The 72,089-nt window shown below is 46.0% G+C and overlaps 1 protein-coding gene and 1 pseudogene across 1 annotated transcript; one reads left to right on the forward strand and one right to left on the reverse strand.

Annotated features, from left to right (window-relative positions):
• The first annotated feature begins 23,478 nt into the window (after window positions 1–23,478).
• Window positions 23,479–23,880, forward strand: LOC147973808 (uncharacterized). The gene has a single exon (XM_087524798.1). The coding sequence runs from the start codon at window positions 23,479–23,481 to the stop codon at window positions 23,878–23,880; it is 402 nt and encodes a 133-aa protein (XP_087380924.1).
• Window positions 23,881–38,819: 14,939 nt separating this feature from the next.
• LOC125531978 (uncharacterized) lies at window positions 38,820–47,352 on the reverse strand (annotated as a pseudogene).
• Between the last annotated feature and the right edge of the window lie 24,737 nt (window positions 47,353–72,089).

Genomic DNA, 72,089 nt, shown 5'->3' on the forward strand with positions numbered 1-72,089 from the left:
ATACTTTGTTCTCATACATGGATCCCATCTCAGATTTCATGGATTCAAGCCATTTTACGGAATCTGGGCTCATCATCGCTTCCTCATAGTTCGTGGGTTCGTCATGGTCAAGTAACATGACTTCCAGAATAAGATTACCGTACCACTCTGGCGCGGATCTTACTCTGGTTGACCTACGAGGTTCGGTAGTAACTTGATCAGAAGTCTCATGATCATCATCATTAGCTTCCTCACTTACTAGTGTAGGAATCACTGGAACTGATTTCAGTGATGAACTACTTTCCAATAAGGGAGAAGGTACAATTACCTCGTCAAGTTCTACTTTCCTCCCACTCACTTCTTTCGAGAGGAACTCCTTCTCTTGAAAGGATCCATTCTTAGCAACGAATATGTTGCGTTCGGATATGTGATAGAAGGTGTACCCAACAGTCTCCTTTGGGTATCCTATGAAGACACATTTCTAATTGGGTTTGAGCTTATCAGGTTGAAGCTTTTTCACATAAGCATCACAGTCCCAAACTTTAAGAAACGACAACTTGGATTTCTTGCTAAACCACAGTTCATAAGGCGTCGTCTCGACGGATTTAGATGGTGCCCTATTTAACGTGAATGCAGCTGTCTCTAAAATGTAACCCCAAAACGATAGCGGTAAATCAGCGAGAGACATCATAGATCGCACCATATCTAGTAAAGTATGATTACGACGTTCGGACACACCATTACGCTGTGGTGTTCCAGGTGGCGTGAGTTGCGAAACTATTCCACATTGTTTCAAATGAAGTCCAAACTCATAACTCAAATATTCACCTCCATGATCAGAACGTAGAAACTTGATTTTCTTGTTACGATGATTTTCCACTTCACTCTGAAATTCTTTGAACTTTTCAAATGTTTTAGACTTATGTTCATTAAGTAGATATACCCATATCTGCTCAAATCATCTGTGAAGGTGAGAAAATAACGATATCCGCTGCGAGCTTCAATGTTCATTGGACCACATGCATCAGTATGTACGATTTCCAATAACTCTGTTGCTCGCTCCATTGTTCCGAAGAACGGAGTTTTAGTCATCTTGCCCATGAGGCATGGTTCGCATGTACCAAGTGATTCATAATCAAGTGATTCCAGAAGTCCATCAGAATGGAGTTTCTTCATGTGCTTTACACCAATATGACCTAAACTGCAGTGCCACAAATAAGTTACACTATCATTATCAACTCTGCATCTTTTGGCCTCAATACTATGAACATGTGTATCACTACTACCAATATTTAGTAAAAATAGACCACTCATCAAGGGTGCATGACCATAAAAGATATTACTCATATAAATAGAACAACCATTATTTTCTGATTTAAATGAATAACCGTCTCGAATCAAACAAGATGCAGATATAATGTTCTTGCTCAACGCTGGCACCAAATAACATTTATTTAGGTCTAAAACTAATCCCGAAGGTAGATGTAGAGGTAGCGTGCCGACGGGGATCACATCGACTTTGGAACCATTTCCCACGCGCGTCATCACCTCGTCCTTAGCCAATCTTCGCTTAATCCGTAGCCCCTGTTTCGAGTTGCAAATGTTAGCAACTGAACCAGTATCAAATACCCATGCACTACTGCGAGCATTAGTAAGGTGCACATCAATAACATGTATATCAAATATAGCTTTCACTTTGCCATCCTTCTTCTCCGCCAAATACTTGGGCAGTTCCGCTTCCAGTGACCAGTTCCTTTGCAGTAGAAGCACTCGGTCTCAGGCTTAGGTCCAGACTTGGGTTTCTTCACTTGAGAAGCAACTGGCTTGCTGTTCTTCTTGAAGTTCCCCTTCTTCCCTTTACACTTTTTTTGAAACTGGTGGTGTTGTTGACTATCAACACTTGATGCTCCTTCTTGATTTCTACCTCCGCAGCCTTTAGCATTGCGAAGAGCTCAGGAATCGTCTTATCCATCCCTTGCATATTATAGTTCATCATGAAGCTCTTGTAGCTTGGTGGTAGTGATTGAAGAACTCTGTCAATGACACTATCATCAGGAAGTTTAACTCCCAGTTGAGTCAAGTGGTTGTGGTACCTAGACATTTTGAGTATATGTTCACTGACAGAACAATTCTCCTCCATCTTGTAGCTGTAGAACTTATTGGAGACTTCATATCTCTCAATCCGGGCATTTGCTTGAAATATTAACTTCAACTCCTAACATCTCATATGTTCCATGACGTTCAAAACGTCGTTGAAGTCCCGGTTCTAAGACGTAAAGCATGGCACACTGAACTATCGAGTAGTCATCAGCTTTGCTCTGCCAGGTGTTCATAACATCTGGCGTTGCTCTTGCAGCGGGTTTGTCATCTGGCGGTGCTTCCAGGACGTAATTCTTCCATGCAGCAATGAGGATAATCCTCAAGTTACGGACCCAGTCCGTGTAGTTGCTATCATCATCTTTCAACTTATCTTTCTCTAGGAACGCATTAAAATTCAACGGAACAACAGCACGGGCCATCTATCTACAACAACATAGACATGCAAAATACTATCAGGTACTAAGTTCATGATAAATTAAAGTTCAATTAATCAAATTACTTAAGAACTCCCACTTAGATAGACATCTCTCTAATCATCTAAGTGATCATGTGATCCATATCAACTAAACCATGTCCGATCATCACGTGAGATGGAGTAGTTTTCAATGGTGAACATCACTATGTTGATCATATCTACTATATGATTCACGCTCGACCTTTCGGTCTCCAGTGTTCCGAGGCCATATCTGCATATGCTAGGCTCGTCAAGTTTAACCCGAGTATTCTGCGTGTGCAAAACTGGCTTGCACCCATTGTATGTGAACATAGAGCTTATCACACCCGATCATCACGTGGTGTCTCGGCACAACGAACTGTAGCAACGGTGCATACTCAGGGAGAACACTTATACCTTGAAATTTAGTGAGAGATCATCTTATAATGCTACCGCTGAACTAAGCAAAATAAGATGCATAAAGGATAAACATCACATGAAATCAATATAAGTGATATGATATGGCCATCATCATCTTGTGCCTTTGATCTCCATCTCGAAAGCACTATCATGATCACCATCGTCACCGGCTTGACACCTTGATCTCCATCGAAGCATCATTGTCGTCTCGCCAACTATTGCTTCTACGACTATCGCTACCGCTTAGTGATAAAGTAAAGCAATTACATGACGATTGCATTTCATACAATAAAGCGACAACCATATGGCTCTTGCCAGTTGCCGATAACTGTGTTACAAAACATGATCATCTCATACAATAAAATTTAGCATCATGTCTTGACCATATCACATCACAACATGCCCTGCAAAAACAAGTTAGACGTCCTCTACTTTGTTGTTGCAAGTTTTAGGTGGCTGCTACGGGCTTGAGCAAGAACCGTTCTTACCTACGCATCAAAAATCACAACGCGGTATAGTGATTGCTTTTTGATCTTCAGAAAGAACCATGTTCATTGAATCTGATTCAACTAAAGCTGGAGAAGCAGACACCCAGTAGCCACCTGTGTGCGAAGCACATCGGTAGAACCAATCTCGCGTAAGCGTACGCGTAATGTCGGTCTGGGCCGCTTCATCCAGCAATGCCGCTGAATCAAGAATCAACTAGTGACGACAAGCAATATGTATATACCCACTTCGACAACTCTTTTGTGTTCTACTCGTGCATATAACATCTACGCATAAACCTGGCTCGGACGCCACTGTTGGGGAACGCAGTAATTTCAAAAAAAATTCCTACGCACACGCAAGATCATGGTGATGTTGGAAATATGCCCTAGAGGCAATAATAAAAGCTTTATTATTATATTTCCTTGTTCATGATAATTGTCTTTATTCATGCTATAATTGTATTATCCGGAAATCGTAATACATGTGTGAATAATAGACACCAACATGTCCCTAGTAAGCCTCTAGTTAACTAGCTCGTTGATCAACAAATAGTCATGGTTTCCTGACTATGGACATTGGATGTCATTGATAACGAGATCACATCATTAGGAGAACGATGTGATGGACAAGACCCAATCCTAAACATAGCACAAGATCGTATAGTTCGTTTGCTAGAGTTTTTCCAATGTCAAGTATCCTTTCCTTAGACCATGAGATCGTGTAACTCCCGGATACCGTAGGAGTGCTTTGGGTATACCAAATGTCACAACGTAACTGGGTGACTATAAAGGTATACTACGGGTATCTCCGAAAGTGTCTGTTGGGTTGACATGGATCAAGACTGGGATTTGTCACTCCGTATGACGGAGAGGTATCACTGGGCCCACTCGGTAATGCATCATCATAATGAGCTCAAAGTGATCAAGTGTCTGGTCACGGGATCATGCATTACGGTACGAGTAAAGTGACTTGCCGGTAACGAGATTGAACGAGGTATTGGGATACCGACGATCGAATCTCGGGCAAGTAACATACCGATTGACAAAGGGAATTGTATACAGGGTTGCTTGAATCCTCGACATCGTGGTTCATCCGATGAGATCATCGAGGAGTATGTGGGAGCCAACATGGGTATCCAGATCCCGCTGTTGGTTATTGACCGGAGAGCGATCTCGGTCATGTCTACATATCTCCCGAACCCGTAGGGTCTACACACTTAAGGTTGCTAGGGTTGTAGGGATATGTATATGCAGTAACCCGAATGTTGTTTGGAGTCCCGGATGAGATCCCGGACGTCACGAGGAGTTCCGGAATGGTCCGGAGGTAAAGATTTATATATGGTAAGTCCTGTTTCGGGCATCGGGACAAGTTTCGGGGTCATCGGTATTGTACCGGGACCACCGGAAGGGTCCCGGGGGTCCACCGGGTGGGGCCACCTGTCCCGGGGGGCCACATGGTCTGTAGGGGGTGTGCCTTGGCCTACATGGGCCAAGGGCACCAGCCCCAAGAGGCCCATGTGCCTAGGGTTTCAAGAGGGAAGAGTCCCAATGGGGGAAGGCACCCCTAGGTGCCTTGGGGGGGAGGGAAACCTCCCTTGGCCGCCGCCCCCCCCCCCCCCTAGGAGATTGGATCTCCTAGGGCCGGCGCCCCCCCTTAGGCCCTCCTATATATAGTGGGGGAAGGAGGGCTTTTCTACCCATGCCTTTGGTTGCCTCCTTCTCCCTCTCCAACACCTCCTCCTCCTCCATAGCGCTTGGCGAAGCCCTGACGGAGTACTGCAGCTCCATCACCACCACGCCGTCGTGCTGCTGCTGGAGCCATCTTCCTCAACCTCTCCTTCCCTCTTGCTAGATCAAGAGGAAGGAGACGTTACGCTGACCATACGTGTGTTGAACGCGGAGGTGCCGTCCGTTCGGTGCTAGGATCTCCGGTGTTTTGGATCACGTCGTGTTCGACTACCTCATCCCCATTCTTTGAACGCTTCCGCTCGCGATCTACAAAGGTATGTAGATGCATCCGATCACTCGTTGCTAGATGAACTCATAGATGGATCTTGGTGAAACCGTAGGAAAATTTTTGTTTTCTGCAACGTTCCCCAACAGTGGCATCATGAGCTAGGTCTATGCGTAGTTCTTCTTGCGCGAGTAGAACACAATTTTGTTGTGGGCGTAGATGTTGTCAACTTTCTTGCCGCTACTAGTCTTATCTTTCTTCAACGGTATTGTGGGATGAAGCGACCCGGACCAACCTTACACGTACGCTTACGTGAGACCGGTTCCACCGACTAACATGCACAAGTTGCATAAGGTGGCTGGCGGGTGTCTGTCTCTCCTACTTTAGTTGGAGCGGATTCGATGAAAAGGGTCCTTATGAAGGGTAAATAGAAGTTGACAAATCACGTTGTGGCTTTCACGTAGGTAAGAAAACGTTCTTGCTAGAACCCTACTTCAGCCACGTAAAACTTGCAACAACAATTAGAGGACGTCTAACTTGTTTTTGCAGCAAGTGCTTTGTGATATGATATGGCCAAAGTTGTGATGAATGATGAATGATATATATGTGATGTATGAGATGTTCATGCTATTGTAATAGGAATCACGACTTGCATGTCGATGAGTATGACAACCGGCAGGAGCCATAGGAGTTGTCTTTATTTTTGTATGACCTGCGTGTCATTGAGAAACGCCATGTAAATTACTTTACTTTATTGCTAAACGCGTTAGCCATAGTAGTAGAAGTAATAGTTGGCGAGCAACTTCATGGAGACACAATGATGGAGATCATGATGATGGAGATCATGGTGTCATGCCGGTGACAAGATGATCATGGAGCCCCAAGATGGAGATCAAAGGAGCTATGTGATATTGGCCATATCATGTCACTATTATTATTTGATTGCATGTGATGTTTATCATGTTTTGCATCTTGTTTACTTAGAACGACGGTAGTAAATAAGATGATCCCTCATAATAATTTCAAGAAGTGTTCCCCCTAACTGTGCACGGTTGCGACAGTTCGTTCATCTCTAAGCATCACATGATGATCGGGTGTGATAGATTCCAACGTTCACATACAACGGGTGTAAGACAGATTTACACATGCAAACACTTAGGTTGACTTGACGAGCCTAGCATGTACAAACATGGCCTCAGAACACAGAAGACTGAAAGGTCGAGCATGAGTCGTATAGAAGATACGATCAACATGAAGATGTTCACCGACGTTGACTAGTCTGTCTCACGTGATGATCGGACACGGCCTAGTTGACTCGGATCATGTTATACTTAGATGACTAGAAGAGGGATGTCTATCTAAGTGGGAGTTCATTGAATTTTTTTGATTAGATGAACTTAATTATCATGAACTTAGTCTAAATTTTACAATATGTCTTGTAGATCAAATGGCCAACGTAGTCCTCAACTTCAACGCGTTCCTAGAGAAAACCAAGCTGAAAGACGATGGCAGCAACTATACGGACTGGGTCCACAACCTGAGGATCATCCTCATAGCTGCCAAGAAAGATTATGTCCTACAAGCACCGCTAGGTGATCCACCCGTCCCATAGAACCAAGACGTTATGAACGCTTGGCAGACACGTGTTGATGACTACTCCCTCGTTCAGTGCGGCATGCTTTACAGTTTAGAGCCGGGGCTCCAAAAGCGTTTTGAGAGACATGGAGCATATGAGATGTTCGAAGAGCTGAAAATGGTTTTTCAAGATCATGCCCGGGTCGAGAGATATGAAGTCTCCGACAAATTCTTTAGCTGTAAGATGGAGGAAAATAGTTCTGTTAGTGAGCACATACTCACTATGTCTGGGTTACATAACCGCTTGACTCAGCTGGGAGTTAATCTCCCGGATGATGCGGTCATTGACAGAATCCTCCAGTCGCTTCCACCAAGCTACAAGAGCTTTGTGATGAACTTCAATATGCAGGGGATGGAAAAGACCATTCCTGAGGTATTTGCAATGCTGAAATCAGCAGAGGTAGAAGTCAAAAAGGAACATCAAGTGTTGATGGTGAATAAAACCACTAAGTTCAAGAAGGCCAAGGGTAAGAAAGCCTTCAAGAAGGACGGCAAGGGAGTTGCCGCGCCCGGCAAGCAAGCTGCCGGGAAGAAGCCAAAGAATGGACCCAAGCCCGAGACTGAGTGCTTTTATTGTAAGGGAAGTGGTCACTGGAAGCGGAACTGCCCCAAATACTTAGCAGACAAGAAGGCCGGCAAAACAAAAGGTATATGTGATATACATTTAATTGATGTGTACCTTACCAGTACTCGTAGTAGCTCCTGGGTATTTGATACCGGTGCAGTTGCTCACATTTGTAACTCAAAGCAGGAGCTGCGGAATAAGCGGAAACTGGCGAAGGACGAGGTGACGATGCGCGTCGGGAATGGTTCCAAGGTCAATGTGATCGCCGTCGGCACGCTACCTCTACATTTACCTACGGGATTAGTTTTAAACCTCAATAATTGTTATTTAGTGCCAGCTTTGAGCATGAACATTGTACCGGGATCTCGTTTAATTCGAGATGGCTACTCATTTAAATCCAAGAATAATGGTTGTTCTATTTATATGAGAGATATGTTTTATGGTCATGCTCCGATGGTGAATGGTTTATTCTTTCTCGAGCGTAATACTACACATGTTCATAGTGTGAAAACCAAAAGATGTAAGGTTGATAATGATAGTCCCACATACTTGTGGCACTGCCGCCTTGGTCACATAGGTGTCAAACGCATGAAGAAGCTCCATGCTGATGGACTTTTAGAGTCTCTTGATTACGAATCATTTGACACGTGCGAACCATGCCTCATGGGTAAAATGACCAAGACTCCGTTCTCAGGAACAATGGAGCGAGCAACCAACTTATTGGAAATCATACATACTTATGTGTGCGGTCCAATGAGTGTTCAGGCTCGCGGTGGCTATCGTTATGTTCTCACCCTCACTGATGACTTGAGTAGATATGGGTATGTCTCCTTAATGAAACACAAGTCTGAAACCTTTGAAAAGTTCAAGGAGTTTCAGAGTGAAGTTGAGAATCAACGTGACAGGAAAATCAAGTTTTTGCGATCAGATCGTGGAGGAGAATACTTGAGTCACGAGTTTGGCACACAATTAAGAAAATGTGGAATAGTTTCACAACTCACGCCGCCTGGAACACCTCAGCGTAATGGTGTGTCCGAATGTCGTAATCGCACTCTATTAGATATGGTGCGATCTATGATGTCTCTTGCCGATTTACCGCTATCTTTTTGGGGCTATGCTTTAGAGACTGCCGCATTCACTTTAAATAGGGCTCCGTCGAAATCCGTTGAGACGACACCGTATGAATTATGGTTTGGGAAGAAACCTAAGCTGTCATTTCTAAAAGTTTGGGGATGCGATGCTTATGTCAAGAAACTTCAACCTGAAAAGCTCGAACCCAAGTCGGAAAAATGCGTCTTCATAGGATACCCTAAAGAAACTATTGGGTATACCTTCTACCTCAGATCCGAAGGCAAGATCTTTGTTGCCAAGAATGGATCCTTTCTAGAAAAGGAGTTTCTCTCGAAAGAAGTAAGTGGGAGGAAAGTAGAACTTGATGAAGTATTACCTCTTGAACCGGAAAATGGCGCAACTCAAGAAAATGTTCCTGAGGTGCCTGCACCAACTAGAGAGGAAGTTAATGATAATGATCAAGATACTTCTGATCAAGCTCCTACTGAAATTCGAAGGTCCACAAGGACACGTTCCGCACCAGAGTGGTACGGCAACCCTGTCTTGGAAATCATGTTGTTAGACAACGGTGAACCTTCGAACTATGAAGAAGCGATGGCGGGCCCGGATTCTGACAAATGGCTAGAAGCCATGAAATCCGAGATAGGATCCATGTATGAAAACGAAGTGTGGACTTTGACTGACTTGCCCGTTGAACGGCGAGCCATAGAAAATAAATGGATCTTTAAGAAGAAGACAGACGCGGATGGTAATGTGACCATCTATAAAGCTCGGCTTGTCGCTAAGGGTTATCGACAAGTTCAAGGGGTTGACTACGATGAGACTTTCTCACCGGTAGCGAAGCTAAAGTCCGTCCGAATCATGTTAGCAATTGCCGCGTTCTACGATTATGAGATATGGCAAATGGACGTCAAAACGGCATTCCTTAATGGTTTCCTTAAGGAAGAATTGTATATGATGCAGCCGGAAGGTTTTGTCGATCCTAAGAATGCTGACAAGGTGTGCAAGCTCCAACGCTCGATTTATGGGCTGGTGCAAGCATCTCGGAGTTGGAACATTCGCTTTGATGAGATGATCAAAGCGTTTGGGTTTATGCAGACTTATGGAGAAGCCTGCGTTTACAAGAAAGTGAGTGGGAGCTCTGTAGCATTTCTCATATTATATGTAGATGACATACTTTTGATGGGAAATGATATAGAACTCTTGGACAGCATCAAGGCCTACTTGAATAAGAGTTTTTCAATGAAGGACCTTGGAGAAGCTGCTTATATATTAGGCATCAAGATCTATAGAGATAGATCAAGACGCCTCATAGGTCTTTCACAAAGCACATACCTTGATAAGATATTGAAGAAGTTCAATATGGATCAGTCTAAGAAGGGGTTCTTGCCTGTGTTGCAAGGTGTGAAATTGAGCTCAGCTCAATGTCCGACCACGGCAGAAGATATAGAAGAGATGAGTGTCATCCCCTATGCCTCAGCCATAGGTTCTATTATGTATGCCATGCTATGTACCAGACCTGATGTAAACCTTGCCGTAAGTTTGGTAGGAAGGTACCAAAGTAATCCCGGCAAGGAACACTGGACAGCGGTCAAGAATATCCTGAAGTACCTGAAAAGGACTAAGGAAATGTTTCTCGTTTATGGAGGTGACGAAGAGCTCGTCGTAAAGGGTTACGTCGACGCTAGTTTCGACACAGATCTGGATGACTCTAAGTCACAGATCGGATACGTGTATATTTTGAATGGTGGGGCAGTAAGCTGGTGCAGTTGCAAGTAGAGCGTCGTGGCGGGATCTACATGTGAAGCGGAGTACATGGCAGCCTCGGAGGCAACACATGAAGCAATTTGGGTGAAGGAGTTCATCACCGACCTAGGAGTCATACCCAATGCGTCGGGGCCGATCAAGCTCTTCTGTGACAACACTGGAGCTATTGCACTTGCCAAGGAGCCCAGGTTTCACAAGAAGACAAGGCACATCAAGCGTCGCTTCAACTCCATTCGTGAAAATGTTCAAGATGGAGACATAGAGATTTGTAAAGTACACACGGACCTGAATGTAGCAGATCCGTTGACTAAACCTCTCCCTAGAGCAAAACATGATCAACACCAGAATACCATGGGTGTTCGATTTATCACAATGTAACTAGATTATTGACTCTAGTGCAAGTGGGAGACTGTTGGAAATATGCCCTAGAGGCAATAATAAAAGCTTTATTATTATATTTCCTTGTTCATGATAATTGTCTTTATTCATGCTATAATTGTATTATCCGGAAATCGTAATACATGTGTGAATAATAGACACCAACATGTCCCTAGTAAGCCTCTAGTTAACTAGCTCGTTGATCAACAGATAGTCATGGTTTCCTGACTATGGACATTGGATGTCATTGATAACGAGATCACATCATTAGGAGAATGATGTGATGGACAAGACCCAATCCTAAACATAGCACAAGATCGTATAGTTCGTTTGCTAGAGTTTTTCCAATGTCAAGTATCCTTTCCTTAGACCATGAGATCGTGTAACTCCCGGATACCGTAGGAGTGCTTTGGGTATACCAAACGTCACAACGTAACTGGGTGACTATAAAGGTATACTACGGGTATCTCCGAAAGTGTCTGTTGGGTTGACATGGATCAAGACTGGGATTTGTCACTCCGTATGACGAAGAGGTATCACTGGGCCCACTCGGTAATGCATCATCATAATGAGCTCAAAGTGATCAAGTGTCTGGTCACGGGATCATGCATTACGGTATGAGTAAAGTGACTTGCCGGTAACGAGATTGAACGAGGTATTGGGATACCGACGATCGAATCTCGGGCAAGTAACATACCGATTGACAAAGGGAATTGTATACAGTGTTGCTTGAATCCTCGACATCGTGGTTCATCCGATGAGATCATCGAGGAGTATGTGGGAGCCAACATGGGTATCCAGATCCCGCTGTTGGTTATTGACCGGAGAGCGATCTCGGTCATGTCTACATATCTCCCGAACCTGTAGGGTCTACACACTTAAGGTTCGGTGGCGCTAGGGTTGTAGGGATATGTATATGCAGTAACCCGAATGTTTTTCGGAGTCCCGGATGAGATCCCGGACGTCACGAGGAGTTCCGGAATGGTCCGGAGGTAAAGATTTATATATGGGAAGTCCTGTTTCGGGCATCGGGACAAGTTTCAGGGTCATCGGTATTGTACCGGGACCACCGGAAGGGTCCCGGGGGTCCACCGGGTGGGGCCACCTGTCCCGGGGGGCCACATGGGCTGTAGGGGTGCGCCTTGGCCTACATTGGCCAAGGGCACCAGCCCCAAGAGGCCCATGCGCCTAGGGTTTCAAGAGGGAAGAGTCCCAATGGGGGAAGGCACCCCTAGGTGCCTTGGGGGGGAGGAAACCTCCCTTGGCCGCCCCCCCCCCCTAGGAGATTGGATCTCCTAGGGCCGTCGCCCCCCCTTAGGCCCTCCTATATATAGTGGGGGAAGGAGGGCTTTTCTACCCATGCCTTTGGTTGCCTCCTTCTCCCTCTCCAACACCTCCTCCTCCTCCATAGCGCTTGGCGAAGCCCTGACGGAGTACTGCAGCTCCATCACCACCACGCCGTCGTGCTGCTGCTGGAGCCATCTTCCTCAACCTCTCCTTCCCTCTTGCTGGATCAAGAGGAAGGAGACGTTACGCTGACCGTACGTGTGTTGAACGCGGAGGTGCCGTCCGTTCGGTGCTAGGATCTCCGGTGTTTTGGATCACGTCGTGTTCGACTACCTCATCCCCGTTCTTTGAACGCTTCCGCTCGCGATCTACAAAGGTATGTAGATGCATCCGATCACTCGTTGCTAGATGAACTCATAGATGGATCTTGGTGAAACCGTAGGAAAATTTTTGTTTTCTGCAACGTTCCCCAACAGGTGATGCATAGCAACGAGAGGGGAGAGTATCGTCTACGTACCCTCGTAGACCGTAAGTGGAAGCGTTATGACAACGCGGTTGATGTAGTCGTGCATCTTCACGATCGATCGATCTAGCACCGAAGGTACGGCACCTCCGCGATCTGCACACGTTCGGCTCGGTGACATCCCGCAAACTCACGATCCAGTAGAGCTTCAAGGGAGATTTTCGTCAGCACTACGACGTGATGACGGTGATGATGATGCTACCGGAACAGGGCTTCGCCTAAGCACCGCTACGATATGGCCGAGGTGGATTATGGTGGAGGGGGGCACCGCACATGGCTAAAAGATCAATGATCAACTTGTGTGTCTATGGGGTGCCCCCCTCCCCCGTATATAGAGGAGTGGAGGAGGGGAGGGGCCGGCCCTCTCCACTACTAGGAAAATGCCTGTTAGTGGCGCACCTGTTTTTGGCCATTAATGACGCACTACAGGTGCGCCACTATCATCACGCCATTAGTAACTAATACTAATGGCGCACCCCTGGTGCGTCATTAGTATACCAGACAGTAGTGGCGCACCAGGCAGTGCACCATTAGTAAGTCACACGGTGCGCCATTAGTATGCCTCCCAGGGGGGCATATTTACCTTGTGCTCTGGGTTACTAATGACGCACTAACAGATAATGCGCCACTAGTATTTTTTATAGCAGTGCGCCACTAATGTGTTGTATGGTGCGCCACTAGTATGAATATTAGGAATTATTTTTTTTCTTTTCTGATATTTGCACAGGTTACAAAATATATTACTGGATAGAATATAGACAGCACCACACAGCAACAACAGATTTATCGAATACAATAGAAGATTAGTCTCCGAATACAATTCATCATATTAGTCTTCGAATTCAAAAGACCGAACAAAGTTAGAACATTACAAGTCTCGAGACTGTGAGTAGCGAGTTTGTCTTCACATTACAAGTCGATATCGATCATCTAAACTACCATCACATAGAAGAGAGTTGCGATCATCACGATGAGCATCATCGCGATGAAACTGGTCTTCATCCGGTTCCTCCTCCGCTCCCTCCTCTCTCCCACTAGATAGCTCGCGTATCTAGCTTCCGCCTCCGCCCTAGTGGTGTACCCTTTGTAACTGTTACCGCCGAAACGGTGAACCTGTCTCCGACACTCCTCCCAGTCGCTGTAGACTCCGGGAACATTACCCTTGTACACGACATACGACGGCATCTCTATGCACTAGCCAAACAAAACGTTAGTAGCAATTCACAGACAATACATAAGCAATATATAAGTATGCAACAAAAGGATCGGAAGAGAAAAGCAAGACATTAATAGCACGATTCATGGTCCTACTAATGAATAGCATCGATTACATATAAGTTGAACAACCGTCCAAACCAAATAGACATACAAGTTCATTAAAGTTTAATTACAACATGAGTTAATCGATATTTCAGAACTACACATAGCATCACTAATTTCGACTCGACTCAGGGACCGGAGCGTGGATGAAGCTGCCGTCTATCGTGATGGTCATGAAATCGCGGGCGTTGTCAGCCTGCATTTGTAGCGTTGTGTCTATCTCACTGTTGGACGGTTGATATCTGAGGTAGAACTGCCCCGAGGTATGAAGGACATCTTGATGGATGATTTCCGCAAACTCCGACTGGAAGCAAAAGAATTCTTGTCTGATGTCCGCGTCCTGGATTGCCGACAAGCTTGCGGCCCAATATTTGAGATTATTTGATAGCAGAAGGTGATTATGGTCTCGTACGATCGCTCGCATGTGATGGAGGGCGTAGTAGGCATCCTTCTAACTGCCATGCGGCTGCTTGACGCAGAGGAACATCGTTTTGTGGGCGAACACGTGCTTGCCATACCTATGAATTGGCCTGCTGAAGGTGCCTCCAGATCTGGCGTAGCCGGGGAGAACATCATCAAGAACTTTATTGATATTTGTGTAGTCTTTCTTCGACTGGAGTCGAAATATGTGGCCATGGAATATTTCGGGCTTAAGAGGATGAGTGTGCAATGTGTGTCACTGCACAAAACACGAAATGTTAGAAAAAAAAAGAACGATCGAAATCTAAGAAATCATATGTTACGGGGCGGTGAGGGGATGACTTACTCGGGAAAGTAAGGCACGAGGACGTTATCCTTATCTGGGTTTGCTAGAATGACGCCTTCGAGGTATGAACTCACGACTTGCCGGTCCCCAGCGCTTCCCAAGATCTTGGCACGCATGTAGAAGGGGTCGACTATCACGATGCCCGGGGTCTTGTCTCTAATGATCCGCATCTCCATACTCAGCGAAAATAGCCAAACGAAGGTGTAGTGCAGCGGATGAAGGTTAAACATAGAGAAGATGTCATCAAACCGCAGGACGATCATACCCCCGATGGCACTATCCACAAAGCCCTTGCCCTCTGGCACCTTGGCCACGAAAACCGGGTATGCCACATCATTCTCTCGGAGACGCCGCTTCTCCAAAGAAAGAACAATGTCATGCAGACTCTGCATAGCACCGGTTGCAGCATTGATCAGATTAGTCGGTAGCATCGGCCTACCCGCCACATGCACCCTCCTCGAGATATCCTTAGGTGAAGGTGGCCCGTCCTGAGCACGGATCATACTCGGTGTCGGCTGGCTCGCACCCTTGTTACTCTTTCTTTTCCGTCCCTTCTTCTTCTGCTGTAATGGGATCGAGTTCTGCTCACAGACAGCCTTCTTGAGTGTGTTGGGGCTGATAATATTTCGCACCTCGGCTATCTGAGGCTCGGTGAAAGCGGCAACTAGAGGCGTCTCCTGAGAACTGAACGCCAGACGACGCTTGTTGCAACTGGGTTTCTCCAGGGTACCAGCTAGATCGTCTTTTGCAGGGTTAGGTTCTTGAGAAGGAGGCCCCAAGAATTCATCACCGTACCCATGTTCGTTGAAGTACTTATCGACGTTGGTAAATGTACCGTCGTTGTCATCGTCGGCGTCGCTCGGATCCTGTGCCATATGCATGTCCAGATCCTGTGCCATATCCATGTACGGCATGTCCGGTAGCGTTGTGAGCGTCTTGCCATGGCTTGGCGCCGGCACGACTGGCGGTGTTGTCTGTCGGGTGGTGTCCCCTGCCCCCAAACGAATCTGGCTCTTCGACCAAAGCATGGGCCAGTTTACGCAGGCGCTGAGGGTCATCACATCATCTTCGTCGGCCCCATGGCGTCGATACGGAGGTAACATGACGTCGAAGCCCGGCAGCACCCTAACCAGTTGAACCCTATAAACGGTAGGTGGCATCTGATTACCGTGGAACACGCGGCTGCCCGGTTGAACGATTCTGCCCTTGGAGACATTGACCAACTCGTCGTTCACGAAGTGCAGGAGAGTGCACGGAACGTCGGCGGCGCCCTGCGAAAAAATGTAAGGCAAGGAGATGAAGTCATCGGCCGAGAGGCTTAATTAGTTACCGTGATGGCGTCGAGCTCGGCTAATGTCGAGGCACCGCCAACGGCAGGCGTGCAAGTGACGGAGGGGCCGCTTGCTGCCGAGGTGCCGGCCGATGTATTCTTCCCACACCCTGGTGTATTAAGCTGCAATACCGGCGCCGCCGCGGGAGACACCAATGCCGCCTCCGTCGGAGACACCAATGGCGCCGCTGGCGCGTTGCGCGAGTTGCTGCCCGTGAAGCTGGGATTGGGGGCGGCCCCTGTTGGCTGCCCGCAATCCACGCCTGCAGACCAGAAACCAAGGTAGGCATAATAGCGGTGATCGTCGCTCCCAGTTGGTCTCGCACTTGCTCTTCGACGATCTCCGGAATCCGTGCCATTTGTGCCTTGAGTTGTTGAACCTCGCACTCCTGGCTTTCCGAGCTGGTCTTTCTCTCCTTTCGCCCAGCGGTATAGTACTCCGACCATTTCTTGAACAAGCCTTTGCCGGCCACACGACCAGCTGATGTCGGCTTACTGACCTTATCCTTGTTTTTCATTACGTTCAACGCCCTATTTAAAGGGGTGTCGAAAGGGGAGCTCTGAGACAACCCCGCGCTACTGCTTTCAGTGTCCTGCGGAAGGAACGTGAACCATTTAGAAATTTTGCTTCATTAATTAGAATGCAACCATATGGAGCTAATTACGCGGGGTGTATTCCTTACCAGAACACGGTCAAGCGCCTTGGTCTTCGGATCCGTGGTAAGCTCCTTGGTTACTGGGTCAATCTTGTACCGGGCCCTAACATAGTTCCTGGTCTGCTTGTCATGGTATTTCTCGAAGAGGGGCGGTAGGCCTTGCTCGGCACGCTCCGCGTCCTCCTTGTCCCATATAGGTTCCGCCACTCTGTAACCGCCGGGACCGAGTTTGTGGACCCCTAAGTTCAAGTCCCGCATCTCTTTCCCTCACTGACTTGATTCCGCAGATGTGTTGCTCTCGCACTTGATCTTGAACTCCCGGTAGTCATCTTCGCTGATCGAAGGATTTTTCTCCTTGATCTTTTCATAACTATCACCTTTTTCAATCACGCTCTTCACCGAGGCTCTCCAAGTAGCCAGGGCCGTGCTCATCTTCGTGAGGGCGGCACTGTTCACTTTATTCCCTGAGAGGCGTGTGTTTGCGAAGTCACCAGGGAACTTGTATCATTCGTGCAGCTTCGTGAAGAGGAGGTTGCGCAAATTCCCTCGGTCATGATGCCTTAGGTTCTCGGTGTTGATCGAGACGGTGCTCCGGAGAATGCACCCGAGCTGTCCTGCGTACCCCTTGACTATTTTTGGGGGCGTCGTTGGATGCCCCTCGGAGGACACTTCAGTAAATTCCTCCTTGACAGTGTCGAGCACGTACGGGCGCTGGTCCTTCCGTTGCCTCTTCGGTTGGCTGCCATCTGTGTGTGCGCTGCCATCATCAGTGGTGGCATCCTCGGCGGCACCATCAGTGGTGTCATCCCCGACGCCACTAGGGGTTGTGTAGTCAGGATCGGTGTCGGGGGCACCGTCCTCATAGCGGTGAGGTTCTTCCTCCATCTCCTGGGACAGCTCCCAGAATGCCTTGCCCGAACCGCCGGCCTCATCGTTGTTGGCCATGTTTCGCTCTAAATAGGAAAAAAGTTTGGTCAAAAAGTTGGTTATTGTCAAGGAACAAGATCTCATCATTTAGGGTTTGTGAGGAATTATCATGGTCTCATCATTTAGGGTTTGTCGACACCGAGGCATCCTAAAAGCTAAGCTTTTATCATTTAGGGTTCGTCGACGCCGAGGCACCCTAAAAGCCTAAGCTTTTAGCATTTAGGTTTTTATCGACACTGAGGCACCCTAAAAGCCAAGGTTTTATCATTTAGGGTTTGTTGACACTGAGGCACCCTAAATGCTAAGTTAAGTTTTCATCATTTAGGGTTTATCGATGCCGAGGTACCCTAGGTTGACTGATATATATGGGTACTCTAAATGGCAGATCGCATCGGCAGCACCGCCTACTTGAGTGCCTAGGAAAAGAGCGCTGGTGCTTCCGATCATGCTACCCCCTCATAGCCATAGAAACAGAGAAGGCAACTTGCAGGTTAAACTATCCCAAACAGAGTATTATATCACAGGAACACACATATGTATATATACCACACATACTTGAGTTAACACAGACTACAAAATGAAACAAGTTCACAAGGTTGGATACACATATATGGTGACAGATAGAGTAATAACTATGAGTTGATATCACACTTCTATATGTATAACACAAGAGGCAGTTGATCCTACTTAATTAAGTACTAAGATACCCCGGCCCATGCATTAGTCGCAAGTACCCCTATCCTATTTTTAGCAAAGTCATGCTAAAATTTACGAAAAAATTCAGCATGACCTTTGCTGAAAATGGGACATATGGAGTACCCGAATTTGCCGAAACGGAAGTTAATCGACATTCCGGCAAACTCAAGGGCCTCTCAGGGTACCTGCAAAATCATTAAGACGCGATGGTCGGAGACAAAACCCAGCAAACTCCTTCCCTTCACTCGGGGTACAGCAATATATCTTCTAGCCATGAAACCCTACCCTGACTCTCCTTTCTTCCTCTTGCTGAAGAGAAGTTGGCTGCATAGGATGGTCCAACTCAGATCAGCCTGCAGAAGTTCATTGTATAATTCTGTTTAGTTCCAAGCATATACGAATACTCTTCAGAGTCGGCACAAAGATGGAAGCAAACTAATAGCAGAAAGTGAATAGCAAATCGGCTACTGAAACCATGCTGAAACTTTACTGAAACTACTCCTTGCAAGCAAACTGAAACTACTCCTTGGAAGCAAATTGTCTTGGAAGGAGTATTGTGTGCACAAATCTACTCCAGCTAGTTGCTTTCACTTAGAGATTGTTAGGTAGCCGATAGCACAAACAGCATGAGTCATTCTTCAGACCGTTACAAATAGAAACAATGGCAACCAAGGTTAAAAACCAACAATCCTATATATTGAAATCTTTCGGTTGTTTATTGTTCTAGCTTGGAAGTTGTACCTACCACTATTTTCTGGAGATTACATTCTTAATGGAGGGCTATGGTTGTGCACTCAAAAGTTGTTGGAAAGAAAATACCCTGTATTTTAGTGCATTATAGTACACAAAAGTAGGCAAAGTTCCTGTGAAAATATAGATGCAAGGAAAAATAAGCAGCCAAATAAGAAGTTGTGTACTTCAGAGGATGTAAATGTGTAGTTCCTAGAAAAATATGCAGTCAAACAAACTAGCAATGTTGTTGTAATTACTTAAAAGCTTATGTGACAGCTTCAGTAAAATTAAGAAATAGAGAGTGCTTGGAAGGAGTATTGTACACAAAGTGAATTTGTAGCACACAAAACTTGAGAAAATGACACCTAACACCGAAACTACAAACAGAACTGAAGAAAAATGGCAGGGCAGAGCCAGCATCATCTATTGTCTAGTGATCCCTCCTATATGCCTGATGGGTCACCGCGATGCGAAAAACTCACAACCATTTTCATTAGCAGCACAGGTAAGATGGCAAGCCCCTGTTGCCCAGATCAAACTGAAATGCATCTGTATGCCTAATTGAAGAGATTTAGTGTCGTGAAAGTGATTCATGCCTTACTAGTGTGAAACTATGCCAAAAACATCATACAACAAAATAGGTTCAAATATAAGATGGCCTTGATTTGGTTAATTTGATTGGGGATTGATCAATACAGCATAGAAGCTCAAATCAAAATACTAGCATCTCTGCGAATAAAGCTGTCACATTATCCAAATATAAGAGTATTCAACTAGTTAATGCTACATGCATGGCCCTCTCTCTCCCCCATTTCATTGGTTTGCCAACTTCATGATGTCCTTTACCTAAAACATATATGTTAATAGGAAAATATATACCTACAATTTATAGTTTAATTCCCAAAAAACATATATATATATATATATGTTTTTGGGGTTGAAAAAAATGCAAGACTGTATAGTATATGTTCACAAATATGATAATTGGTATGATTTAAGAGATTGTGTACAGCTCATGAACTTGCTACAAGACAGAATGGATTTCCTAAAAGAATGGGCCTCTTAACAGATTTTATTTTATTTTATCAACAAATCAAAATAACGAATCGAACTGGTCATTTCATTTTACTTCCCAGATGAATTAGTACTGATTGTATCAGTGCTAAAGTTGGAAGCTTGTGATGTCAATCTGGTGTATTTCTTCAGAAAAGTATTTTTTACCTACATGTACCAAGCTAAGGCTATTGAAAGAATTCCTTATTTGACACTGTTTTAAATTTCGTTTCCCTATTTAACATGGAAGAAATATTTCTTCACTATATAACACCAATTTTAAATTTTGTTCCCAATATAACACTTTCGTACATTTTTTGACCTAATGGTGTTAAATGACATGTGAAATGACGAGTTTACCCCTGGCACTAGAAGGACCTAAGTCAGGTCAAAGTCATTCTCATTGGCTTCACCCGGCCCACAATCCGCTTGCACAAGAACACCGATGTTGGAATTAAATCCAACTCGTCTTTGTCCGTGTCTTGTACGTATACATGTGTATGCATTGATTTCGTATACAATAGAGTTTGATACTCTGAAAAGGCTAGCTTGTGTTGGCAACTGATATATAGGTACATTGAACCGTGACCCCAATCAAAAATACTAGCAATTAAAAATCCCAAGGCACGACACGGTCCAAAAAAATAAAAATAAATCCAAAGGCACGACACGGTCCTTTTGTAATCAACTCGGCGTGTCCTCGTATTGTTCGCGTGTGTCGTGTGCATGTTTCATCTAGTCGAGCCGTCAATCAAGCAAGCCGGCGGCCATGTTGTTTTATACATGCGTGTGCTGTGTGCATGCTAGCTTAAAAAATCCATCCAGTAGGGAGTTAGCGTATGTGTGATCTCCACGAATATGACACCATTCTGTTACACTAACCATGGATTCCACCCTTAAATAGGACAGCAGAATAAATAAAAGAACTCAATAGATGTATGAGGGTAGAATTGTCATTTCACGTGTCATTTAACATTGTTCGCATAAAAAAGAGATGAAAGTGTTATATTGGGAATAAAATTTGAAGGCTGTGTTAGATAGGGAAGAAATATTTTTCTAGTGTTAAATAGGGAATAAAATTTAAGCTAGTGTTAAATAAGGAATTCTCTCAAGGCTATTTTGCAAAAATCTGCGATGTCAGTTAACACCACAAAGATGTGTGTAGCCTCACCACTGCTACTGGATTTCTGTCCTTGACAAATCTACTACTGATTTCTAGCAGTTGTATTTCAATCGGTAACTAGTACTTCCTCCATTTTAAAATAGATGACTCAACTTTATACTAACTTTAGTACAAAATTAGTATAAAATTGAGTCATTTATTTTGAAACGGAGGGAGTACTTTCCTAATTATTTTTTAGCTAACTATCGTCAGAATGAACTAAGTACGTAAAACTTGATGTGGAACCCGCATGTGGAAATAGAATCGCTCGTCTCCAAATGTGAAGCACAGTAGGGGGGAGGGGGGCGTCTTTTTGAAAAATACCATAGCTTACAACGACCCGGATCCAATGGAGAATGCCTGTATATAGGCGCTAAGGAAATTGCACAAATATTGTAAAATCAGAAATCCATATGAGAGCCCATCGTTTCCAATGGCAGACGCCACAATAGACGCTATGAAAACCGTCAGTTCTGCTGATTATTCTATCACGCGTGATGGAAAAATACCAAAGCGCTCAGTTCCTAATCTTGCGCCGATGCCGTACCTGGCACCAGGATTCTACGGCTAACTGCCGATCGAGGAGGAAATCAATCGTGGCGCTCTCTACACCCCCCATTGTAGATGCTCATACACTCCAGTATTTTGTGTCCCTGCCCTTATTATACTTTTACGTACAATCATCATTCCTAAATCTAAGATAAGCAGACGTTTATTTCTTGCTTGGCGTTTTGCAGACTTGGAACAACTTACTTTTCTTTCTCGGCTTGCAGAATACACACCCGTCGGCGTCGTCCGTTGTTGGCTTATACACGTTCCTCTCACCAACCTATTTACGATAACGCACAACCTTGACACGATCGATTCGAGCTAACCACAACAGGCGACGACAGCCACCTCACTCACCCTGTCGGCCTCCTGTGCTCTGTCTTCTTTTCTTTGTCCTATAATTAAGTGGCTGTGTAGTCTTTCATTATTATTGCTGACAACGTGTCGGGGTGCACTCGACATGACCTCATCGAAGGCAGGGACGACGCAGCTTGCCATGGCTTCACCGCTATCATCTAGCTGTTGCGCCCGTGGTGATACACTCCGTGATTTGGTTGGCTGAGTGCATTGAGTATTGAACCTCAGCTCAGAGGTATGTCGAAACTAACCATGTTGGATAGAGTTTTAATGGCAAAGAAAGTTAACTAAGACATTTAGTAAGTACTTCCTTCGTCGCGAAATAAGAAAAATTGAGACGCTTATTTTAGGACAGAAGGAGTAACAAATTGGATAGTAAATGGAGAGATGCTCCACAAATTAGGCGCCAAAAGTGGCTTAAATCCTACTCTCGCGGCGCCATGATCATGTGACACGTGACGCGATCAGCCGGTATCTTTCAGGAGACGGCCCTCCTGCCTTGTCACTACTGCTACTATCATAAAAAAATCAGGATTATCGATCGTGTTTCTGTTGTAGAGTTGTTTTCTTACACAGGATCATGTTTGATCGATCGATGGCGATGCTAGTTCTCATATCATATGGTATAGTCCCTCACTAGTCCTTTTTGAGATGCTCCTCTGTGTAATTTGACTTGGACATTTTTTTTCGATATAGATTTTTTTATTGACTCATAATGTAGCATCGATGGATACGATAGCAAAGGTCATATAAGACCGAAGCTATGCCAAGGTGACGAGGGAAAAAACTGAAGCGATAAGAACAACGATCTGAGTTGGATTGGTGGGTATAATCTGAGATCCCATCTAGTACTCAGCCATTGGAGGTAGGGACGATGCAACTCGCCATGGCTTCACCACTATCATCGAGCGGTTGCGCCGGTGTGTAAAATAGGGTCTAGCATATTGTACATGTACACATATTTGTATACGTATGTAATTGTATTCTGATCATCTATATATTGAGACGTGAGGCTGGATGTTAGCCACCCACGCAAAACCCTAAACCCAGTGTTTTAACTTGGTATCAGCTAGGTCAGGCCGCTGCCGCAGGTCCCTCGCGCCGCCGCCCGATCCTCTCTCCGCGTAGCCGCCGCTTCCACTTGCTGCTTCACGTACGAGATTAATCCAGCCAGAGGAATCTATCCAGCTGCTTGCTAGCTAGCTAGCTAGCTTTGCCTGTACGCTGCGCCGCTTCCGATCGCTGCTCCCACGCGTGTCATCTTCCGCGCCGCCGCCGCATCTTGCCTCAGCCGCCGCCGCGTGACGTTCTTCTCCACGCCGCCGCAGCGATGTCGTCTTCCGCCCTCTCCACCGGCCAAACTGCCGGCACCCTCGTCTCGTCCCCCGTCGCCACGATTCCCGCCGCGCTCACCGTCCCGACGATCTCCATCCGCCTCGGTCGTCACAACTTCATGCTTTGGGGAGGCATCACCAGCACTGTCCTTGCCGGTGCCAACCTCCACGAACACCTCGATGGCACCAAGGCGGCACCGGCCAAAACACTCGTTGTCGGCACCGGCGACGCTGCTACCGCCGTCGACAACCCGAAGTACCACCAATGGTGGGTTCAAGATCAGCGCGTCAAGGGGCTCCTTCTCACCTCCATGGATGAGGATATTGCATGCCAACTCATTGGCTACGAGTCGGCGCATGCGGTGTGGACAGCCGTCGCCGCCATGTTCGGCGCCTAGAGCCGCGCCAACGTCCGTCACATCCGGCGGCAACTTCAGTCGCTGAGGAAGGACGATCTCTCCGCCGCGGAATACATGCACAAGATGAAGGCGCTTGCCGACATTATGGCCGCCGGCGGCTTCCCGATCCGCGATGATGAGCTTATCGATCACATCCTCACCGGCCTCGGCTCCGCCTACAACTCCATCGCCGCCTCCTTGGGTGTGAGTAACGCACCCATGCCCTACTCCAGCTTTTACTCATTGGTTCTATCCTTCGAGACGCTGCAGACACAGCAGAGTGCGGTGGAGGGGTGGACTTCCTCGGCTAACGCCGTGACTCGCTCTGGCCCCTCCGGACATGGTGGACGCGCTCCCTACTCGGAGCCCTACCCCTCCTAGGGTGGGGGTCGCCCGGCCGATGGCAACGGCCAGCCCGGGCAAGGCTGTCAAGGCGGCAACGGCGGCCCCAACGGTGGCCGCGACCGCAACTCCTCCTACGCCGGCAATGGTTGGCAAGGTGGCGGGGGTAACGGCGGCAACAACGGTGGTGGTGGCCGTCGCAACAACCGCTGGCGCCCCCGGTGTCAAATTTGCAAAAACTAGGGGCATGAGGCCGATGATTGCCGCAAGCGTTATGACCAGGACCACAACTCTCGCTCCGCCAACTCGGCCTCCACCAACACTGTCAACTATCCTTGGGTGCTGGACACCGGAGCTACGGATCACCTGACGAGTGATCTTGAACGCCTCCAGGTTCATGAGTGCTATGATGGCAAGGACCAGGTTCAGGTGGCCAATGATGCAGGTTTGTCTATTTCACACATTGGTCATTCCCGTTTACCCGGTTCATCTCTCAAACTGCGCAACATCCTTCATGTTCCACACATCAGAGAGCATCTTCTTTCTGTCTATCGCCTTGTTTGTGATAATGATGTGTTTTTTGAATTTCACCGTCGTTTTTTCTTTGTTAAGGACAAAGCAACCAGGCGTGTCATTCTTCAAGGTAGCAGTCGAGGAGGGGTCTATCCGATTCCCTTTACTCGTGCTTCGTCATCTCGCCATGCTTCATCCAGTGTCCGTGTTTCGTCGTCGCAATGGCATCAACGTCTAGGTCACCCTACAAATAATGTGGTCACCTCCATTGTTCGGAGTCATGATCTTCCCTGCTCTAGTTCAAATACTTCACCATTAGTGTGTGATGCATGTCAGCGTGCTAAGAGTCATCAGCTACCGTATTCCACATCTTATCATGTCACTACTGTACCTCTTGAATTGATACATTCAGATGTTTGGGGTCCCGCTATTGCATCTTCGGGGGGGTACAAGTATTATGTCAGTTTTGTTGATGATTACACGCGCTTCACTTGGATTTATTTGCTTAAACATAAGTCCGATGTTGAGCAAGTCTTCTATAACTTTCAGGCTCATGTCGAACGCCTCTTGGATTGCAAAATCAGGGCTGTTCAGTCCGACTGGGGTGGTGAATACCACAAGCTCCATCGCTATTTTCAACGCACGGGCATCTCTCACCGTGTGTCGTGTCCACATACATCTCAGCAGAACGGTATTGCCGAGCGCAAACACCGTCATTTGGTCGAGACCGGTCTTGCCTTACTGGCACACTCGTCTCTCCCACTCCGGTTTTGGGATGAGGCCTTTCTTACGGCGTGTTATCTCATCAACCGTATGCCCACTCCGGTTCTCAACAAAGACACACCTCTGTTCCGCCTGTTTCATGTTCAACCCAATTATTCCTCTCTCAGGATTTTTGGGTGTGCTTGCTGGCCTAGTCTCCGCAAGTATAATGCTCACAAGCTGGAGTTCCGTTCAAAGATGTGTGTCTTCCTTGGCTATAGCCCTCTGCATAAGGGCTATAAGTGTCTTGATCGCACCTCGGGTAGGATCTACATCTCCCGTGATGTTGTTTTTGACGAGTCAGTTTTCCCTTACTCTAGCCCGGGTGTCTCGGTTGACATTGCCTCCATTGAGCATGCTCTCACTTTTCCATCTAATGAACCGGTTTCGGATGTCCATGTGTGGAAATACGACCTGTCCTATTTGTCACCTGACTTGTTTTCTGCAGATGTTGCTCTAATTTCTTCCCAGGAACCCGTCGTCGCACATGTATCCACCGGCGCGATCGACATGCATGGCCCCGACGTGCATGTCACGCCTCCCGAGGCAGCCTTGTCGGCCTCGCCCACTGGCGCATTCGCGGTCCCGTCTGCCTCGCCCGCTGGCGTGACCGCAGGCATGACTGGGTTGCCCGTTGCGTTCCCCGCCTCGCCTGGGTCGGCCCAGCCCGCCTCGCCTACCTCGGTTGTCGTCGAGTCGCCAGCCGTATCCTCTGGGCTACCGTCTCCACCTGGATCTCCCTTGTCGCCTGTTTTGGCCCAGTCCGACGCGTCCCCCCGGCCCGTGTCGCCTGTTGCTGACGATCGTTCAGCCGCGACACCACCGGCCGGGTCTCCTTCGTCGCCGCCACCTTCTACCGGTGATGCAGCTACCGGGCACACTATGGTCACCCGTCACCGCGATCATACGCGTAAGGCCAAGACATACACGGATGGTACGGTGCGGTACGACACTCGTCGGCGTGCATTCTTCGCCGCACCCACCTCTCATCGTGATGCTCTTGGTGAACCGGCTTGGCGTGTCGCCATGTCTGAGGAATTTGCTGCCCTTCGTCACACAAACACATGGGTGTTGGTGCCTTGGCCTCCTGGTGTTAATATTGTGGGTTGCAAGTGGATCTTTAAGACCAAACATCGTCCGGATGGTTCTGTTGACAAGCACAAAGCTCGCATCGTTGCTCGCGGTTTTACTCAACAGCAAGGGATAGACTATGGAGATACTTTCAGCCCCGTGGTGAAGCCTACCACGGTTCGTCTGGTCCTCTCTCTCGCCGTCTCCCGCGGGTGGTGTCTTCGCCAGATTGATGTGAGTAATACTTTTCTTCACGGATTTTTGGCCGAAGATGTCTACATGCAGCAGCCCCCTGGCTTTGAGGATGCTCATCATCCCTCTCATGTCTACAAACTCCATAGGTCCATCTACAGGCTCAAACAGTCGCCGCGTGCCTGGTATGCTCGGTTGAGTCAGCGTCTCTCACAGCTTGGCTTTGTTCCTTCCAAGGCGGATGCGTCCTTGTCCATATTTTCACATGGTGCTATTCAGATCTACATGCTGGTGTATGTTGATGATATTGTGATTGCCGGTTCTACACCTCATGTGGTGGATCGCCTTGTGCAGTCCTTGTCTGCGAGTTTTCCCATCAAAGACTTGGGCAGGCTGGAGTACTTTCTTGGATTGGAAGCGTCCTTTCATTCAGGGGGCATGACATTGACACAGAAGAAGTATGCACTTGATCTTCTTCATCGCGTCAACATGGAGAACTGCAAGTCCACTTCCACTCCACTTGCTACATCCGAGAGCCTCTCGCGTCACAGTGGAGCATTGCTGAGTATCGATGACTCTTTCAGGTACCGCAGTGTAGTTGGAGCACTGCAGTATCTGACACTCACCCGTCCGGATATCTCCTTTGCCGTGAACAAAGTGTGTCAGTTCCTGTCTCAGCCTACCCAGGTTCATTGGGAAGCAGTTAAGCGTATTCTGAGGTATATCAGAGGTACGCTAGACACGGGACTACGGATTCGTAAGTCCAGATTTACTGAAGTCAGTATATTCACCGACGCAGACCGGGCAGGTTGTGTTGATGACCGGCGTTCTACTAGTGGCTTTGCTGTATTTGTTGGACCCAATCTTATATCTTGGAGTTCCAAGAAGCAACCTACGGTCTCGAGGTCTAGCACCGAGGCAGAGTATAAGGCATTGGCAAATGGTGCGGCTGAAGCCATTTGGATAGACACAGTTCTCACAGAACTTGGAGTCACACGGCAGCGCACACCCATATTGTGGTTTGATAACTTAGGGGCAACTTACCTGACGGCGAATCCAGTGTTTCATGCTCGTACCAAACACATTGAGATTGATTTCCATTTTGTGAGGGAACGGGTAGCTGTTGGTAAACTGGAAGTCAGGTTTATATCAACTGATGATCAGTTAGCGGATGTATTTACTAAACCCGCTACTCGACAGATGCTAGACCGTTTTAGAACCAATCTGAATCTTGTATGTAGTTCAGATTGAGGGGGCATGTAAAATAGGGTCTAGCATATTGTACATGTACATGTATTTGTATACGTATGTAATTGTATTCTGATCATCTATATATTGAGACGTGAGGCCGGATGTTAGCCACCCACGTAAAACCCTAAACCCAGTGTTTCAACTCGGTGGTGATACAGTCCGTGATTTGGTTGACTGAGTGCATTGAGTAGTGAACCTCAACTCGCCATGACTCTACCATGTTGGACAGAGTTCCAATGGCTAAGAAAGTTGACCAAGACATTTAGTAACTACTCCCTCCATCCCGAAATAGGAAAAACTAGCGGTGTTATCCGCACATTTGCACGGCTAGAAGTTCTGCTTTCCATTATAAACATATGTAATCCACAAATGCTATGGCAATTTGACATTCTCTAATTGGCAAAGGTTAGAGCTTGTTACTTTTGATTTGTGTCATTTTCTTTTGCATTTCAGTGTTGTTTTAAGAAAAAGTAATGATTCATTACATATTGATGTGAAATTATCCTTTTTGGATACAACATTTATTCTATTGCGTCTTATAGTTATATATTATATTATTTTTACCATAAGTATTTTCCCATGTGGCCAAAGGTTATTGAATATATTTTTGTCATCATGATGACACTAAAATTTCATCTAAACCATAGAAAAGGATACAAAAAAACATATGTCTCAAGAAAACATGATAAAAATTTAGTTGGTTTTCCTTGTCCATATGTATTATTTTTTACAGACACATCCATCTTTGATTAGCCACATCCAAGCAAAGCCACATAATTCCATAACAATTTTCATATTTCTCTCCTCTACTTCTCTTCATCGAACACTATTTCCCCCATAGCCAAATTTTATTCAAGATGCCATGTGAGCATCGATATATTATTTAAGCTCTCTAGAAAACAATTCTAGTTGGAATGTGCATCTTGTCTTGAGTTAATAGGATCAAAGTCTTGCAAAAAAATCTATTTGTTGAATGTATTATTATTTCTATGGATGTCATCTTGTGACAGAAACTGACTAATGGCATTGTGGTTATTGTCCTACCACCGGAAACCATTTCACTAGAAATTAAATGCCGAAACATTATGCCGTCTTCTTCTATGCCTATGTGTAACTACTGTGTGGGTGCGCGCGTACGTGTGTGTTGAAATTGTGGTTTCCTTACTATATCTCTCGATATTCCGTGGGTGTTTCCAATTGGATGTAAGAATATTCTCTTCGTCGAATAGTCTATGTAGCCTAACAATCGAAGATTGAGTAACTATTTTTGTATGTTCATAAAAACTTGCTATTAAAATGTTCCATCCTTTAAAAAATGTCATAGGTTCTATTTTACGTCCATGATGCTCTGCATCCACATATATTTAACAGGCTAGGATTGGATTACTAATTTACTTGGATGTTAACTTTACAGGTTGTATTTTATACTTACAGCTAAATTTTATATGCTAAAATATGATTTATGATTTATTATTTTGAACTTCACATGTAAGTCAGTTTTATTGTTTGTCCATCTAATAAGATAAGTTTCTAACATTATTATTTTCACAAAACCGACTCAAATCTTGATCAGACGTGATTAGTTGGCATTAGATTTTAGGATAGAATGAAAAGTTGGTTTGCTTCTCTATTTATTGGCACAACTCCAATATGTAAATCTTTGTTGTCGTGTATGGGGTGTTCTGATGAGCTTCAATTATTGGTTGGCTTTGCCAAGTTTGTATGCCCATCCATTAGACACATGTAAACCTATGTGGCTATCACTCGTGCGTGCATATGTTTTTTTGTGTGGCTGTCATGCAAAGATATGTAGTACTCCCTCCGTCCGAAAAAACTTGTTCCTCAAATGGATGTATCTTTTTTATTTTAGAAAAAGAGGATGACCCCCAGCCTCTGCATCTGGGAGATGCATATGGCCACTTTATTAATTATTCTCGAGGACCTTACAAAGTATTACAAACAATATACCTGAATCCACCATCTTGGCAACATATGCCGCTACTCCTGTCCATATGATGAAGGGATGCTAGCTGGGCCACTACCCAAACCACTCACCTAAGCCTAACATCAAAAGCCGGAAGCTCCAGCCGAGCCACATACCGGGTCTGGGGCACAATCCGGTCAAACGCACTCGTGTGTCGTTGCCGCCATCTTCCACAGGTTCGTCTTCAGATCATATTGAGGCTTCTACCTTGTCTAGCCACTCTGCCATCGACGTCACCATGACGCCAGACAGCTACCTCCTCCTGCGCGAGTCCATCTCCGCGCATCAGACGCCGAGCCTCCATAGCGCCATGCCGCCGATCTCCGCTGCCATCAATGTGTGAGATGAAGTACCGCTCCACCATCCCCCTAGCCATCACTTGCTCCAAAACGATGCCCCCAGGAGGGAAAGCGCTAAAACGCCATCATCGTCCGATCCGGAAGACCCAGACCCTTGGGCGGCGGCGAGGGAGGAGGAGGAGGAGTGGGGGAGGGCCGACCGACGGGATCTGGGGGCCTCCCGGCCGCCCACGCGGGGGGGCGACTCGGGAGGGGAGAGGGAACTCGGGAGGAATTTATGTGCACCTAGGCTTACTATGGAGCTCTTTTTTATGGGGGAGAATTTCACTTCCCCGGCCTCTGCATCAACTAGGGATCCATACGGCCATTTTTAGTATGAGTAGCAAGATAAACATGGTCCTCGGATTTTTTTTAATGAGTATCAAGATATTTTTTTATGAGTGGTTCCACCATACACCAAACTTGATCCTCAATAAATGGGGAAAAACCCCTGTGCATCACCTATCAATTTTAGGAATTGAACTCGGGTCGTTAGGCTCTCTTTGTGTATGGATATATCTATGCTAGATACATCTATTTGAGGCACAGTCTTTTTCGGACGGAGAAAGGATGTGTCGAGAGGCTAAACGTTGTAGTATATGAATCTTTAGAGGTCAGAGTATGTATTAAAAAATACATAGAAATAGAGAAGATCCGACAAAGAGGCTGAGTTGGACGCGACGAACTTAGCCTAGCATGAAGAGCCGACGCGTGTGAGCAGCAGCCCGCAAGAGAAGCGGCATGGTACTACATCGACGAACTTGAACTCAGAACGGAGTGGTTGAGATGTCCGTGCATCTGTGATCTGTCAACCATTGTGCCGGTGGCGTCTATATGGTGACAGGATGCAAGCTGCTCCCTGCAACTTTTCTGGGAGAAGCCAAACAAAACAGTGCGTTTTTTGGGCTGCCTACAGGCCAGGTCTGCCTTTGCAGTCGTATGCTTCTTCTCTTTTTAATGTATACGTATTGGTTTTGTACGCATCAATGGTAGACTCAGTTTTACGTGCTAACGCTCGACTTGTTTTTTTCTGTGAAGAAAATGCTCAACTTACTTGTACGTGATTTATATTGTGTATAGCTTTCTGATTTTTCAACTCAGCTGTTATAACTACAATCAAAGAATAATATATTTTTAACCTATGTGAATATATCTGGTGGCTTGTGTGGTACACGCATGGTAGTACCTAGCCTTATCTTCTCTTCCTTAACCTGCCTAATCGCACGCCATGTTCTATTAGGTAGGATATCTAAATTATATGAAATCTTAGAATCAAATTAAATCATTCGTGAAAATACTTGGCACTACCTGTGCTTGTCCACTTCTTTTTTATTGAGTACATTTAAGCATTCTATTCATATTTATATAGCAGAAACTGTAATGTGATACTATTTGTTAATTTAGTTATAAAATTCGTCTCATAAGACATACTGTTCTAATTTTCCACCACGCGTTGTCTGTTTTCCTTTTATTACTATTCAGTTTATTCGCCTACAATAACAAAAATTATTTTTGCCCTTTATCATTTGATTTTACCAAAAAATAGTTTGGTCCAATGCTTCAATCACTGTACTCACAGATATGTCAAAAAAGACTTTGTTTTCTATTATAGATCTGTAAAAAAGACCTTGTTCTAGGCCATACAAAGGTGCATGAATTATGCCGCTCGTCTATTTAGAATAGTCGTTGACTCGTTGTATTGGAATTGGACTCTTTTAACTCATATGTTTTCTAGGCTGGCTGAAAAATGGGAACGTATGTTACATAGCCTGGTCTTTCCTTTTTTGAATAGGTGGCCGTGTAAGATTTGGACTCCAATCATCACGGCTGGTTGAAAATGGTATGCGATACAGAGACATGCGTACATCTTTCCAGCAAATCACCACCGTTCTTTCGTGTCTTTTTCCTAGTGTTACATCTGAGCCGTTCGTTTTCTATCATTTTAATAATATAATAAATTGAGACATTTATTTTAAAACAGAGGAAGTAACAAATTGGATAATAAATAGGGAGATGCTCCATTAATTAGGCGCCAAAAGTGGCTTAAATTCTACTCTCGTGGCGCCATGACCATGAGACACGCGACGTGACTAGCCAGTATCTTTTAGGAAACGGCCCTCCTGCCTTGTCACTACTGCTACTATCATAAAAAATCAGGATTCTCGATCGTGTTTCTGTTGTAGAGTTGCTTCCTTGCACAGGATCATGTTGATCGATCGATGGTGACGCTAGTTCTCATATCATATGTATAGTCCCTCACTAGTCCTTTTTGAGACGCTCCTGTGTAATTCGACCTGGACATTTTTATTTTTTTGATATAAGTTGTTTTTTATTGACTCATAATGTAGCATCGATGGATACAATAGCAAAGAGCTAGTCACATAAGACCGAAGCTATGCCAAGGTGACGAGGGAAAAAACTGAAGCGATAAAAAACGATGTGAGTTGGATTGGTGGGTATAATCTGAGATCCCATCTAGTACTCAGCCATGACCTCATTGGATGCAGGGACGACGCAGCTCGCCATGGCTTCACCACTATCATCGAGCGGTTGCGCCGGTGGTGATACAGTCTGTGATTTGGTTGACTGAGTGCATTGAGTAGTGAACCTCAGTTCAGAGGTATGTGGAAAATAAATAGGACTCTACCATGTTGGACAGAATTTCAATGGCTAAGAAAGTTGACTAAGACATTTAGTAAGTACTCCCTCCATCACGAATTAAGAAAAATTAAGACACTTATTTTGGGACAGAGAGAGTAACAAATTGGATAATAAAGGGAGGGTGGCTTAAATCCTACTCTCGCAGCGCCATGACCATGAGACACGCGACACGATTAGCCGGTATCTTTCTAGAAACGACCCTCCTGCCTTGTCACTACTGCTACTATCATAGTAAATCAGCATTCTCGATCTTGTTCCTGTTGTAGAGTTGCTTTCTTACACAGGATCATACTAATCGATCGATGGTGACGCTAGTTCTCATATCATATGTATAGTCCCTCACTAGTCTTTTTTGAGTCGCTCCTGTGTAATTCGACCTGGACATTTTTTTTCTGACATAGGGTGTTTTTTATTGACTCATAATGTAGCATCGAGGGATACGATAGCAAAGAGCTAAGTCATATAAGACCGAAGCTATGCCAAGGTGACGAGGGAAAAAAACTGAAGCGGTGAAAACAACGATCTGAGTTGGGTTGGTGGGTATAATCTGAGTGACTCGCTGTCGAAATAGCATTCATTCTGAAGGTCAGGACATACATGGTTGTTCCCATGGATATTTGGTGTTCAGTATTAATTTGGACATAATCCTTTAGGAAATTTTCCTACTGACCCCACTGAGCTTCATTTCATATGAAAAATTGCCATTGACTCCAACTCCATTTATTTATAGTACTAAACCTCACCCGCAAAAAAAGTTCGAATACTAAATCTCCAACTGAGCACAAATTAGTTGTAAACTATCTCAGCCTAACCAATCAAAATAGAGGTAAATACACCGTTGGTGCTTGAACTTGTCACGGATGTTCACTTTAATGCCTAAACTTGAAAAATACATTGAACTAGTTCCATAACTTGTCATGAGCGTGCAAATACAGTTCAAATCTCTTCTGCATACGCACACGATGCTAACAAGGCATTCCGGCGTGGCATGGGGCCCGCTGTCAGCTACTGAATGACAGGGCGTGCGGCCTATTTTTTGGAAAACCCCTTAAAACTATTTTCTTAGAAATAGGACCTCACGGATAAACGGCTGAAATAAAACTGAAAGCTAGACTGGTAGGGAATCGAACCAATGAACTACTGTTAGCTCGCGGCTAGCGAGTCAACCGCAGCACAGTTGTATAGTCAAAACTAGATTCGTGACCATTATGTACACTAGACGAAAGAACATAAATTAAAGGAATTCAATAATCCAGCAAAAAATAGTGTCGGGTCTGTGACCCAAACATCCGACAAAATGTTATATCAGCCTTGGATATCACTTCTACCAAAAAGGTCTCATGTTTCTAAGTATAATTAATATTTATGACTATATAACGAACATGATTTCAAAAAGAATTTAAATTTTACATGTCATTTTAAAAATAATTCATGTGTTATTTTAAAACATATACATACAATTTAAATATTTACGAACTATAAAAATGTCTATTTTATTCAAATATTGTGCACGTGAGGATCTGCAATCTGAGGGCGCACTAGGTTCGCTTTTTTTAAAACACACACAAACTTTTATATACTATATAAACTTTTTAAAACAACACTTTTTTTCTTAAAGTATGAACACTTTTATGTACTACATAAATATTTTATTTATAACGTGGAAATGTTTAGAATTATATGGGAATCTATTTAAATATACAAAACTTTCTTAAGTTACTTTAATATTTCATTAAAAATGTGAGCACTTTTAAAAATTGTAAAATTAATTTCATTTAATATTTAATATATATTTTTAAATTATTTGTGGAGATATTTTATTAAATCATATGAATTTTTAATGTACTTTAATTTAATTATATATATATCATTTATAGAACACAATTATAATTTACATATTTTTACAAAAACTGGAAAAAAACTGAAATGTTGAAAATGGTCCATTTTACCCACACGAGCCATTATGTTATATAAAGAGAAATTTATCATTTGTAAAATTACATGTTCTTGGTTGGAGTGGTATTTGTGGCGCTATATAGTATTAGGGTGCAGGTTCAAATAATTGACCCGGCACTATTTTTGATCGAATAAATTAATTTGTTTATGTTGTTCAACCTGATACTCCCCATTGTGGTCAGCCTTAAATTTCTTTGCAATGGCCTTGTAGCTATTACATGTTACTTATTAACAAGAGCATTTTTAATTTATATATATATATATATATGAGAGAGAAAATAACAATTTATATCCCATATATGATTGTACTAAACAACTCATTCAAATAGCGGTACCCAAAGTAGAACGATTTTTCTAGCATGCATGCTATATAGATAGCCTATGTTGGTTTGTCGCTCAATGTGTTGGAGATTCATGTGTCTGGATTTTGCTTATATATATGAATTAACATGAAGATACGCTGAAAAACAATAAAAGAGATGGAACTATAGAAAAATAATAATAAGTGGGCTCTCCTTTTGCTGGTATACAATAGAATACAATTTAAAGTCAAGAAAAATTCCAACATAACATTATGTAATGTTTTAGAACAAGACAAACTTCGACGAAACAAGAAAATGTGATACACAGAGCTAGGCGAAGACAGACGGTGGATGTACATGTTAGAAAACCATTTCTCTTTTGCATACATCACATGTGCCGTGTCTTATTGTCACATATATCTTTTCATATAACTCAAGTAGGGGTATCCAATAACTATTAAAAAGTATTAAAAAGTAGTATAACAATTCATCTACGTGGTACCGCGAGGAGTGAGAGTACATTCTTAGGTAGTATAGAATCATTTTTGAAACACGTGTGCACACATACACACACAACCGTTTAAAGAACGCAACATAAAGACCATACCATACTCCATTTGTATCACAAAAGCATGACGTTTTGAACATGACCTCGGTTTCCAATATCATTTTAGTTGTTCAGATTTTGTGTGTGTGTGTGTGTTGGGGAACCCATACGTACAATCTTACCTCAAAGAAAATATGTTTAGAATATTATATTTCTCTTTTTTTGTTACATATGGTTTTCATGAAAACATGGCATTATATTGTAATATATATATATAATATGTCCAGAACGTCATGTTTTTTTTTTCGAAACGGAGGCAAAAGATTTGCCTCATCCATTAAATAAGAGGAGAATAGAGTTTAGAGTTTTTACAAGCGCCCTTGCAACACGGCATGGCAATTACTCTCGTACAACAATACGCCCTAGTTTCTTAGCACCTGCCGTAACTCATAGTTTTGCCTCAAGCACGATATTTTGGAGCAGGATAGGCGGCGGCGCACTCTTGTTACGAAACACCCGCGCGTTTCTCTCGTTCCAAATAGTCCAAGAGACGAGCATGGTGAGGGAGGCCATCGCTCGTCTATTGGGGTTTCGCATGTCGGTCCTTTTATCCCACCATTGCATGAGGGAATCCTCAAGGTGCCAATTGGAGGTGTCCATGTGCACAAGACCAAACTTGTCGATGACCGATCGCCAGAGCCTAATGAAGAAGCGGCACTTGACGAAGAGGTGGATGCCCGATTCTTGCTCACATTTGCAAAGCGGGCAAAGCCCACAGTTGTCCCAACCACGCCGCTCCAACCGATCGGCGGTCCAGTTCCGGTCTTGCAAGGTTAACGAGGCGAAGAATTTAACCTTAGGGGGGCCCCAAGCTCTCCAAACCATGTGGTGAATGGGTGAGTGCGTCAGGCCAAGGAATTGCGCCTTATATGCTGTGGACGCCGAGTACTGCCCATCATCAGCATGTTTCCAAACAATGTCGTCCTCAACGTGATCGTCAAGATGGAAGTCATGCACAAGAGCCCAAAGCGAGAAAAGTTCCCGGATGTGTGCGACGGAGACAATAGTGTCATGCTTGATGTGGGTCATCCAAGCGTTCCCTCGAAGGGCCTGACGAAGCGTCGATCTCTTCCTTTTTGAGGCTTGAAAAATAAGAGGGGCAATATCCTTGGGCTTGCGACCAAGCAACCACGAGGAGTCCCAGAACGGTGTTTTTGCACCATTGCCAACGATGATTGTGGTGGAGGCATAGAAGAAATCCATATCTTCCTCGGTGCACGGGTTGCCCAAGCCAACCCAAAGCTTGGTAGGCTCCTTCCATTCGTACCATGGCCACCTTAGTCGCAAGGCCCGAGCAAACTTGTCGGTGTTGAGGATGCCCAGGCCTCCATAGATCGTAGGCCTGCAGACCATGTCCCAATTGACCTTACATTTTGCGCCGGTCGTCTTGTCCGACCCTGACCAGAGGAAGGCCCTCTCAATCTTGTTGATATTATGAAGTGTGCCCTGTGGCACAATGAGAGATGTGATGGAGAAGACCGCTTGTGAGGTGATGACCGATCTGACAAGGGTAGTGCGCCCAATAGTTGTGATGCTTTGTCCCTCCCAAGTTACTAATTTTCCGGCCGCCTTGTCTTCAAGATACTGGAAGTCGACCTTCCGAAGTTGTCGTACTGAGAGCGGGAGGCCCAAATATTTGATTGGGAAAGTGGCGCGGGTCGCCGGAATGCTACTCAGAATATGCTCCAGAGGAAGGTGGCTGCATCGAATGGGCACAACCGAGCTCTTGTGGAAGTTGGTGCAGAGTCCCGTCACCTCGCCGAAACCCCTTAGGATGACTGAGAGGTTATCGATGTCCTGCTTGATTGGGGCCATGAAGATGGCCGCGTCGTCCGCATAGAGGGAGGTTCTCATCATGACGCCACGGCCACGGATCCTATGGATGATGCCCTTGTGAGTTGCGATGTCGAGGATATGTTGAAGGGGGTCAATTGCAAGGACGAACAGTAGAGGTGAAATTGGGTCCCCTTGACGAAACCCGCGGCCGTGCTTGATCGGGGGGCCCGGAAGCCCATTGAGGAGAACGCGCGAAGAGGAAGATGACAGTAGAGCGGCGATCCAATTCCGGAATTTGCAAGGGAACCCCTTGCGTTGTAATAAGTCTAGGGTGTATTCCCATTTGACCGAGTCGAAAGCTTTTTTAATGTCAAGCTTGAAGAGGAGGGCTGAAGTCTTGCGCTTGTGCAACCGTCTCGCAAAATTGCGCACATACATGAAGTTGTCATGGATACTCCTCTTCTTTATGAAAGCACTTTGGGCATTGAAGACGAGAACGTCCATGTGAGGGCAAGCCGCAGGGAAAGAATCTTGGCGATAATCTTGGCCACGGCATGGACAAGACTAATAGGCCTATAGTCAGAGACGCCCTCCGCCCCCTCCTTCTTGGGCAAAAGCACCACATTGGCAGAGTTGAGCCATTGCAAGTGGGATGTGTGGAGCGAGTCAAAGCTCTGGATGACCCGCATGAGATCATGCTTAATAATTTTCCAACAACGTTTGAAGAAGATGCCCGTGAAGCCATCCGGCCCGGGAGCCTGGTACCCCGGCATTGCTTTTATGGCCGCCAAAACCTCATCCTCGGTGATGGGATCACCGAGATCATCCAAGTCATGCGACTGGATATTAAGCTCATCCCAATTAAGGTCAACGCAGCTCGTGCTTGCTCTGCCCATGACCTCGGCAAAGTGGTTATGGATGATGTCCTCTTTTTGCTTATGGTCGGTGACCGCCGCATCAACGCTAAGAGAAGGAAAATGACATCCATAGGATAAAGAACGTCATGTTTTCGTGATACAAAAGGTGTATATTTAAGCTGTCACGGATTTAGAAAGTCATCCCATTAAAAAAATTTAGAAAATCATGTACTCCCTCCGACTCAAAATGTAAGACGGACTAAGCGTGAAAAACGTCTTATGTTCTGAGACGGAGGGAGTATCCCTAGCTGACATGCGATTAGTGTCCTACACACCTGACCCCTGAAACAGAGATGAAATTACTCATGAATCAGCAAGCGTGAATGAGCGCGCGTGCACGTGCGTGCGCTACACTGTAGAGATGCACTTACGCTGGACTTGTTGCAATAGAGGATGGCGTCATGGACGTCCGTGTCGGCCCTGCCGTGGTACGCGACGCTCGGCGGGGCCCCGCGCGCCAACGTGAACCTGCTGTGCCTCCGCGCAATCGCTCTGACCTTCCGGTACAGTGGCATCACGAACCGCAGCACCTTCCAGGGCGACGACCCCGCGCGGCGCCTCCCGGCACACAGCGTTGTCGGCCGCGGCCTTGCGTGCTTGCTGGTCGCGGTGGAGCACGGGCTCCGCGTGCTCCGCGCCGAGTGGGAGGCCGTCGATAGAGAAGAGATCGTCGTCGGGGTACAAGTCGATGAAGGAGGACGACGTTGAGATTCGGAAGGAATGACCGACGCTGTCGATGAGACGGTCGAAGGACGGCGACGACTGCTCGGCGCTGTCGAGCCACCCGAAGAAGAAGCTGTCGTACTCGACGAGGTGCTGCGACGAGCTGCTAGCCTCCATGCGCTGTGCGTAGGAGCTTGACGAGAGTGGACGGGTGTGGTGGTGCAGGATGGATGCATCATATGCATCGAGCCGAGCACGGGCATGACACGCATTTATGGGCGGCGTGGCGGCAGGTGACTCGTCTCGTCTCGTGTCGTTTGGTGCAAATCCACTTTTTTTTTCAGTAAAATTTGTTTTTTTGGGGGTTTTGATAAAATTTGGTGCAAATCGAGCAATCAAGGAAGCGTGGGTAGCTTCAGATCTTCGGGTCTGTTTCAGCCCATATGTAAATTCGCATGCCCCAACAAAATGTTCATCATATACTAAGAAAATGTTAAATGTATATTAAAAAAACACACCGTGCATTATAAAAATGTTCATCAATGTGTATTTAAAATTTTTTAGCGTATGCTAAGAATTATTGCATGTATACTGAAAATGTTCAGCGTATTTTACAAAAAAGTTCACTGTATTAAAAAAATGACCATATATTAAAACATGTCTAGTGTGTACTTTGCAAAATGTTCACCGCATATTGTAAAGATGTTTGTAGTACCAAAAACTATAAAAAAGAAAAGGGGGAAAAGGAATAAAGTAAAGTAAAATCATCAACAAAAAATGGGTTTGCTACAGTGAAACGGTTTACTGAGGTGAAACTGTGAAATATCAGGCGCTCCCAGCCTTGCGGTGCTCCTTTGCCCCAATTTTAAAAAAATGTAACAAAATTTCTGGAAAAATTTGCATGTGTTCATAAGGAATATGACTACAACCCCTAAAACTCTAAATGCACGTTGAGAAACAAAAATAGACAAATTCAGATGTGAATAGTGTCAATGTTGCTTTTGTCCTTTTTTTTACACTATTCATGCTAGATTTCACCTTTTTTTTTTCTCAGTGTGCATTTGGAGTTTGGACCAGAAATTTTTAGAGGCAGTAGTCACATTACTTGTGAACACTTACAATTTCTTTCCATTTTTTAATATTTAAAATTGATGTTGTGAAATTGAAGCATGGGGAGCACCCTAGGTCGGGAGCACCTGATATTTCCCCAAGTTGAACCTTCTAGAAACGGGTTCACTACCGTTATAGTGAATGCTCTCGCGCCGGCCCATTGTACTCGCACAATGTGCTTCGCTTCCACTATTTCCCACCAGCGGGCATCAAATAGGAGCTCTCCCTCATAACCGCTCACGCGATTCCTATTCGCGCATGTCACTCCCGATTCACTTGCATAGTAGGCCAGCCCATATGGAATTCCTTTTGCGCCATTTTTGCGAACCTCCTAGAAGGTTGTTCCCTCGGGTTTCTGCCATGTTTCATCTTGTTTTATTTCACTCTTTATTATTTTTTTTCCTTTTTCCGTTCTTTCCACTACTCAAATTATGGAAAAATATGAACATGTTCAAATTTGCAAAAAAAAAATACACAAAAATTTCGGAAATTCATGAATAATTTTTAAGTTCGTGCATATTTTTCCATTTAACAGAAAATTGAATTCGTGAACATTTTTCAAATTCATGATTTTTTATTTAATTAATATTTTTCTTGTGCAAACCTTTTTAAATTTCATGAAGAATTTTCTAATTAATGCCCACTTCTAAATTCTAGAACATTTGATCAATTCACGGACATTTTTTAAATTTCCATACATTCTACGAAATTAATATTTTGAAAATTTGCATACATACTCGGCGAACTGTTTTGACTTCATGATTTTCTTTGAATTACACGAGTATTTGCTAAATTCGTGAACATTTTCTCAGATTCATGAAGATTTTGAATCCAGGATCAATATTTAATCTGCAATCAAATGCCTGAACAATCATGTGCCTGATCAATCTGCAATCAAATGCCTGATCAATGTTTAATCTGAAATCAAATGCCTGAACAATCCAGGATTCGTGAACATTTTCGCAGATTCATGAAGATTTTGTGGGCAGTTGTTTTTAATTCATGAATGTTTTCTCACAATTATTCAAAATCTTGATTATTTATTCAATTTTCTAATAATACTGAATTTAGGAATATTTTTTCAAATTTTTGAACTGTTCTCACATTCGTATATTTCTTCAAATTTACTTAAAATAAATAAAAATCATTCGAAAAACAAACCAGGCAAAACCGCATTCAGTCAGAAGAGATGACCCCTTAAATGGACTGGCCGACAGGAGCGTCGCAGGGCTGCGGGATCGAAGAGATATTTCTCGGTTTAAGCGAGACGATAGGTTTGTCTCGCTGAAGCTTTTCCTGCTCTGATATTGTATTGGGCCGGCCTATTAAGGCGCGCATATAGTATGTAAAAAGAGAAAAAGTGCCGCGTCCTACTTAAGGCTATTCGAGCCGTTTTATTTTTTATTTATTTTACTTTTATCTTGTTTTTTTTTCTCCATTTTTCTTTCATTATTTTTTGCATTTTTTCTTTGTTTTATTGTCTTTTTTCTTCCTTTTTATATATGTTTTTTTATGTTTGTTTTTGTTTTAACTCTACATTTTTGTATATGTTAAAAAATATTTTTAAATAAGTGATCACATTTTTTGTACATACATTCAACATTGTAGGAATGCTTATTCAACATTTTTCAAATACACGTTCAACATTTTAATTCTTATTTAACATGTTTCAAATACTTGTTCAACATATTTCAAATACTCAGTTCGACATTTTTTATTACTTATTCAACATTTTTCATATACATGTTGAATAGTTTTTAAATACTCATTCAACCTTCTCTAATACTTTTTCAAACTTTTCAGAATACTCGTTCAACATTTTTAAATACTTGTTCAACATTTTTCAAATACTCATTCAACATCTATTAATACTTATTCAACCTTGTTTTTCATGTACTTGTTCAAGATTTGTCAAATATGTTTTTAAAGAGTTTTTAAAATATGTATAATATTTTATAGTATAAAGAAAAGAAAAAAATAAAGGAAAAAAGACAAGAACAGAAAAAATAAACAGACGAACAAGAAGCAGTTGTGGCCTCCCACGCAGATGGGCAGGCCAATCTGGGGCACCGCGACGTGAGGCTTGCCCCTTATCTCGCTTAAAGTGAGACATAGGGGCGCCCTTTAACAGTCACTTTAAGTTTTAAATAGGCCCCAACCCGTGCGGCCGTAGGAGATTCCATGGAGGTCCTATTCATCACTCTTAGCGTTAATTAGTAATGTATAACATTCCTTCTCTGAAAAACCAGCTACCAGTTTTTGATAGATTGAAAAATTTTAATATTGGAAAACAATTTAAAAAATCTATTTTTCTAAAAAAAATATTAGTATATACATGTGTTCTTTATTTTTTTCAAATTGTGAATGAATTAGAAGATAAATTTTTATAATAAAACCTAAAATGAAACAAAAGGAAAATAAAAAATATAAGAACCCCAAAATGAAAATTTGTGGTAACCACCTATCGTTTACTAATGAAGCTTCCAAGAGGTGTCGGCCCATGTAGGGAGAAGTGGGCAATTTTAGCGACAATTCATTGCTATGATCAATGAATACGATTTTTGACATGGTTGGTTCTAAAGAGAATAGTATCCCTTGGAAATCAAGTTAGGGTTGAAACCGGTAAACACCGAGTAGAAAACTATGTTTTGAAGTTTCAAAAAAATCTAAAAAATTGATATGTTAAGAAGGTGGTATTCTATTAGCATGTTAAATTCTAAATTCAAAAATAAATTTATTTATTAGGTATGAAAATAACAAATTCCACCATAAATAGTGTCGAACAGTAAATGCCACTGCTCATTGTTGAGTTTTTTTTCACAGCATGTAAATGAATTTGTGCTTGAACTTGCAATTTTTCACATGATGATAGAACATTAACTTATTAATGTATCATACTTTTAAAGAAATTTTAGAAACTTTCAAACATGATTTCCATAGAGTTTTAAATGTGATTTGGTTTCCATAGGATATTCTCTATTTGATTAGGAGAGGCCGGTGGTTGGAAGTCCCATGCAAGCTCATGAGATACCGTCTGGCAAAGAGGTGTTTGGCAAATACAACCCTTAATGGAACCTTCTTGTATCTATCCTCCTCATTTTGAAGGTCTCGCTGCCATGGCCACACCGTGGGGCTTTTGTTATTGGCCAAATCAGAGTTGTCTATGCCATAGAGAGGTTGGGAAGACGGCGGGGCCATGATGGATGGATCCGGGCTTGCCGAATCTAGCGGCGGCGGGACTCTAGCCCGGTCCATCATTAGCAACCCCGATTTAATTTTCTATGTTGCGCATGTTCTTTTGACATGCTAGAAACTTCGTGTGTGCTTTCCTTCAAACACACTGGCGACATGCTGAGGGGTTTTTGGAGGTCTCATGCACATGCTGCATCTATGCTGCGAATCGTTTGGTTCACATGCTGCATATGTTGCAATTATTCTCCTATAAGGGGTTTTTGACACGATCCATATGGGCCTGTATGAATCTAGAATGTTGTAACTTTTTCATGCTTTTGATATATACCATAGAAAGATACTGCAGTGATGTTACTGCAGTGATATTCGCCCCCGCTGCTCATGGGCTTCACGTGGGACTGACGTCGACCAGCACACCCGTACGTCCGGTCCGGGGACCAGACCGGAGCAGCCTACGTATGATGATCGATGTGTGCGTGCTCAGGCTACCACGTCCACGTACGTCGCTGTTGAGTAGGCTTGTACCCGGCCCGGGCACCGTTTCCATTCCTAGCTAGCTAGCCAGCCATAGCCAGCAACTTGTTGTGAATGAATCCAATGCACGCAAGACCCACTTGAAGTAAGAAAGTAACTTGGCATCTCTATATCCTTCTACTTTTACTATGTGGCCTCTGGGGTTGGCAGAAGACTCACACCCCTCGATCGATCTAGCTCTCTGTTTACCTTCGAGCCGCGGCTAGCTGTTGGGCTGGGGAGCGCCCTGGGAACGTCCATCAGGGCCCCCGTGGCATCGGGCGACACGACACGAGGCCACAACGGAGGCCACGGCCACCATCACCATGTGAGATGGAACGAGCGAGCGACACACCACATGGCCCCGGCCGTGCCCCAGCGCCCGCACATGTAGGCCCGTCCCATCTTTGCACGCGTGCATGCCCGGGGCGGGCCACGGCCGCGACCTCACGTACCTCAGCGCGCTCCGGCGAGAGCGTACGTGCATGGCGACAAACTAGCTCCGCTTTCGTCTCGTCCAAATGGGAAGAAAGAAAGGCTTGGACGGGCTCGCCGCCGTCGCCGTCCGACGCTCAAAGCTTGTCGCCCAAATGCGAGTGCAGCCTGGCCACGACGTTAAGTCGCGACAACCAGCCCTGCCCGATCGATCCAGACGTACTGCTGCATGCCTTTCCGGACGTACTGGTCCCGGCCGGCCGATCCATCCATACATCCAATTAATCCGCGTGCGTTTGAATTTCAAAACATCCGACCGTTCCGCCATTCAGCAGGCCTATGGCTACTGTATCATGTAGTAGAGGCGTACCACAAGATACTGTACCTGTACGTGGTGTACACCCTGCACTGCACTGCACACGCATGCATGTGCATATACGTGGCTCCGACGCATAGTTGAATGTGGGTACGGAGTACCGAAGACAAGGCAGCATTCAGTAGGCATGGGTTCAGGTGGGCTGCCTGATTGATCAACCGACGCAGACGTACTCCCTCCGGTCATTTTTACTCTGTATATTAGGTTTGTTCGAAGTCAATCTCATCCAATTTTGACCAAGTTTATATAAAAAATTATAAACATTCACATAACAACATCAATATCATTAGATTCATCTTGGAATATATTTTTATATTATATTTATTAAATATTATAGATGCTAATAATTTCTAATATAAATTTGATCAAACTTAGCCAAGTTTGATTTTCGGCAAATTCAATGTGCAGAGTAAAAAGGACCGGAGGGAGTACGTTTGCATTGCTCCGGCGACCGACGACCAATGCGGAAGGGAATGCAATATGGTTACGCACGCACGTACCATGGCCTCCAATTATTTGACGCCGATTGTACGTAGGTCTTATGTTTGTCTATTCATTCCATCGCGAGTCGCAATCCAAACAATTGCTTAGCTGCGTCCATAATTTGCCATATCCTATCAGAGCCAATAATAGATGGCAGTGCCGGTGCTTGGACGCCCCAAAAGGGGTCGAAATCCTACTCTTTGCATCCACGACCGGCGACCACGGGAGACGCCACCAGCCGGCTCTCTTTTCACTCTTTCAAGTAGACAAGAAACATTTTGCCCCCCCCGCAAAAAAAAAAAAAGAGACAAGAAACATTTTGCATATGCGTCTCGTGTGTGCGCGCGCGCGCGCGCGCATGACAGCGTGCACTTGCACTGCCACTTTTTATTGTTACCACAGCTATCATTCCACAGTCCCGCATCTAATCTAATCTAATCTAATGCATCCTATCTAGTAGTACGTTGCATCCGCCGGTACGTGGACGTGGAGTTGCTTTCCTCCACTCCACGGATCATCTCATCCTACTGCTGCTGCTGCTGCTGGCTGACGCGGTAGATCATCGTGTAGACGTACGTATTGTCCCTCTCCCATTCTCGACATAACATTCATGTGCAGTTCGACAGGCACAACACGTAGCCAAACGTATCCGTGTCCTCTTATTTCTCTTGGCTGGTGGGAAATACGAGCCGCGGGATCGCGATCCGAGTAACTTTTAATTTTTGTGGCCATGCCATGACATGGCATGATGCATGGGTGGAGTTTTTGGTCAAATTTGTTTATGCTTTTGTATATATGGACAGAGATGGATGACAAGCACAACTCTGTTGTTTAATTTCTTCTCCTTAATAGGATATTAATATTAGTGCTGAGAACAATAATTTTGGTATTTTTAAGTGCCTGAACGGGCACTGTATGCTGTCCCGACGTACGCGTGCGGATTGCCCGATCTGTTCAGGTCCATTTCTGTTACACTGCTGGACCCGCTAGCTAACAAAGCAACACAGATATGTTAACCATTTCTACTTATGAATAGAAGCCAAAGGTAACACGCTAAACGAGCACTAGGTCAACACTATAGAGACATTTGGGCTTGGGATATAGTACACCATGTTGATGCTCGCAATCCCTCGAATATGTTAATCAGAACACAATATGTTCCTAAAAAGCACATAATTCGAGTCCACAAATTGCATTCCCTTGGTCCGGTAGATTAGATTAATCCGAACATTGTGAACGTGATCATATATAAATCTTCAGATCGAAAAAGCTCGCATAACTCGAGCCAACAAATTATATTCTTTTGTTTGTTTGTTTGTGAAAAAACTAATTATATTTGCATAATCATCATGACTAATTATATTCGGGCCGCGCTGCCCGGTGTGCTTGCTCGTCGCGCTGGAGCACGTGCTCAGCGAAGCGGCGTGCTCTGCGCCGAGTGAAACAGTGGCAACGACGGAGGCAACAACCCCGGCATGTCGTCCATGGCGCTACAGGCCACCGAGCCGCGGCCATCTTGTTGCGCAGAGGCACCGGAGCAGCCGCCCGGCTCGCAGGGGAGGAGGCGGCCGCCGCGGGAGATCTAGCTCGCGCTGACCAGCTGCCCGAGGGAGGCGGCGCTTCCTCCGAGCACCAGGACGCCGAAGTCAAAGTCGCTCGTCGTTGTTGTGGTCCATCGCATGGAGAAGAGCTCTGCGGGGTCCTCCATATCGATGAAGGAGGACCTGGAGCTCCCGAGGGCGTCGACGGTGAGGTGGTCGAAGCAGGGCGGCGCCTGCTTGAGCCAGCCGTAGGAGAAGTTGTCACCGAGGTTCTTCACCAAGCCGCTCACCTTCATGAGCCGCGTGCGTGCGTGAGTGACGACCCTTGCGGCCTTGACGCATGAAGAGATTCTACACGGGCCACACATGGCATGCCAATAAGCTAGTACAATACCTACTTTTTTTTCTTTTTCTTTTTCTTCATAAATCTTAAAAAATCTTATCAGCTTGATAATGGAAAGAAGTTCATGCATTGTTGTTCATTTACCTCAGAGAAAATGTTCATAATGAAATAATGGATGTGTTCCTCTTATAAGCATTTTTATATTTTCTAGAAAGTGGAAGAAAATTAAAAATAGTTAAAACCAAGCATAAATGGTGAGAAAAACAAAACATAAGGGGAAAAGGAAAGTGAAAAATAAAAAATAAAAATAAAAATGGGTTTTCGCCTACCCACCAATGACGACTGATTAGTAAGACTCTTTTTGAAGTGCTATGTGCTTGAAGCACTCATAAATCAACAGTGTTATCTGGGTCAATGGTCGTTACATGGTGGAAGAAGACTAGCATTGCGCCGGATTTTTACTTCAATGTGGCTTTCTTGTATTTCTCCTTGCTGGTTCGCAAGGTGTTACTGTCGTGGTTCTAAGTCTGACAGTAATGTAGGGGGTAGGTATGGAGAGGCAAGATCTTAGCTATGGAGAAGTTGTAAGCACACGAGGTTTACGAGTTCAGACCCTTCTCGGAGGAAGTAATAGCCCTACGTCTCGGAGCCCGGAGGCGGTCGACTAGATTATGCGTGTATGAATTACAGGGGTGCGAACCCTTTACACTGAGGAGGGGGTGGCTTATATAGAGTACGCCGGACCCCTCCGGCCCTCAGTTGTGCAGGGTTTTAAATACATTAAGGTCGGGCGTTACTGGTAACGCCCCTAATAAAGTGCTATGATGACCATAAAAGCTACTTAATAACCGACCGTTAGCGTGCGGAGTGCCTTTAGGTCTCCTGGCCGTCGAGTGGTTGGGTCTTGGTCGAGTGATTGCTTCTTGGTCGAGTGTCTTCGAGTCTGTCGAGTGGAACACCTCCAAGTCGATTGAAAGGTGATTTCTTCTAGAGATGTCCTTGGGTAGGGCAGTTGGGACAGGTCCATGACCCTACCCTAGGTACACAGCTTCATCATTAGCCCCCGAATGGATCGAGGTTTGAGTGGGGAAGGAGTTGAGAACTTCTCCGACTCATTTTTCATGCCATGAGCATATCTTGTTTCGGATCAATGAACTTGAGTGATGACAGCAACTTCATTTTCAGTCGCCTTGATCCATTCTTAGTTTTTTTGTCGAGTGAGTTTCTTTACTTGAAAGGCTCCGAGTGACGGCGTGGAGGAGATCTTCCGTCTGACAAGTTGTTCTGCTGCCCGTGGATTTCGCGGGATCCGAATTTTGGGAAGCGCGCGGGACGGGGGAGGCCGCAGTAATCGGATGGGATAGGGCGGAGCCGCCTCGATCTCCGCGCCACCTTTTTCGCCACGTATCACGCGCGCGATTGTTACGGGATTTGACAGGACCGCCCGGGCCTACCAGTCAGCCACTCGGAAGCGACCTCATATAAGGCGTTGGACCGGGGTTTCTTGAACAGTGCGTTCCCATTCCCTCTTCTCCTCTTCAGGCTTCTTCGTCGCGCTCGCTCTCGCCCCAGCGCCGCCGCTCCGTACGCGTCTCGCCGGCGACGATGGGGAAGGAGAAGACGGCGGCTCTAGAGCGGGCGAAGAAGGCGACGGCAAAGGCGAAGGGGAAGGCGACCAGTCGGGGTGGACCTTCCTCGCGAGCCGGCCTGCCGAAGGGCTGGATCCAGGGCGACTGGATCCGCTCGGCGATCCGCCAAGAAGACCTCGACGACCTAGCCGAAGGGGGGCTGATCCCCCATGGATCGGCGCGGCTTCCGGGGAAGGAATCCGAGCCGCAACCTCGGGAGGGTGAGCGCGTTCTCCTTACCACCCACGTCGACCGTGGATTTTCCTTGCCTCCTCACCCTTTCTTTCGGGGATTTCTGGGTTTCTTTGGGGCACAACTCCACCACTTCACTCCCAACACAATCGTGTATCTCGCTGCTTTCGTATCTTTGTGCGAGAATTTCTTGGGTTGTCGGCCTCACTGGGGTCTTTTCAAGCACATTTTCACCTGTCGTTCTCAGACGGTGAAAAAGGCCAATCCGAGTGACGAGAGAACACAAGTGATTCAGATGTGTGGGGGTCTTGGTGTCTAGATGAGAGGGAAAAGTTCCTTTCCAGCCATGATTCTTCCCGACTCGGTTCGCGGATGGCAGTCGACCTGGTTTTACTGCAAAGACCAGCCGACGCCAGGGCAGTCGACTGGCCTCCCTCCCTTTACCATGGACCGAGTGAGGAAACCCTCCTCTTTGAAGGTGCTCCCGGAGGAGAAGGCGCAGGTTAGGGTGCTGGTCGAACAGTGGTCCAGCTTATCCGTGACGGGGTCACCGGTATGGATCTCTTGGAGGTTTTCCTTCAGCGGCGCATCCAGCCTCTTCAAGCCCGAGACCATCCGATGTGGATGTATTCGGGTCTTGATGACTCCACTCGGATTCACCCGGAGGAGGTCGACGACGACACACTGGAGAAGTGGCTGTCGGGCATGACCGGAAACAAGGACAACCCCAGGGGGGCCAGGAGAGTTCCTCCCTTCGACCAGTCCCATGTACCAGAGAAGGTCCGATTCTGAGTTTTTGATTGTAATCTGAATTCACTCCCGCAGCTGTCTAAACTGCGTCGACTGACTTTATTCTTCCTGCTTTCCTTTAGGCCCTTATCGAAATGTATTCAATGCCCAACGGAGAGCAAGAGCAAGACCTGGAAGGAGAGGCGAGCGGCGGCGACAGTGGTGAATGGTATTCTGACGGTGAAGGGGACGAAGAAAGCGACGACTCGAGTGACGAAGAAGAAGTCGAGTCGCCTCCTCGCAGGGAGAGGTGATCCAAGCTTGACCAAGAACGATCGAGCGCCCGTGAAAAGGCGATTGCTCAGGATGGTCAGTCTTCAAAGCGTCCTCGGACCTCTTCACCAACCCCGACTGAAAAAGCGTCAAAGCATCCCAAAGTTGCAGAGCAGAAGCCTCGGAAGGCGTTGCCGAAGATTAAGATTGACATCCCCGTCGCTTCTGCGTGAGTGCCTCCCTTTGTATTCACTCGACGCCCCGTGCTGTTTGTTTTTTCTTGATTTAACCAGACGAACTTTGGAAATGGCAGCGCTGCTACTTCCGGGACCTCAGCTTACAGGGACGAGGATGAGGTAATGGAGGATGCGGTCACTTCCAATCTGGGTATGCTTTCTGCCATTCTGTCTTTATTTGGTCGACTCGACTGCAATGTGTACCATTGGGTGATGTGATTTTGTCGATTGAACTTTGAACAGCTCCTAACATTATTGACCTCCCCGATGATGATGATGAAGAGCCCGAGAGGCCTTTGACGAATAAAAATAGGCGAGCTCCTGCAAGCAAGTTGCCACAGTCAACGCCGAGGGCGGAACCAGTCGTTCAGGACGCTGGTGATGCCAATCGGGGTTCTGTTACCTTCGCCGTACCGTTGTCAAGTGCCTTGCCTTCTTTGTCGACTGCTCAGGCCCCTGCCGACCCACCTTCAGTTTTTGCGACCCATCATGTCTCAGAGGACGAAGTGAATGCTGCCAAGGAAGCCATACGCCAGGCGGGCATTATGATGGAGAAGATGAAGACGGTGCGGGACGCCAGTCAGGCCGCCTACGACGCCAGCTCGGCTTTCCAAAGCAACGTTCAGGTTAGTTGGTCACCGCTTGTTCTGTTACGATATGCTACCTGAAGACTCTCTTTCCGAAAATCTTTGTATCTGTACACCCACTGGGTGTGTCGATTGAATTTTTGAACTAGTGGGGGCATGCTGAGTGCACCCACTGGGTGTAGTCCCCGAGGCTACGGTGGACTGTTGGCAGTCGCTGTAGTCTTTGTATTTTGATTCTTTCGCTCGATGTGGTCTGGCCGCGTCGAGTGTAAACCGAACTGGTAGTTTGTCTCTTCTACTTGGTCTGGGCGAGTGGGATCAGAACCGGTGGGGGCACGCCAAGTGCACCCACTAGGTGTAGTCCCCGAGACCGCGGTCGACTGCTGGCAGTCGACTGTGGTCTGAGTTCTTCTTTCTCTCTCTCTTTTTTTACTCCCTGCACTCGACTCCGTCGGGCCGGTCGAGTGGGATCATAACCGGTGGGGGCACGCAAAGTGCACCCACTGGGTGTAGTCCCCGAGACTATGGTGGACAGCGGGCAGTCGACCGTAGTCTTAGTATTTATTGTCTTTGTCGTTTTTCGCTGTAAAATAACTTCTCCTCCCTGATTGCAGAAATCTTGTGATCTTGGAGCTCGCTTTGCTGACTTGGATAAACAACAGATCCAGCTGAACCTTGACTTGGAATTGGCCAAGACAGAGCTGCAAAAGGCCAAGGACGACGCCAATGGTAAGACGAGCTTGTCGACTGGTTTGTCTTAGGCTTGAGTACCCTTCTGCTCTTTCAGAATCAAGCACCATTTCTTTGCAGAAAAACTGAGAGAAGCTCTGGCGAAGAAGGATCATGATTTGGCTGCTGCTCGAAAGGAAGCTGACGACAGAACTGCTCTGGCTGAACAAAAACTGGCTTCGGTCGGCCAGTTGGAAGAAGAGAACACCAAGATGAAATCTGCTCTGAACAAAGCCAACAAGGAGTGCACGCGCTTGAAGAAGGACAATCTCAACCTGTACGAGAAGATGGAAGGTATCACTCGCAGGAGAGACGATCTGGAGAGCTATCTGAGGAACCTTGCCAAGAAGTTGTTCATCAAGCTTGAAGGTACACATTTTGTTCCGACTGATGTTTTTTGTCGACTCAGCGTACGAAAATTGACTTATCCTTGGATCGTGAATACAGAGCTTTGCCAGAACTTCGAGGAGGAGACTGGGCGGATTGAGCCAGGTTTGGACCCAATCAATTCTCCCGTGAAAGATGAAACTGCCATGAATCTGCTCCGACTGGAATCCCGCATTGACGGTGTTGTGGACTACTTGGCTCGACTGAAGGTCGCCACGTCACGGATCGACACGGCACTTTGGCCAGAGGCCACGCTCCAGAATGATCTTGAGTCCCTGATGACTCGACTTAACGAGATCCCTGATCGAGTGCAGGAATGGAAGAAATCTTCCGCCCGGTGTGGTGCTGATGTGGCTCTGTCTTTGGTTCGTGACCACTGCAAGGAGGTGCGACAAGTTAAGCTGGCAGCAATCAAGGTCGCCAACACCCAGAAGCATGACTTCCGATCTTTTATGGAGACTTTCATCGCTGCAGCCACTCGGATCGCCGACGGCGTCGACCTGGACGAGTTCGTCGAGCCTTCTAGTCCTCCTCCTGCGGAGTGAACAAACTTTTATGCCTCACCTTAAATTTGCCTCGGAATTCCGAGTGGTTTTTGTAACCGTTAAACTCTTTCGGGATGAATGCCCGAGCACTTCGATCTGTGGTCCGAAACCTTTAGGATTTATCTGAACTTGGTTTATCATTGAATATCTTCATGAATCCTCCGTCGAGTGGAACTCGTTCTTCACTCGAGACAACTTTTGTATTTGTGGCGCAGCTCCGAAGGAGAAGGTAGCAGTCGACCTGCACCTCGTCGTCCTTGCGGGTCGGCGATGGAGCGCACGTTGTATTTGTGGCGAAGCTCCCAAGGAGAAGGTGGCAGTCGACCCGCACCTCGTCGTCCTTGCGGAGTGGGATGGAGCGCACGTTGTATTTGTGGCGAAACTTGTTGGGGAACGTAGTAATTTCAAAAAAAATCCTACGCACACGCAAGATCATGGTGATGCATAGCAACGAGAGGGGAGAGTATTGTCTACGTACCCTCGTAGACCGATAGCGGAAGCGTTATGACAACGCGGTTGATGTAGTCGTACGTCTTCACGGCCCGACTGATCAAGCACCGAAACTACGGCACCTCCGAGTTCTAGCACACGTTCAGCTCGATGACGATCCCCGGACTCTGATCCAGCAAAGTGTCGGGGAAGAGTTCCGTCAGCACGACGGCGTGGTGACGATCTTGATGTTCTACCGTCGCAGGGCTTCGCCTAAGCACCGCTACAATATTATCGAGGAGTATGGTGGAGGGGGGCACCGCACACGGCTAAGAGAACGATCACGAAGATCAACTTGTGTGTCTATGGGGTGCCCCCTGCCCCCGTATATAAAGGAGTGGAGGAGGGGAGGGCCGGCCCTCTCTATGGCGCGCCCTAGGGGAGTCCTACTCCCACCGGGAGTAGGATTCCCCTTTTCCTAGTCCAACTAGGAGTCCTTCCATGTAATAGGAGTAGGAGACAAGGAAGGGGAAGAGGGAAGGGAAGGAAGGAGGGGGCGCAGCCCCTCCCCCTAGTCCAATTAGGACTAGGCCTTGGGGGGGGGGCGCGGCCTGCCTCGCCCTTTCCTCTAAAGCCCAATAAGGCCCATATACTTCTTCTCCCGTATTCCCATAACTCCCCGGTACTTCGAAAAATACCCGAACCACTCGGAACCTTTCCGATGTCCGAATATAGTCGTCCAATATATCGATCTTTACGTCTCGACCATTTCGAGACTCCTCATCATGTCCCCGTTCTCATCCGGGACTCCGAACTCCTTCGGTACATCAAAACTCATAAACTCATAATATAACTGTCATCGAACCCTTAAGCGTGCGGACCCTGCGGGTTCGAGAACAATGTAGACATGACCGAGACACGTCTCCGGTCAATAACCAATAGCGGAACCTGGATGCTCATATTGACTCCCACATATTCTACGAAGATCTTTATCGGTCAGACCGCATAACAACAAACGTTGTTCCCTTTGTCATCGATATGTTACTTGCCCGTGATTCGATCGTCGGTATCTCAATACCTAGTTCAATCTCGTTACCGGCAAGTCTCTTTACTCGTTCCGTAATACATCATCTCACAAATAACTCATTAGTTTCAATGCTTGCAAGGCTTATGTGATGTGCATTACCGAGAGGGCCCAGAGATACCTCTCCGACAATCGGAGTGACAAATCCTAATCTCGAAATACGCCAACCCAACATGTACCTTTGGAGACACCTGTAGAGCTCCTTTATAATCACCCAGTTACGTTGTGATGTTTGGTAGCACACAAAGTGTTCCTCCGGTAAACGGGAGTTGCATAATCTCATAGTCATAGGAACATGTATAAGTCATGAAGAAAGCAATAGCAACATACTAAACGATCAACTGCTAAGCTAATGGAATGGGTCAAGTCAATCACATCATTCTCCTAATGATGTGATCCCGTTAATCAAATAGCAACTCTTTGTCTATGGTTAGGAAACATAATCATCTTTGATTAACGAGCTAGTCAAGTAGAGGCATACTAGTGACACTCTGTTTGTCTATGTATTCACACATGTATTATATGTTTCCGGTTAATACAATTCTAGCATGAATAATAAACATTTATCATGAAATAAGGAAATAAATAATAACTTTATTATTGCCTCTAGGGCATATTTCCTTCAGTCTCCCACTTGCACTAGAGTCAATAATCTAGTTCACATTGCCATGTGATTTAACACCAATAGTTCTCATCATCATGTGATTAACACCCATAGTTCACATCGTTATGTGACCAACACTCAAAGAGTTTACTAGAGTCAATAATCTAGTTCATATCACTATGTGATTAACACCCAAAGAGTACTAAGGTGTGATCATGTTTTGCTTGTGAGATAATTTTAGTCAACGGGTCTATCACATACAGATCCGTAAGTATTTTGCGAATTCTATGTCTACAATGCTCTGCACGGAGCTGCTCTAGCTAATTGCTCCCACTTTCAATATGTATCTAGATCGAGACTTAGAGTCATCCAGATCTGTGTCAAAACTTGCATCGACGTAACTTTTTACGACGAACCTTTTGTCACCTCCATAATTGAGAAATATTTCCTTATTCCACTAAGGATAATTTTGACCGCTGTCCAGTGATCTACTCTTAGATCACTATTGTACTCCTTTGCTTAACACAGTGTAGGGTATACAATAGATCTGGTACACAGCATGGCATACTTTATAGAACCTATGGCTGAGGCATAGAGAATGACTTTCATTCTTTTTCTATCTTCTGCCGTGGTCGGGCTTTGAGTCTTACTCAATTTTACACCTTGTAACACAGCCAAGAACTCTTTTTTTGACTATTCCATTTTTGAACTACTTCAAAATATTGTCAAGGTATGTACTCATTGAAAAAACTTATCAAGCGTCTTGATCTTATCTCTATAGATCTTGATGCTTAATATGTAAGCAGCTTCACCGAGGTCTTTCTTTGAAAAACTTCTTTCAAAACACTCCTTTATGCTTTGCAGAATAATTCTACATTATTTCCGATCAACAATATGTCATTCACATATACTTATCAGAAATGCTGTAGTGCTCCCACTCACTTTCTTGTAAATACAGGCTTCACCGCAAGTCTGTATAAAACTATATGCTTTGATCATCTTATCAAAGCATATATTCCAACTCCGAGATGCTTGCACCAGTCCATAGATGGATTGCTAGAGCTTGCATATTTTGTTAGTACCTTTAGGATTGACAAAACCTTCTAGTTGCATCATATACAACTCTTCTTTAATAAATCTATTAAAGAATGCAGGTTTGTTTATCCATTTGCCGGATTTCATAAAATGCGGCAATTGCTAACATGATTCGGACAAACTCAACCATAGATACGAGTGAGAAACTCTCATCGTAGTCAACACCTTGAACTTGTCGAAAACCCTTTTTGCGACAATTCTAGCTTTGTAGATAGTAACACTACTATCAGCGTCCGTCTTCCTCTTGAAGATCCATTTAATCTCAATGGCTCGCCGAACAATGGGCAAGTCAATCAAAGTCCATACTTTTGTTCTCATACATGGATCTCATCTCAGATTTCATGGCCTCAAGCCATTTTGCGGAATCTGGGCTCATCATCGCTTCCTCATAGTTCGTAGGCTCGTCATGGTCAAGTAATATGACCTCCAGAATAGGATTACCGTACCACTCTGGTGTGGATCTCACTCTGGTTTACCTACGAGGTTCGGTAGTAACTTGATCTGAAGTTACATGATCATCATCATTAGCTTCCTCACTAATTGGTGTAGTAGTCACAGGAACAGATTTCTATGATGAACTACTTTCCAATAAGGGAGCAGGTACAGTTACCTCATCAAGTTCTACTTTCCTCCCACTCACTTCTTTCGAGAGAAACTCCTTCTCTAGAAAGGATCCATTAAAAGCAATGAATATCTTGCCTTCGGATCTGTGATAGAAGGTGTACCCAACATTTTCTTTTGGGTATCCTATGAAGATGCACTTCTCCGATTTGGGTTTGAGCTTATCAGGTTGAAACTTTTTCACATAAGCATTACAACCCCAAACTTTAAGAAACGACAACTTTGGTTTCTTGCCAAACCACAGTTCATAAGGCGCCGTCTCAACGGATTTTGACGGTGCCCTATTTAACGTGAATGCAGCTGTCTCTAATGCATAACCCCAAAACGATAGTGGTAGATCGGTAAGAGACATCATAGATCGCACCATATATAATAAAGTATGGTTATGACGTTCGGACACACCATTACATTGTGGTGTTCCAGGTGGCGTGAGTAGTGAAACTATTTCACATTGTTTTTAACTGAAAGCCAAACTCGTAATTCAAATATTTTACTTCTGCGATCATATCGTAGAAACTTTTATTTTTTGTTACGATGATTCTCCACTTCACTCTGAAATTATTTGAACATTTCAAATGTTTCATACTTGTGTTTCATCAAGTAGATATACTCATATCTGCTCAAATCATCTGTGAAGATCAGAAAATAATGATACCTTCCACGAGTCTCAATATTCATCGGACCACATACATCAATATGTATGATTTCCAACAAATCTGTTGCTCGCTCCATTGTTCCGGAGAACGGAGTCTTAGTCATCTTGCCCATGAGGCATGGTTCGCAAGCATCAACTGATTCATAATCAAGTGATTCCAAAAGCCCATCAGCACGGATTTTCTTCATGCGCTTTACACCAATATGACCTAAACGGAAGTGTCACAAATAAGTTGCACTATCATTATTAACTTTGCATCTTTTGGTCTCAATATTATGAATATGTGTATCACTACGATCGAGATCCAACGAACCATTATCATTGGGTGTGTAACCACATAAGGTTCTATTCATGTAAACAGAACAACAATTTATTCTCTTACTTAAATGAATAACCGTATTACAATAAACATGATCAAATTATATTCATGCTCAACGCAAACACCAAATAACACTTATTTAGGTTCAACACTAATCCCAAAAGTATAGGGAGTGTGCGATGATGATCATATCAATCTTGGAACCACTTCCAACACACATCGTCACTTCACCCTTAACTAGTCTATGTTCATTCTGCAATTCCCATTTTGAGTTACTACTCTTAGCAACTGAACCAGTATCAAATACCGAGGGGTTGCTACGAACACTCGTAAAATACACATCAATAATCTGTATATCAAATATACCTTTGTTCACTTTGCCATCCTTCTTATCCGCCAAATACTTGGGGCAGTTCCGCTTCCAGTGACCAGTCCCTTTGCAGTAGAAGCACTTAGTCTCAAGCTTAGGACCAGACTTGGGCTTCTTCACTTGAGCAGCAACTTGCTTGCCGTTCTTCTTGAAGTTCCCCTTCTTCCCTTTGCCCTAAACTAGTGGTCTTGTCTACCATCAACACTTGATATTTTTCTTGATTTCTACCTTCGTCGATTTCAGCATCACGAAGAGCTTGGGAATTGTTTCTGTTATCCCTTGCATATTATAGTTCATCACGAAGTTCTACTAACTTGGTGATGGTGACTAGAGAATTCTGTCAATCACTATTTTATCTGGAAGATTAACTCCCACTTGATTCAAGCAATTGTAGTACCCAGACAATCTGAGCACATGCTCACTAGTTGAGCGATTCTCCTCCATCTTTTAGCTATAGAACTTGTTGGAGACTTCATATCTCTCAACTCGGGTATTTGCTTGAAATATTAACTTCAACTCCTGGAACATCTCATATGGTCCATGACGTTCAAAACTTTTTTGAATTCCCTATTCTAAGCCATTAAGCATGGTGCACTAAACTATCAAGTAGTCATCATATTGAGCTAGCCAAACGTTCATAACGTCTACATCTGCTCCTGCAATAGGTCTGTCACCTAGCGGTGCATCAAGGACATAATTCTTCTGTGTAGCAATGAGGATAAACCTCAGATCACGGATCCAATCCGCATCATTGCTACTAACATCTTTCAATTTAGTTTTCTCTAGGAACATATCAAAAATAAAACAGGGGAGCTAAACGCGAGCTATTGATCTACAACATAGATATGCTAATACTACCAGGACTAAGTTCATGATAAATTAAAGTTCAATTAATCATATTACTTAAGAACTCCCACTTCGAAAGACATCCCTATAATCTTCTAAGTGATCACGTGATCCAAATAAACTAAACCATGTCCGATCATCACGTGAGATGGAGTAGCTTCATTGGTGAACATCACTATGTTGATCATATCGACTATATGATTCACGCTCGACCTTTTGGTCTCCGTGTTCCGAGGCCATATCTGTATATGCTTGGCTCGTCAAGTATAACCTGAGTATTCCGCGTGTTAAACTGTTTTGCACCCGTTGTATTTGAACGTAGAGCCTATCGCACCCGATCATCACGTGGTGTCTCAGCACGAAGAACTTTCGCAGTCGTGCCTACTCAGGGAGAACACTTCTTGATAATTAGTGAGAGATCATCTTAAAATGCTACCGTCAATCAAAGCAAGATAAGATGCATAAAAGATAAACATCACATGCAATCAATATAAGTGATATGATATGGCCATCATCATCTTGTGCTTGTGATCTCCATCTTCGAAGCACCGTCATGATCACCATCGTAGCATCGTTGTTGTCTCGCCAATCTTATGCTTCCACGACTATCGCTGTCGTTTAGTGATAAAGTAAAGCATTACAGCGCAGTTGCATTGCATACAATAAAGCGACAACCATATGGCTCCTGCCAGTTGCCGATAACTCGGTTACAAAACATGATCATCTCATACAATAAAATTTAGCATCATGTCTTGACCATATCACATCACAACATGCCCTGCAAAAACAAGTTAGACGTTCTCTACTTTGTTGTTGCAAGTTTTACTTGGCTGCTACGGGCTTAAGTAAGAACCAATCTTACCTACGCATCAAAACCACAACGATAGTTTGTCAAGTTGGTGCTGTTTTAACCTTCGCAAGGACCGGGCGTAGCCACACTCGGTTCAACTAAAGTTGGAGAAACTGACACCCGCTAGCCACCTTTGTGCAAAGCACGTCAGGAGAACCGGTCTCGCGTAAGCGTATGCGTAATGTCGATCCGGGCCGCTTCGTCCAACAATACCGCCGAACCAAAGTATGACATGCTGGTAAGCAGTATGACTTATATCACCCACAACTCACTTGTGTTCTACTCGTACATATAACATCAACACATAAAACCTAGGCTCGGATGCCACTGTTGGGGAACGTAGTAATTTCAAAAAAATTCCTACGCACACGCAAGATCATGGTGATGCATAGCAACGAGAGGGGAGAGTATTGTCTACATACCCTCGTAGACCGATAGCGAAAGCGTTATGACAACGCGGGCGGTTGATGTAGTCGTATGTCTTCACGGCCCGACCGATCAAGCATCGAAACTACGGCACCTCCGAGTTCTAGCACACGTTCAGCTCGATGACGATCCCCGGACTCCGATCCAGCAAAGTGTCGGGGAAGAGTTCCATCAGCACGACAGCGTGGTGACGATCTTGATGTTCTACCGTCGCAGGGCTTCGCCTAAGCACCGCTACAATATTATCAAGAAGTATGGTGGAGGGGGGCACCGCACACGGCTAAGAGAACGATCACGAAGATCAACTTGTGTGTCTATGGGGTGCCCCCTGCCCCCGTATATAAAGGAGTGGAGGAGGGGAGGGCCGGCCCTCTCTATGGCGCGCCCTAGGGGAGTCCTACTCCCACCGAGAGTAGGATTCCCCTTTTCCTAGTCCAACTAGGAGTCCTTCCATGTATTAGGAGTAGGAGACAAGGAAGGGGAAGAGGGAAGGGAAGGAAGGAGGGGGCGCAGCCCCTCCCCCTAGTCCAATTCGGACTAGGCCTTGGGGGCGCGCGGCCTGCTCTCCCTTTCCTCTAAAGCCCAATAAGGCCCATATACTTCTTCTCCCGTATTCCCGTAACTCCCCGGTACTCCGAAAAATACCCGAACCACTCGGAACCTTTCTGATGTAGTCGTCCAATATATCGATCTTTACGTCTCGACCATTTCGAGACTCCTCGTCATGTCCCCGATCTCATCCGGGACTCCGAACTCCTTCGGTACATCAAAACTCATAAACTCATAATATAACTGTCATCGAAACCTTAAGCGTGCGGACCCTACGGGTTCGAGAACAATGTAGACATGACCGAGACACGTCTCCGGTCAATAACTAATAGCGGAACCTGGATGCTCATATTGGCTCCCACATATTCTACGAAGATCTTTATCGGTCAGACCGCATAACAACATACGTTGTTCCCTTTGTCATCGGTATGTTATTTGCCTGAGATTCGATCGTCGGTATCTCAATACCTAGTTCAATCTCATTACCGGCAAGTCTCTTTACTCGTTCCGTAATACATCATCTCGCAACTAACTCATTAGTTTCAATGCTTGCAAGGCTTATGTGATGTGCATTACCGAGAGGGCCCAGAGATACCTCTCCGACAATTGGAGTGACAAATCCTAATCTCGAAATACGCCAACCCAACATGTACCTTTGGAGACACCTGTAGAGCTCCTTTATAATCACCCAGTTACGTTGTGACGTTTGGTAGCACACAAAGTGTTCCTCCGGTAAACGGGAATTGCATAATCTCATAGTCATAGGAACATGTATAAGTCATGAAGAAAGCAATAGCAACATACTAAACGTTCAAGTGCTAAGCTAACGGAATGGGTCAAGTCAATCACATCATTCTCCTAATGATGTGATCCCGTTAATCAAATAACAACTCTTTGTCTATGGTTAGGAAATATAACCATCTTTGATTAACGAGCTAGTCAAGTAGAGGCATACTAGTGACACTCTGTTTGTCTATGTATTCACACATGTATTATGTTTCCGGTTAATACAATTCTAGCATGAATAATAAACATTTATCATGAAATAAGGAAATAAATAATAACTTTATTATTGCCTCAAGGGCATATTTCCTTCAAAGCTCCCAAGGAGAGGCTGGCAATCGACCTGCACCTCGTCGTCCTTGCGGAGTGGGATGGAGCGCACGTTGTATTTGTGGCGAAGCTCCCAAGGAGAAGCTGACAGTCGACCTGCACCTCGTCGTCCTTGTGGATTGAGATGTGTTTCGTACTTAGGCGAGTACTGGACTGCAGATAAGCCCCCGAGAGGGAGGCTAGCTCACCACTCGGTAGGATTTTCAAATACTTAGGCGAGTACTGGACTGCAGCTAAGCCCCCGAGTGGGAGGGTCGCTCACCACTCGGTAGGATTTTCAAATACTTAGGCGAGTACTGGACTGCAGCTATGCCCCCGAGTGGGATGGTCGCTCACCACTCGGTAGGATTTTCAAATACTTAGGCGAGTACTGGACTGCAGCTAAGCCCCCGAGTTGGAGGGTCGCTCACCACTCGGTAGGATTTTTCAAATACTTAGGCGAGTACTGGACTGCAGCTAAGCCCCCGAGTGGGAGGTTGGCTCACCACTCGGTAGGATTTTTCAAATACTTAGGCGAGTACTGGACTGCAGCTAAGCCCCGGAGTGGGAGGTTGGTCACCACTCGGTATGATTTTCAAATACTTAGGCGAGTACTGGACTGCAGCTAAGCCCCCGAGTAGGAGGGTCGCTCACCACTCGGTAGGATTTTTCAAATACTTAGGCGAGTACTGGACTGCAGCTAAGCCCCCGAGTGGGAGGCTGGCTCACCACTCGGTAGGATTTTCTAATACTTAGGCGAGTACTGGACTGCAGCTAAGCCCCCGAGTGGGAGGCCGGCTCACCACTCGGTAGGATTTTCAAATACTTAGGCGAGTACTGGACTGCAGCTAAGCCCCCGAGTGGGAGGGTCGCTCACCACTCGGTAGGATTTTTCAAATACTTAGGCGAGTACTGGACTGCAGCTAAGCCCCCGAGTGGGAGGTTGGCTCACCACTCGGTAGGATTTTTCAAATACTTAGGCGAGTACTGGACTGCAGCTAAGCCACTCGGTAGGATTTTCAAATACTTAGGTGAGTACTGGACTGCAGCTAAGCCTCCGAGTGGGAGGGTCGCTTACCACTCGGTAGGATTTTTCAAATACTTAGGCGAGTACTGGACTGCAGCTAAGCCCCCGAGTGGGAGGCTGCCTCACCACTTGGTAGGATTTTCAAATACTTAGGCGAGTACTGGACTGCAGCTAAGCCCCCGAGTGGGAGGCTGGATCACCACTCGGTAGGATTTTCAAATACTTAGGCGAGTAGTGGACTGCAGCTAAGCCCCCGAGTGGGAGGGTCGCTCACCACTCGGTAGGATTTTTCAAATACTTAGGCGAGTACTGGACTGCAGCTAAGCCCCCGAGTGGGAGGCTGGCTCACCACTCGGTAGGATTTTCAAATACTTAGGCGAGTACTGGACTGCAGCTAAGCCCCCGAGTGGGAGGCTGGCTCACCACTCGGTAGGATTCTCAAATACTTAGGCGAAACGGGTTCGCAGCTAAGCCCCCGAGTGGGAGGTTGGCTCAACACTCGGTAGGAAATTATTTTTAGAAACTTAGGCGAAACGGATTCGCAGCTAAGCCACCCGCTGGGGGATTTCTCCCGCAAACAAAAACAATAACAATTACTGGGAAAATTATAACGCTCTTGTCTTTGATAAATAAACTACATGATTTTTTCTTATTACATCTCATCCGAGTGAGAATTCAAGTATAAAAGGGGCGGAGCAGCTCCGCATTCCAGGCTCGTGGCTCATCAATCTGGCGATCGACATTATAAAGGTGGTACGCTCCATTGTCGAGGACTCTGGTGACTATAAAGGGGCCTTCCCAAGTAGGAGCGAGTTTGTGTGGTTTCTGTTGATCCACTTGGAGGACCAAGTCTCCTTCTTGGAAGGCTCGACTCTTCACATTTCTGGCATGGAATCGACGCAAGTCTTGCTGATAGATGGTCGATCGGATCATGGCCATTTCTCTTTCTTCTTCTAGGAGGTCGACTGCGTCCTGCCGGCCTTGTTCTGCTTCATCTTCAGAGTAGAGCTCGACTCGGGGTGCGTTGTGAAGCAGGTCACTCGGCAAAACTGCTTCGGCTCCGTAGACCAGAAAGAATGGGGTTCTTCCGGTTGATCGGTTCGGGGTTGTCCTCAATCCCCAAAGAACTGATGGAAGCTCGTCGACCCATGCACCTGCTGCGTGCTTGAGATCGCGCATCAATTGGGGTTTCAGTCCTTTGAGAATTAAGCCGTTTGCTCTTTCCGCTTGTCCATTCGACTGGGGGTGAGCGGCCGAAGCGTAGTCGACTCGTGTGCCCTGAGAGGCGCAAAAGGCTCTGAATTTGTCGGAATCGAAGTTTGACCCATTGTCAGTGATGATGCTGTGCGGAACTCCATATCTGAATATCAACTCTCTGACGAAACTGATAGCAGTGCAAGCATCAAGATTCTTGATAAGCTTAGCTTCAATCCATTTGGTGAACTTGTCGACCGCTACTAGCACATGAGTGAAGCCGCTCCTGCCCGTTCTCAGTGGTCCAACCATGTCCAGTCCCCAAACGGCAAAGGGCCAGACGAGTGGAATGGTTTTCAGGGCCGACGCGGGCTTGTGCGACATATTGGAGTAAAACTGACATCCTTCACACTTGTCGACTATCTCTTTCGCCATTTCATTCGCTCTTGGCCAGTAGAATCCCGCTCGGTATGCTTTAGCCACAATGGTCCGAGAGGACGCATGATGGCCACAGGTCCCCGAGTGGATATCATCAAGGATCATCTGACCTTCTTCTGATGTTATACACTTCTGACTGACTCCAGTCGCGCTTTCTCTATACAACTGTCCCTTTATGACTGTAAAGGCCTTGGATCGACGGACGATCTGTCAAGCCTCTTATTCGTCCTCTGGGAGCTCTTTCCTTAGGATGTACGCGATGTACGGTATTGTCCAATCGGGAGTGATGACCAAGACTTCCATGATCAGGTCGACCACGGTTGGAACTTCAACTTCAGTCGGATCCGTGGCACTTTTTGGCTGCGGGGCTTCTTCAGTGAAGGGATCCTCCTGAACTGATGGTGTGTGGATGTGTTCCAAAAACACATTGCTGGGAATGGCTTCTCTTTTGGAACCTATTTTTGCCAAATCATCAGCTGCTTGATTTTTCAGTCGGGGTATGTGATGAAGTTCTAACCCCTCGAATTTCTTCTCCAGCTTTCTCACTACATTGCAATAACCAGTCATGGCTGGACTTCTGACGTCCCACTCCTTCATCACCTGATTAACCACCAAATATGAGTCGCCATAGACCATGAGGCGACGGACGCCAAGTGAAATGGCCATGCGCAATCCATATAAAAGTGCTTCATATTCCGCCTCGTTATTGGAGGAATCAAAGTGGAGTTGAAGAACATATCTGAGCTTATATCCTCGGGGGGAGACCAATACCACCCCGGCACCGGAACCATTCAGCATTTTGGAACCGTCGAAGAACATGGTCCAATGCTCCGAGTGAATCTGAGTCGGCAGTTGCTGTTCAATCCACTCGACGACGAAATCTGCTATTGCCTGGGACTTGATAGCTTTCTTTGCCTCAAACTTGATATCTAGAGGAAGGAGTTCAATCGCCCATTTTGCCACTCGACCAGTTGCATCTCTGTTATGCAGGATCTCTGACAATGGAGCGTCGCTGACGACTGTAATGGAATGATCAGAGAAGTAGTGAGCAACCTTCTTTGTGGTCATATAAATCCCATATACAAGCTTCTGATAATGAGGATATCTTTGCTTCGACGGGGTCAAAACTTCAGAAATATAATATACTGGGCGCTGAACTTTGAAGGCTTTTCCTTCTTCTTCCCACTCGAAAGTAAGTACCATACTGACGACTTGTCCCGTGGCTGCGATGTAAAGCAGCAAAGGCTCTTTGCTGATTGGGGCAACAAGCACCGGCTGCGTGGAGAGCAGAGCTTTGAGCTCTACAAACGCTGCATCAGCTTCAGGAGTCCACTCGAACTTGTCGAACTTCTTCACCAATCGGTAAAGAGGCAATGCCTTTTCACCGAGACGAGAGATGAATCGACTTAAAGCGGCCAAGCAACCAGTAAGCTTCTGGACGTCGTGCACTCGCACAGGACTTTTCATTCGGAGTATAGTACCGACTTTTTCTGGATTGGCGTCGATTCCCCGTTCGGAAACGACAAAACCGAGTAGCTTTCCGCCGGGAACTCCGAATGTGCACTTTGATGGATTAAGCTTGATATCATACCTCCTAAGGTTGGCAAAGGTTTCAGCAAGGTCAGTCAGCAGGTCGGAACCCTTCCGTGACTTGACCATAATATCATCCATGTATGCTTCCACATTTCGACTGATTTGAGTGAGCAAACACTTCTGAATCATCCTCATGAATGTGGCTCCGGCATTCTTGAGGCCGAACGGCATGGTAACATAACAGAAGCACCCAAATGGAGTGATGAAAGCTGTTTTGATCTCGTCAGGCCCATACAGACGGATCTGATGGTACCCAGAATAGGCGTCTAAAAAAGACAGTCGCTCACATCCCGCAGTCGAGTCGACTATCTGGTCGATGCGGGGGAGAGGAAAATGATCTTTCGGGCAGGCCCGATTGATATGTTTAAAGTCAATGCACATGCGAAGTGACTTTTCCTTCTTTGGGACCATGACAACGTTGGCGAGCCACTCGGAGTGGTAGATCTCTTGGATGAACTTTGCTGCTAAGAGCCGAGCCACCTCCTCACCAATAGCCTTTCTCTTCTGGACGGCGGACCGTCAGAGATGTTCTTTGACAGGTTTTACTTTTGAGTCGACTCGTAGGCGGTGCTCAGCCAGCCCCCTAGGCTTCCATGCGAAAATGTCCCAGTTCTCATGGAGGAACTGGATGAGCGCTTCTTCCTATTTGGAGTCGAGTGTTGTTGAGATATGAGTCGGAGCAGCACTGGGATCGGTCGGGTGAATGTGAGCCGGCTTCGTTTCGCCAGACGACTGAAAAGCTGATTCTGTAGCGGGCTTCTTGGCTTGCAACAAATCACTCGGGTCTGGAGTCTTCTGGTATTCCTGCAGCTCCACCACTGCCATCTGAGCATCAGCGATCTTTGAACCTTTCTGAAAACACTCTTCTGCTTTCTTCCGATTGCCCGTAACAATGATCACACCTTTGGGACCAGGCATCTTCAATTTGAGATACACATAACATGGTCGAGCCATGAAGCGTGCATAAGCCGGCCTGCCCAAAATAGCGTGATAATCACTCTGGAAATCTACAACTTCGAACGTCAACTTTTCTTTGCGGTAATTCTTGGAATCACCGAAAACCACATCAAGATCAATCTGGCCGAGTGACTCAGCCTTCTTCCTAGGAATGACTCCATGAAACTCATGTTGCTGGTACTGAGTCTGGACATCGGAATGCCCATCCCTTTCAGCGTCTCAGCATACAGTATGTTCAAACCACTGCCGCCATCCATCAAGACTTTGGTCAGTCGAGTGCCTTCAACAACTGGGTCGACCACCAAAGCTTGCCTCCCAGGGATGGCAATGTGCGTTGGGTGATCGGACTGGTCGAATGTGATGGCAGTCTGAGACCACTTCAGATAACTGCGTGTTGCCGGAGCAACCATATTCACCTCACGCTTGACAACTTTCAGTCGACTTTTGCTTTCAACATCAGCAAAAATCATCAGGGTGGAATTGACCTGGGGGTATCCATCATCACTGTCTTCCTTGTCCTCAACTTTGTCCGACTCCTTTTCCTTATCTTTGGGTTGCTTGCCCTGAAACTGCTGGATCAAGAGCCGACACTATCGAGTGGTATGTTTCGGGTAAATGAACTTACCCTCTTCATCTTTCTTGGTGTGGATATGACATGGCAAATCCAACACATCATTTCCGTCTTGGTCTTTAACTTTCTTGGGGTTCCAAGGTCCTTTGGGTTTCCCCTTAAACTTTCCTTGAGTTACAGCCAAGGCTTCCCCAGGAGCAGCTGGCTCGGCTTTCTGCTTCTGTTTCCGATTGGAATTTCCTCCGGTTTCTTGAGCGACTGACTTGAGCTTGCCACTCCTGAGTCGATCCTCATCTTCACCATTAGTGTACTTGGTGGCAATCTCCATCATCCGATTCAGAGACATATCTCCGGTTCGACCGAATTTCAGATTCAGTTCTCTGTACTTGACGCCTTCTTTGAAGGCACAGACTGCTTGGTGGTCAGGCACATTCTCTACCGTGTGATGTAATGTGATCCATCTCTGGATGTAATCCCTCAAAGTTTCGTTCGGCTTCTGCACGCAAGACCGCAGTTCCGTCAGCCCTGCCGGTCGCTTGCATGTTCCTTCAAATGTGGTGACAAACACTCGGGCGAGATCCTCCCAAGTGTAAATGTTGTTGGGTGCTAACTGATTCAGCCACGCTCTGGCCGAGCCCTCCAACATGAGAGGCAGGTGCTTCATGGCCACTTCATCATTGCCACCGCCAATCTGGATGGCCACTCGGTAGTCTTCAAACCAAGTATCGGGCTTGGACTCACCAGTGAACTTACTGACTCCAGTCGCCAACCTGAAGTTGGGAGGAATCACAGCGGCCTTGATGGCTCTACTAAAGCACTCTGGCCCCGAAACATGTACTCTGCTGCTGGTAGGTGCATCTCTGTCGTGACCTTCTCGGTGAGCTCTGTTCCTGTCGACCAAACCTTGAACGAGAATGGATCTCGCATCTAAGCCTGGTTCTCTGGGGTCGACTGGAATCCTTCGCCCAACACTATGAGGACGCCTGTCATCCTGCTGTCGAGGCACATATGACCCGCTCCTCGGGGGAGGGGTGGGCACTCGACGTCGATCGTCATGATTGAATCGGTGATCATACTGCTCACGGTTCCTGTACTGATTACGCCGGTCCCCACGTCCCTCACTCCTCGGGGGTGATCTTGGGCTATGAGCCGACTGAACTGTGTCTGCAGCAATGGATCTGCTATGAATCCTGTTCCGTGACTGAGAAACAGCGGAGTTCTGGTCTCCTGCTGCCCGGAGTAACGCTCTGATCTGCAACAAGCCTCTGTCGGCCTCCGACTGGGAAGGCTGAATCGACTCTGCTATACGGGCTGCAACTGCTAAATTCTGAATCGGAGTTCGATATACCTGCGGGGGCGGAAAGAGCTGACGTCAACTGGATTCTGGAACCCGTTGTCTCGCACGCTCGTCGAGTGCTCGCTGGAGGTTCTCCAGTCGAGTGCGCTCGGCCAAGTTTGCCAGGCGCGTGTCCTCCAAGGCACGAGCCTCGGGGGTTTCTCCAATGATAGGAGTGTGCAGTGCATCCATGTTCCGGCGACGAAGTTCTTCTCTCTGCAGCGACGTGAGAGGCTCGGGGAGATATTCCTCATGGGGACGCAACGGGTCGCCTCCACCCGCGCCTCCGTCGGTGCAGGGAAAACCGGGAGGACTGGGCGGTCCATCGACCATCAGAACCTCCGCCGCCGGATCACTGCTGTCGCACTCGGATGCGGTCTCTGCGGAGCCAGTCGACAGGTCGAACAGGCCGTAGAGGGATTCGTCGGGCTCGATCGCCGCGACTTGAGGGGTGGCCGACTGGCGTGCCACCGCGTGTCTCACCCACCGCTGAAGTCTCGACCGACCGGAGCGCTTGCGCCGACGGGAAACAGGGAGGGAGAACAACACAGGAACCGACCGATAATGGGTCGACGGTTGCCGCAAGAGGATGCCGCGGACGCACGCGCGAAAGTGCGTTGCCCCGTGGACAGGGAGTGCGTCCACGTCGAGCGGAGCCTCCTGAAGCCAAGCGGAGTCATCGGCGATGAACGTGAGCGTGCCGAGACGGATCTCGCGGCCCTCCACCAAAACTCTGCCAGAAACCATGATGATTTGGATCGGAAAAGATCGCAACTCCTCCAACAAATCGCTAAAACACCGGCCCCACGGTGGGCACCAACTGTCGTGGTTCTAAGTCTGACAGTAATGTAGGGGGGTAGGTATGGAGAGGCAAGATCTTAGCTATGGAGAAGTTGTAAGCACACGAGGTTTACAAGTTCAGGCCCTTCTCGGAGGAAGTAATAGCCCTACGTCTCGGAGCCCGGAGGCGGTCGACTGGATTATGCGTGTATGAATTACAGGGGTGCGAACCCTTTACACTGAGGAGGGGGGTGGCTTATATAGAGTACGCCGGACCCCTCCGGCCCTCAGTTGTGCAGGGTTTTAAATACATTAAGGTCGGGCGTTACTGGTAACGCCCCTAATAAAGTGCTATGATGACCATAAAAGCTACTTAATAACCGACCGTTAGCATGCGGAGTGCCTTTAGGTCTCCTGGCCGTCGAGTGGTTGGGTCTTGGTCGAGTGATTGCTTCTTGGTCGAGTGTCTTCGAGTCTGTCGAGTGGAACACCTCCAAGTCGATTGAAAGGTGATTTCTTTTAGAGATGTCCTTGGGTAGGGTAGTTGGGACAGGTCCATGACCCTACCCTAGGTACATAGCTTCATCAGTTACCAAAGCTCCCTACCATGGCCACACTATGGAGATTGCGTTGGAGGTCAAACCAGAGTTGTCTATGCCATAGAGGTCGGGAAGATGAAGATGCTATGATGGATGGGTCTAGGCCTACCGCATGTGGCGACGGCGGGACTCTAACATGCCAAGTTCATCATCGGGGACCCTGATTTTAACGCTACATACGCTCTTTCGACATTCTAGAAGCTCTATGTGTGAGTTTTCCTACAAACACATGGGCAACATGCTACAAGGATTTTGGAGGTCTCGTGCACATGTTGCGAATCGTTTTCTGCAATCAATGGTTAATATGCAACAATTCTTTTGTTAAAGTATTGACCCATCCTATAGCATCAAGCGGATACAACGCAAAATTAGTGTACACCTGACCTATGTATGACCAAGGTTGTCCTTTTCCTAATGCTCAGCCTGATAACGATGGAGCGATGGATGATTTTTTTCAGAAACACAGGGAGGGCTTCCCCTGTTCCATTGGTCAATGAAACCATCAAGTCATATATCAGCTCACTAAGCGGAGCAGTTCAACACGAAAAATAAGACATCTGGAAACTACAAAGTTCACGCGAGATAGAATGAAACTAGGTAGGAGTAGCAGGGGTAGGACAAGCCGAAAAAAACTAGAGAGGCCATGGGGGGAACATCAGAAAATACATGGTGGTCGCCCAGGTAGCCCTCCTGGTCTTCATCGGCGGCGCAACAAAAGCCTGGGGAGACCAGCAGCTTGTTAGTGTGGACATGGGGCAGGTCACCGCAGTTTTGTTCCTTGTATCCCTCTTCTTGATCGGCGGTAGGTAGCAGTTTCCTCCGTTAGAGATCTTGAACTTGCTCTAGGGGTTGCCAGGCGGTAGAGCATAATCGTGGATCGATGGGAACATCTTTAGCCACTTGCAATCAACATGGGTTTCTATATAAACAAACATCAACAAATTGGAGAGGGCTTTCCTTTGGTTTGGTTCAGATAAGACGACCGGTGCCAAATGTAAAGTGAATTGAAAGGTGGTTTGCCGCCCCAAGGAGTATGGAGGCCTTGGGGTTCTAGACACTGACAAGTTTGCTCGGGCCTTACACCTTAGGTGGCCATGGTATGAATGGAAGGAGCCAAACAAGCTTTGGGTGGGGCTTGGGAACCCTTGCACGGAGGATGACATAGAATTCTTCTATGCCTCAATAACCATCATTTTGGGAAACGGTGCCAAAACACCTTTTTGGGATTTCCCATGGCTTCTTGGGCGGAAACCGAAGGACATTGCCCCTTTGATTTATGAGGCCTCCACGCGCAAGAACTGGAAGGTGCGTGAGGCCCTCCATGGAGATGCTTGGATTCTTAAAATCGGTCGCAACACCATGGTCTCCGGTGCCCACATCCTCCAATTCTTCACGTTATGGATGCTTGTGCATGACCTACACTTGGATCAACAAACTGACGATGACATTATTTGGAAACACGCCAACGACGAGTCCTACTCCGCGGCCACCGCCTACAAGGCTCAGTTTCTTGAACTGACACTTTCGCCCATGGACTTTATGATCTGGAAGGCTTGGGCCCCTCCTAAGATCAAGTTTTTTGCTTGGTTGGCTATCCAAGACCAGATTTGGACAGCCGACAGATTGGAGCGGCGTGGTTGGCAAAACTGTGGTCTTTGCCCGCTTTGCAAACGTGTTGGCAGACGGGTGCACACCTCTTCTACAAATGCCGCTACACCATAAGGCTATGGAACTCAGTCATCCTTGAATTTGGTCTAACGCACATGGACACCTCCTCTTGGCATGTGGATGGATCCATTTTGGATTGGTGGGAAAAGCGAACCTGCTTGCAAAACCCAAACCGACGAGCCCTGGCCTCACTTACAATGCTAGTCTCTTGGATGATCTGGAACGAGCGTAATGCTCGGGTCTTCCGACACAAGAGCGCACCGCCTCCGGTCCTTCTCCGTGCTATCATCAACGACGTCAAGCTTTGGGTTATCGCCGGAGCTAAAAAACTGGGGTGTATTCTTGTGCGCGAGTAGTTGCCATGCCGGGCATACGGGTCATTTGTAACACTCTATAACACTTCTCTCTTATTTAATAAATGAGGCAAATCTTTTACCTCCGTTTTGAAAAAAATACTTCCAGGGGTTCCAAG

Source organism: Triticum urartu, chromosome 5A (assembly GCF_056163025.1).
Source record: "Triticum urartu cultivar PI428250 chromosome 5A, HENAU_Tu73, whole genome shotgun sequence".
NCBI classification, from domain to species: Eukaryota; Viridiplantae; Streptophyta; class Magnoliopsida; order Poales; family Poaceae; genus Triticum; species Triticum urartu.

Coding starts and splice junctions, on each gene's coding strand:
- LOC147973808 (XM_087524798.1), top strand. CDS start 23,479: ATGTCGTCTTCCGCCCTCTCCACCGGCCAAACTGCCGGCACCCTCGTC.